This window comes from Colletotrichum chrysophilum (genome assembly GCF_026319265.1).
Source record: "Colletotrichum chrysophilum strain AFK26 chromosome Unknown scaffold_167, whole genome shotgun sequence".
Classification (NCBI taxonomy): Eukaryota; Fungi; Ascomycota; class Sordariomycetes; order Glomerellales; family Glomerellaceae; genus Colletotrichum; species Colletotrichum chrysophilum.
Genome location: NW_026517454.1, coordinates 1 through 68,139, shown reverse-complemented (window position 1 = coordinate 68,139; position 68,139 = coordinate 1). Strand labels below are relative to the sequence as shown.

The 68,139-nt window shown below is 54.4% G+C and overlaps 14 protein-coding genes and 1 non-coding gene across 15 annotated transcripts in view; 8 read left to right on the top strand and 7 right to left on the bottom strand.

The window, feature by feature from the left end:
- COL26b_012217 (uncharacterized protein) overlaps nt 1-272 on the top strand; it is a gene marked incomplete at both ends in the record, with an annotated part of 1,952 nt that extends 1,680 nt beyond the window's left edge. The window contains 2 exons of the mRNA XM_053184863.1: nt 19-183; nt 233-272. Coding sequence (XP_053031197.1) covers nt 19-183; nt 233-272 — 205 coding nt within the window. The remainder of the gene's footprint in view (nt 1-18; nt 184-232) is intronic.
- Nucleotides 273-765: 493 nt separating this feature from the next.
- On the bottom strand, nt 766-3,160 carry COL26b_012216 (uncharacterized protein; the record flags this gene model as incomplete). Its single annotated transcript, XM_053184862.1, has 7 exons — nt 766-775; nt 834-908; nt 959-1,037; nt 1,101-1,886; nt 1,952-2,252; nt 2,310-2,651; nt 2,705-3,160. The coding sequence occupies 7 exons, from the start codon at nt 3,158-3,160 to the stop codon at nt 766-768; spliced, it is 2,049 nt and encodes a 682-aa protein (XP_053031196.1).
- An 8,399-nt stretch (nt 3,161-11,559) lies between these two features.
- On the bottom strand, nt 11,560-12,492 carry COL26b_012215 (uncharacterized protein; the record flags this gene model as incomplete). Its single annotated transcript, XM_053184861.1, has 5 exons — nt 11,560-11,736; nt 11,794-11,847; nt 11,907-12,005; nt 12,072-12,226; nt 12,288-12,492. The coding sequence occupies 5 exons, from the start codon at nt 12,490-12,492 to the stop codon at nt 11,560-11,562; spliced, it is 690 nt and encodes a 229-aa protein (XP_053031195.1).
- Nucleotides 12,493-13,683: 1,191 nt separating this feature from the next.
- Nucleotides 13,684-15,260, top strand: COL26b_012214 (uncharacterized protein; the record flags this gene model as incomplete). Its single annotated transcript, XM_053184860.1, has 2 exons — nt 13,684-14,060; nt 14,153-15,260. 2 exons carry the CDS (start codon nt 13,684-13,686, stop codon nt 15,258-15,260), a joined length of 1,485 nt encoding a protein of 494 aa, XP_053031194.1.
- Nucleotides 15,261-15,563: 303 nt separating this feature from the next.
- CAT1 (catalase A) lies at nt 15,564-17,832 on the bottom strand (the record flags this gene model as incomplete). Its single annotated transcript, XM_053184859.1, has 2 exons — nt 15,564-17,561; nt 17,611-17,832. 2 exons carry the CDS (start codon nt 17,830-17,832, stop codon nt 15,564-15,566), a joined length of 2,220 nt encoding a protein of 739 aa, XP_053031193.1.
- A 1,512-nt stretch (nt 17,833-19,344) lies between these two features.
- On the top strand, nt 19,345-22,116 carry COL26b_012212 (uncharacterized protein; the record flags this gene model as incomplete). Its single annotated transcript, XM_053184858.1, has 7 exons — nt 19,345-19,507; nt 19,694-19,931; nt 19,981-20,133; nt 20,180-20,489; nt 20,535-21,299; nt 21,350-22,028; nt 22,082-22,116. The coding sequence occupies 7 exons, from the start codon at nt 19,345-19,347 to the stop codon at nt 22,114-22,116; spliced, it is 2,343 nt and encodes a 780-aa protein (XP_053031192.1).
- A 138-nt stretch (nt 22,117-22,254) lies between these two features.
- COL26b_012211 lies at nt 22,255-22,326 on the bottom strand. Its single transcript has one exon. It is a non-coding gene; the product is annotated as a tRNA-Thr (tRNA).
- Nucleotides 22,327-23,096: 770 nt separating this feature from the next.
- On the top strand, nt 23,097-23,953 carry COL26b_012210 (uncharacterized protein; the record flags this gene model as incomplete). Its single annotated transcript, XM_053184857.1, has 3 exons — nt 23,097-23,169; nt 23,257-23,291; nt 23,405-23,953. The coding sequence occupies 3 exons, from the start codon at nt 23,097-23,099 to the stop codon at nt 23,951-23,953; spliced, it is 657 nt and encodes a 218-aa protein (XP_053031191.1).
- A 172-nt stretch (nt 23,954-24,125) lies between these two features.
- COL26b_012209 (uncharacterized protein) lies at nt 24,126-27,836 on the bottom strand (the record flags this gene model as incomplete). The annotated part of the gene is made up of 1 exon (XM_053184856.1): nt 24,126-27,836. One exon carries the CDS (start codon nt 27,834-27,836, stop codon nt 24,126-24,128), a length of 3,711 nt encoding a protein of 1,236 aa, XP_053031190.1.
- Nucleotides 27,837-36,793: 8,957 nt separating this feature from the next.
- On the bottom strand, nt 36,794-40,372 carry COL26b_012208 (uncharacterized protein; the record flags this gene model as incomplete). The annotated part of the gene is made up of 3 exons (XM_053184855.1): nt 36,794-39,347; nt 39,403-40,104; nt 40,224-40,372. The coding sequence occupies 3 exons, from the start codon at nt 40,370-40,372 to the stop codon at nt 36,794-36,796; spliced, it is 3,405 nt and encodes a 1,134-aa protein (XP_053031189.1).
- Nucleotides 40,373-43,538: 3,166 nt separating this feature from the next.
- COL26b_012207 (uncharacterized protein) lies at nt 43,539-48,854 on the top strand (the record flags this gene model as incomplete). The annotated part of the gene is made up of 2 exons (XM_053184854.1): nt 43,539-47,064; nt 47,113-48,854. 2 exons carry the CDS (start codon nt 43,539-43,541, stop codon nt 48,852-48,854), a joined length of 5,268 nt encoding a protein of 1,755 aa, XP_053031188.1.
- A 377-nt stretch (nt 48,855-49,231) lies between these two features.
- On the bottom strand, nt 49,232-49,978 carry COL26b_012206 (uncharacterized protein; the record flags this gene model as incomplete). Its single annotated transcript, XM_053184853.1, has 2 exons — nt 49,232-49,507; nt 49,589-49,978. 2 exons carry the CDS (start codon nt 49,976-49,978, stop codon nt 49,232-49,234), a joined length of 666 nt encoding a protein of 221 aa, XP_053031187.1.
- A 2,037-nt stretch (nt 49,979-52,015) lies between these two features.
- COL26b_012205 (uncharacterized protein) lies at nt 52,016-54,009 on the top strand (the record flags this gene model as incomplete). Its single annotated transcript, XM_053184852.1, has 2 exons — nt 52,016-52,194; nt 52,251-54,009. 2 exons carry the CDS (start codon nt 52,016-52,018, stop codon nt 54,007-54,009), a joined length of 1,938 nt encoding a protein of 645 aa, XP_053031186.1.
- Nucleotides 54,010-55,121: 1,112 nt separating this feature from the next.
- COL26b_012204 (uncharacterized protein) lies at nt 55,122-57,176 on the top strand (the record flags this gene model as incomplete). The annotated part of the gene is made up of 3 exons (XM_053184851.1): nt 55,122-55,397; nt 55,489-56,699; nt 56,759-57,176. 3 exons carry the CDS (start codon nt 55,122-55,124, stop codon nt 57,174-57,176), a joined length of 1,905 nt encoding a protein of 634 aa, XP_053031185.1.
- A 2,987-nt stretch (nt 57,177-60,163) lies between these two features.
- COL26b_012203 (uncharacterized protein) lies at nt 60,164-62,253 on the top strand (the record flags this gene model as incomplete). Its single annotated transcript, XM_053184850.1, has 5 exons — nt 60,164-60,281; nt 60,333-60,587; nt 60,640-61,356; nt 61,422-61,503; nt 61,569-62,253. 5 exons carry the CDS (start codon nt 60,164-60,166, stop codon nt 62,251-62,253), a joined length of 1,857 nt encoding a protein of 618 aa, XP_053031184.1.
- Between the last annotated feature and the right edge of the window lie 5,886 nt (nt 62,254-68,139).

The following is a 68,139-nucleotide window of genomic DNA, read 5'->3' as shown; positions in this document are numbered from 1 at the left end:
GCTGACTGGGATACGTAGGTACACCATGGTTGGCGTGTTCCCGGTTCTGTATCTCGGATACAAGTTCGATATCTTGAAGTTCAGGAAGCGCACAAGGATCTTCAAGCCTGAGGAGGTTGACTTGTACCGTAACAAGGACGAGATTGACGAGTACGAGCGGAACTACGTTCAGCAGCCAGCAAGGTAAAGTTTTCGTCCATTTACCGGTGGTCATTACTAACTTGACTTAAAGCAACTTATTCGAAAAGATCCTCGACAAGCTCTTCGGCTAAGGAATGCGGTGCTTTGTGGGGAACGAACATGTCTGGTCGAATTTTGGTACAATATGAGTAGATGGATACCCCGAGGTAGAAAATAATAGAGAGGGGAAATATTGGGAATTGCCTGCATGATGTGTCACTATTCGCGGCAGTATTCTCTGCCACCTCGCTTGACTCAAAATGTCGACTCATGTCACCCATCAATATGGTGATGGAGAGACACTTTCGACGTTTGCTAGAATGCTGGTAGAAGGCTGCTACTAAGCGGCATGTCTACTGTGCAAGCAGGTCTGGTTCTGAGGATTCAGATTAGCGCGACCAAGTCGATTGGGTAGGTTTATTTGACGCCGTCATTGATGCGATATACGGACTAAAAGGGTATGTCAATCACGGTTACGCTTCATGTACGTTCAGCGGGTGATTGAGATTGTTGTCAATCCATATTTGTTCATTCATATATCTTCGTACTACTCATATCCCATTTCGGCAAAGAACGTCCCGCACACTACAGCTTGCTGCCAAAAAGTTAGTTTCGGTTCTGTACTTGGGGTCAATCAACTTGGAATGACTTACTCAAGCGCAATCCCAGCATCGTAGTCACTGGAGGATAGCTTTTGCAGGTAGTCATTAGACCAGACTTTGTCATATCTATGAATGTTAGCAACAACCTGAAGAAAAGGGGCGACGACAGGACTTACTGGTTGCAAATGAAGTATGTATTATACCCATCCGTCTGCTTCTGATTCACACGGGTGAGGAAAACCGACACGCACGCATCTATTCCAAGGTTCAATCATTAGCTTCTGCCGTCACATAAATCGACTGGCGGGCGCGGCTTACTTGTGCACTTTCCTAAACACCATGACAATGGGTCGTCGCCAGTGTAACCATCGCTAGCAGTGTTGGAAGAGGTGGTGTAGTCGAAGCTGTAGTTGACGTCGCCCTCGTACTGCTTCTTCCACGTGCCGGGAACGTTGTATACTGGCTTGGGTGGCAACGCCGGTGCAGAAGGGGCCGCGGTCGGCGCCGCGGTCGGCGCGGCACTGGGAGCCGCGCTGCACGCATCGCCCTCTTGCCTCTTCCCGATCGCGCACGCATTTCCATACGGGCGGACGCCGTTCCAGACCACCGGCGTACCACCCTCGGCGCGAACCCACGCAAGCCCCGCCACAAGCTCCTTGACGTTGGCGGCAACCTTGCCTTCTACCTGCAGCTGGGTCTTGTACTCGGCCTGCGCCATGAGTCCGGCAGCAACGCCGGCGACGGTGGCCGCCGCGACGCCGTCGGAGTAGTACAGCCTCGAGATGTCCTGCGACTTCGTCACGCCCCCCTTGCTCTTGGGGTCGAGGTTCTTGTAGGCGCACCTGCCCGTGACGGGCGCAGCTGCGGTGACGCCATCCTTCTCGGAGCCAGGTGACCAGTTCATGCGGGCGCCCTTGCCGTTGACTCCGCTCACCGCGATGAGGGCTGTGTCTTTGGCGAAGGCGGCGGGGTATTGGTCGTTTGCCTCGGAACCGTTGTTGTTGTTGGAGATACCAGTTGGCGCGACGAGGACGATGTCGTCGTCCATCATCTTGACCAGGATCTCCTTGTATGCAGCGATGGCTTCTGGGTCGGACATTGGTGCTGCGTGGCGTTAGCAATCGCAAAAAGACGGTTCGATTCTTTTACAGACGGTCGGGTTCACTTACTGGTGTACGAGAGGTTCACCACAGCCTTGCCCTTGAGCTTTTTCGTGGTGATGTCGTTCTTGACCATGGCCAGCGCAGTGAGCATCTCCGTCATGGTGATCATACCCATCGCACCGCTCCCTCCGGACAACTTGACCATAACGACGTTGGCCTTCTTCGCCACGCCGTACTTGGGACCAAAGATCTTGGACGCCATGCAAGTGCCATCGGGGTATCCAATGAGCGGATCATCGTCCGTCTTCGTTTCAGCTGATCCGGGGGCGAAGATGAAGTCCTTGGTGCCAACAGCGTCTTGGATATCCTGTGGGCCCGCCAGTTAGCGCCGATGAAGATAACATAAATGGGGTTGAGAGCTTACCGGCGAATTCAGGTTCATGCCCGTGCCAAGGATGTAGACGGTGACGCCTTGTCCAGCCACCTCGTCATATGCAAAAGTGGATGCTCTTCCCGTGCCAGGTTCCTGGGAAATGGTGGCAAGTTCTCCTGCGTCTTCGTGTGAGGGTTTCGCTGGGTTCTCCGTCTCGACATCGTATCCCTGCTGCCTCACAATCTTCTGCGGCTGCTTGGCCAGAGCCAAGGGGTCTTTCGTCAAAGCCGGGGGTAGCACAGAAGGGCCCGCGGCGTCGGCTGGGTTGTAGGGCTCTTCTGCCACCATCTTATTCATATCCCCCAGGTCGATATCTTCAGTAACGGCTCCGACCTATTCTCTCGCGTTAGCATGTTGGCGGTGCAACCGGGCAGGACACAAAATACCCCTGGCTTCGTTTCCAAGTCCTTCGCTTCTTGGGGTGAAAGCGGAGCGGTCAGGAACAGCGTGCTCTTGTCTTCGTCGTCTTCGACAGTTACCAGGCTCGAGCCAGCCGAATTAGTCAAGCTGGACTCTACTGAGTCGAAATCGGTTGCCTTCCCTTTGCTATCGGGTACGATGATATACTTGGGTGTTCCGCTGGAGGTCGCTGACGCTTGCGACGTGGTGAAGGTAGAGGAGAACGGGAATGACGATGTGCCGGTGGGCAAGTCCAGCGGCAGCGAGGTGCTGAACGGCTGGTCGGTTCTTTGAACAGACGGAGTGGGCTGGTTCTGGTCGCCATTGTCCTCGGGCGGGTCCTCGGGCTTGTCGACCTGCTGCGGTTCCGGGCCCGAAAGTGAACTCAGTCCGGAGGCGATGCCGGATGCGCCGGTGACCGTCGCAACACTTCCGGCGGCCATGCTGAAGTATTGGCCGGCGAGCAACAAGTAACCTCCTCCGACTCCGGCGGCGACAACCGTGCCGATCGCCAAGCCGGTTGCGACTTCTCCATTTGACACGGTCTTCTCCGCGGCGGGTGTGGTGCTTGCGGGAGGCGCAGAGGATGCCGTCTGCGACGCCGGGGGCCGGCTTGAGAGTGGGGCCGATGAAGTGTGGCTTCCGGACGCCGACGGGGTGTGGCTTGCCGAGTATAGCGACGAGCTGGCTTTGCGTGATGTTGCTGGTGGTGGCACAGGTACAGGCACCTGTGTGTTGTTCGTAGATGTGCCATTGCCGTCTGCCCTGGGGAAAATCAAGCCATTCCGGACGTGGTGTCTATGCACAGGCGAATGATCGTGGGGCCGAGCGAAAATTCCTTCGCTGGCAGAAAGGAGCGACAGTAAAATGAATGTAGCGTGGTTACGCATCGTGACGAACCACCAAAGAAAGGAATAAAAGAATGTATGTGCCGAAAAGGAATGGGCGGTTGAGAATCAGTGCTCGAGAGTGCGAGCTGCTCCCTCAGTATTAATCATGTCTTGGTTTGCGTGCAATTCTAATTATTCTCATATTATCGGGAGCTTCGGCTCGATGCACGTAAATAAGTCAGGTGCATAAGGTTAAAGAGGTTTATTTCCCTATACACGGCATGCTATCGGGCAGTGCGATGATCGTCATTGATTGCGGTGTAGCGAAGAAGGAGCTTGTCACTGGATTCGCTGTGGCATTTAGGGCTCTGCTCTGTCTACCAAGAACGGCTGCGCTGTAAACCTTAAAAGCGGTAATCAGCGAGATTGTGTCAAGTGGTTTAGCATATATTTGATGTCCTAATTTTGGTAGTAATATTGGAGCAACTATGACTCTGATTCCCGTTATTGCAACCACGCGACCCACAAAAAAGCATCGTGCCTTTGGGCAGAAACATGGCCTTGCCGTAGAGCTGAATCGCGTCTTTTCACTTTGGGCAAGCGGTGTAGATGAACACGGGAGAGGTTCAGTGTCTTCCGGGGAATGCGAGATCCCACGCGGGCTTGTCTTCAAAGCGTCGGTTCGTAATTACTCTGTAGAGCTGTCACAACCGCAGCGGAAGCGATGTTGCTTCCTCGGCGGACGGAAAACATCATCGGCCTCCGGCTCCGCTTCAACAGCCCCCAACCAACTAGACCACGCGACTCGCCACCCATGGGTAGGTTTAAGCTGTGGTCTATTCACTACAGCTCGGCGTACTTAACTTGAAGCGATGCCGTTGATTTTGACCTTTATATATTTAGAAATTCCTTCCTCTCAATGCTATTCAGCTGATGGTATTTTCATAACTCAGCCTCGTAGGGCGTGTTTGGTACTTAGTCCGGTAACGAAACCGAGCAGCCATGTCCTGCTGTGCCAACCTCCCGAAGCTCGTTTTCGCCTCTCATTGCGCACTTATGGAAAATGGAAGCTGACAATTCGCTGACTGCGCTTTCGCCGTATTGTGGCTGAGTTTCAGGTCTTAAGGGGACTGGAGTCTCGTTCAGCTCGGTAGGTTCAGGCATCTGCATTCGCAAAGCTAACTGTCTAAATCTTTTTTTTGACTCGATTTCATCTTCACAATTCTGTCCTTCTTTCTTAATCAAAGGTCTAGAACACTTGGCAGGCAGAAGCAGATGGGTGGTATTGAGCCGGGAAAGAGTGGACCTTTGAAGTCGGCATGGAACCCACGTGCTCCCAAGTTGAATTGAATGAGTCGATGCACTTGTAAGAGGCATGATCTCCTAAATTGTTTTGTCATTGCGCTATCGGAACAGCGGCAGGTGCACTGTCTTCCGGCCTTTTTAGCCTATTTCGCACGCTAAAAAGCGGCGAACTCCGATCTTTACAACGAATGGCATTCACTTTTGTTTCTCTTTCTTTTTCTAGTTCCAGTGACGTTGCCACAGACAGACACACAGCACCTGGTGACGTTGAGCTTACAACTCTCAAGTCTGGCACTTGGGGACGTAGACTATGGAAGGTTAGCTACCTAGTTCCCTGCGAATTTTGAGTCTTCTGGCCGGGAAAGAAAGTTAATAATGCAACGGGAATTTCTTGCGATTAAGCAGTAGCAGTCAATTTCTGATGAATGATGGTGGCTCACTAGTAAGAATTATGTCTCTTTTTTCTGCACAGCATTTCCGCCACTTAATCGAAATGATGCTGGCATCTCTGTACCTTATACTCAAGTCTAATCAACGGGAAAATATCATGTTCTTAGCTAGTGATGAAGCACAGAGGTAGCCCTGTGAACAGTGCTGAATACACGCATGGCGGCTCAAAAAGGTATCCTCCGCCCTGTGGAATCATCTCTAATCAGAGCACCAGAAATAGTCCTCATAGTCTCAGCCTTCTTTCTTAAAAGTGGTCACACAGGTATAGCCTCGTATGGTCTATAAGTAAAGTTTGTATCAAAGTCGACAATGGTCCAGACTCTCATCGTCGAAAGCCTCCTCGGAAACGAATTGTACTCGGGTCTTTCGTTTGTCAATGGGCGGAACGGTGCCAAGGTAAGGTTATGCCGGTTTGCTGCTAATCGTTGGCGTCAACTTCAAAATTTTGACGAAAATTAGTTCGATGGCCTGAACTGACCGGTATATCGACCATTTTGCCTGCGACGAAAGCACTTCCACAAGATGAGGATTGTTGGTGGGAGCGTCACAACTAATGCGACTAGGCCGATGATGGCTTCCAGGTTGAACTCCATCCTTATCCTTGCAAGTGGGGTGTTTCCTGCGAACGACACGCAGTGTTCTCGACGTCGGCAAAGGTCCTTGAGTTAAAAAAAGGCACCTTTTGTTTACTAAATGATTGCAGGTGCTTAATGAAATATTGCTTGGAATCATAATACGACGTTAAAAAGGTTGAAGCGACTGGTGATTACTATCAGGTTATATCCTCCGTTTCGGGGTACAATCAATGATCAGTGGCTTGAAGAAGGAAATATGTGCCTTTTCCGCATAGCCTCGACCCCCTGCTACGCAAGAAAGCCTCAGGTTTGCAGAGGTTGGCTCTGGCAAATCAGAACTTGCGGTTGATTCAGATCTCCAACCGTGATCCTCAATAGGTACTGTACCTCGAATGGCCCAGACCGCTCCACCTTACAAAGTTGTTGCCAGACATTGGCACGGACAAATCAGAACTTCCGTTTGATCTAGATCTCCAACCGGAATAAAGAGAGGTGATGCGCCTCTGCTGACCCGGGATCCACCTCCCCTTGCGACGTAGTTTCCAGAGATTGTCTTGTGCCAATTACGTTGCATTCCAGCGCTTCGCCTCGTTCTTTGGAGGCGGAATGACGCCGAAAATCGTTCGCAGACATTGGATTCGACCAATCGCTGAAGTTACGCATGCAGTAAGCCCCTGCCTAAATTGCCCCGAGAGCCTGCAGAAGACCTTGTGTGTACTAATGAGCTAGCGTCGAGGGAGACGTGAGACATATCACGTGGGACCGGTTTCCAGAATCTGGATTCGACCAATTGCGATGTTGTCGGACGAGACAGCTGGAGGTACAGCACTGATCTTCAGCTTCCCACATTCGCGGCTGCCTTAACGCGAACATCCTGTTTACCCTCTTCGCTCAATGTCCGCAACCTTGATGGATTTGGCTCAATCGATTCCCTTTCCCAAGTCGCCAAAGATTCCCTCGTATATTGGTGACCGCGAGCTTGCACACGGATGCTCATATGTCATTCTTCAGGACTATGAAAGATGCCTCCCTCCAAGAGATTGCGCTGCGACGATCCAGAATGGACACGACGTAAGGCTGCAATTGAGGAGATGTATGTTTTCGACCGTCTATCTCAGAAGAAAATCAGGGACAAGCTTGAAGAAGATGGATTTAGAGTGACGTGAGCTCACTCCTCCGTGTGCTTATTTGCGATGAATGCTAACGTTCTTCAGAAAATCGGAACTTGAGGCCCAACTGCGGTTTTGGAGTATTCGGAAAAATGCGAGCGCGCATGTCTGGCGATACACCGATCACATGCTTCTCAAGAGAGATCAACAAGGCAAAGCCAGCGTGGTGTATTATAATGGCAGGAAGGTCTTGCGCAACACACTCAAAAAGGAGCGGAGTCGCTATCAACCAGATACGTTGACCAAGTATATGACAGGTGTGTAAAGTTGATCCCAAGTCGATTACGTTGCAAACGCATCGTTGACCTACCCTCCGCAGCTGCGAGTCCAAAGACTCCTGAGGGCATGGAACTTTGGATCCGCACGCCAAGTCCGGCACCTATGCAATTGATGTGGGTTGACACACTTCCGTGGATACGATTCCAGAACAGAGAACAGAGTGTTACCAAGTGAGTAATATCCAAATCATGATAGCAAATTAGCTGACCATTGTGAGACATTTTGGATTTGACCAATCGAGTAATCGATCACGAGCCTCATCATCATGGCAGCCAAACACAACTGGACTTCTCTCCTTTGCACCGGCGATTCAACGGGGACCCTTTCAGAAGTGCCTCTGATTTTTCTGTTAATATCGCATCCATGATGCCCGAGAAAGCGGACAACTCATTCGCCAAGAGTGCACAAATCATCGTGCAAGAAGCAACCGACCAAGCCTTCAATGAGCACATTCAGCTTATTTTATACTGTCTCTCGAACAACATGTACAACATCAACTATGATGACGATTCTTCCTGGCTCATGGCCGTAACCCTTATTGAACGCTCTGGCCTGACGAGCCAGACACTCGATCTTGCTCAAGAAAAGGACTTGACTGTTACATCCATTGCTGAAAATTTGTTCAAGCTTTGCATTGAGTTCAGGCATGCACGCATCTATCGGTCTCGGACGCATGCAAGCAACTCGAACATAATCTCATGGCTTCTCAAATCAGGCCAAAACCCAGACGTGGAAGTGAATATCGGCGATAACCTTTGGTTGCCACTTCAACTTGCGACAAGAGATCTTAACCTAAAACTCGTCGTGGAGCTCCTCGACGCCGGCGCCGATCCAAACAGATGCTCCAAAGACCATGACTCGCCTCTTCTCCTCTTATTGCGAGACGTTAGGGTGGATTCGTACTTAAAGATGACACCAGCACAGCGCGAGGTCTTCGGAAGCCTTGTTCTGCGATTTTTAGAGGCTGGTGCCTTACTCAATGAGAGACCGTCTGACAAAGGGCCCTCTGCGCTTATGTGGGCTGTCCACTTGGATCTTCAAATAGCAGACTTGCTCATTCAATATGACGCAAAAATCGAACATCGGGTCACTATCCATGACAACGACATAGCAGGGTCCGATTTCATCAGAACACAAAGCGTCATGGGGTTCGCAATGTACAACAGCAACGAAGAACAAGCCATGAGGAAGGTTCAACATTTGGTTGGTCATGTTCAGCGGTCAGGATCATCGATTCCTGTCGCTGATCTTTTAATGGCCGACGCTGTTTGCCTTGCTGCCTATTTTGGCTTCAATGAGGTCATTGAATACTGCTGCAGCTTCCAGAACAACACGGACACCCGACAGCGTATTCTGTTCTCGGCTCTCTGTGCTGCATCATTCAGAGGGTATCGGAAGACCTGCGAGTTACTTCTTCAATATGGTGCACCCATCAAAGGTCCAGAGCGACTGGAAGCAATTCCCTTGCCACTCCACTTCGCAGCATTAGCGGACCACTCTGCTGTTATCAAGCTTCTATGTGAACATGGAGCTGATGTAAATGCTAAGTTCAAGGGCAGCGGGGGTAACGACCACGCAAGAAATTACATGTGGAACCGCAGTCTCATACACAGAAGACATGACAAGCGGATCATGTTCGCCGAGCATTGCTTTGAAATAAATCCGTTAGGCGCAGCAATCATTGGAACCTGGCAACGAACAAGCCAATCATTTGAGACTTTGATTCAATACGGAGCGGAGCTGCCCATTTGGGCTGTCTACTATGGCGCTAGTAGACCTCAAAGTCCCGGGATTGTTTACTCGGCCGTGGATCAGGGTGGCAACCTGAACTGGCGCGGGCCAGACGGAAGGACACCTTTGCAAAGAGCTTTGCAGCCGTTGACCATGACTAGAAGGGCAAGTTTCAGCTGGAAAAACGGTGCAGTTGACAAGAATGATTGTCTGGGGATCATAAATTCACTGGTCAACGCCGGTGCAGAAACGGCTGGTAGCGAGGCTGAACTAATAGTTTTCCTTAAGCACTGGAGTCATTCTGATGAGGTCTCGATGGGACCCTTCCATGACGATTCCCGACTCAAGACATACAATCTGTCGACATTGGCTGCTGTCTTTCTCACCAGATCCATTCCCAGGATAGAAAGGACCTTGGCGAAATTCCGCGGCGCCTGCGACCCTGGCGCTCTTTGTGCTGGCGTTATGCTTGCCATCCAATCTGGCTGCACAGAACCCCTTCAGCAACTCATCATCAATCGCCCAGAAACCGCCAATGTTTCGGAACAAGAAGGCACTGCTTTGGGTCTCGCAGCTTGGTATGGCCAAGTATATATACTGGATATGCTTCTTTCTAAGATACAGAACTTGACCCCAGCTTTGGTCCCCATTGACCTGTATGGTTTCACAACAAACTTGTCCATGCCTTCCGATCGAGTTTTGGATGCATACATTTCCGAGTCATTCGAGGAGGACTTTCCATTTTGGCATGGAAAGCCCGAGCTAAATTATGATCTCATACTTTGCTCGCCGCTGGTTTTCTCCCTCTCGTCTGAAAAGTGCCTGGATAAACTCTTGGAAAACGATTTCAAACCCGACAGGCTCACACTTTCCGTCGCTGTCTGTTATGGAAAAGTTGAAATTCTTGAGAAATTGCTTCAAGGAAAGTGGGACATCGGCAGTGACATAGAGCGGCCAGGCCCCTTATATTTCTCAGTGGCCCAAAGATTGGATGAGATGACGAGAGTCCTGTTGAATGCTGGTCTAAGCCCCAATGAGGACAACGAATTGGTCTCAATCGGACGCAGCCCGCTTCAACAGGCGGTTGAGGATGGAAATCTAGAGATGATAGACCTCCTCCTCGAGTTCCACGCAGATGTCAACGCTCGAGCAGCGAGATTTAGCGGGGCCACCGCGTTGCAGCTTGCGGCCATCAAAGGTCGCCTTGGTATTGCCAGGCGTTTGATTGATCTCGGGGCCAACATCAATGCCTCAGGTGCTGAAAGAAATGGGAGAACGGCCTTGGAGGGTGCCGCTGAACACGGGCGATTAGATATGGTCCAGCTTCTGCTTGATTGTGGGGCCAACGTCGTCGGAGACGGATGTTTACAATATTTCAAGGCTATCAGATTTGCGGAAACGGGAGCACATAAGGTGGTGGCAAACCTCCTAAAGAAACATCGCGAATGGACCAGCTTTGGTAATGAAATGTGGGAGCTGTTCTGTGCGCTTGACAAGGAACGTCTGGAAGAGCTGGAATCTTTGGAAGAGCTCATATACAGCTCAGCCAGCTCAGAGAGAATCGAAATCCCATCATCCAGCGGTAGGGATGGAGATAGCCCAGAGGAAGGGACGCGTCTCGATGATTATTCTGATTATGGGCACAATAGTATTCGGAGGGTGTCTTCTGCAGAAGGGAGAATTAGCCCAACGGAGGCCGCGCCTGGGGACAGAAGCCTTGGACAACTTGAGGATGGAAGCCTTGGACAACTTGAGGATTTATCAAACGCAGTGCTTGCTGGCATTGACTATGACAACATGATTGCGGAGGATCATATCGCTTCTCGCATACATGATGACACAGCATGGAATCAGCGATTCGGACACGCGGAGAACGAGGTTCAGACTTTATGGAACTTCGGCCCCATCGAAGCTGTCTATGGCGTCCACACCATGCAGGGCTTTCAAATCACAGACTTCGACAGTCAGTCGGAGTTGAATCACCAGCTTCCAGCTGCAAACCAAGATCTTCAAGCTCTCTGGGGAACTCTGCCGATAGGAGTGGTTGATTATGAGATGAAAATGGAAGAGCAATTGTTCCCCGGCATGATGGTTGACTCGGCATGGAATCAACACTTTGGAACAACTGATTGGAACGGCCCTCAGTATAGTCTTGGTACCGAGATAGAAAGTAGAGTTTGTTATGAAATACTCGAAGGAGACATGGGTTGGGTTGGGATGCAAGATCATAATAGTCAGTAGTGCGGATAGATTGGCCATTTTTAATAGTTAGCTTTCGTGGTCTCCCACAAAGATCATGGCGCTCATTCAAGTTCTATGCTCATGGAAATGTGATAACGCCTTGAAGCATGTTTTCTAGCTCGACTGCCTTATGGCCGCTATCACACATCGCCGTTATAATACAATTGCATATCAGAACGAATGTCCTAGTCCCCCCACAATTCAACGCTACCAAATGCATCAGTCTCCATAGACTATTCTCGTACCAACCACGTTTGGATACTTAACAGGCACCATCCTTTTCCCCAGGGCCGCTGTAATTCTGGCAAGGCGTCTTCGCATCAGTGCAGACATTGACCAGTGTCGCCTTGTCACCATTAGCTTTGGTGATCCCTACAACTTCTCCACCGTTGTAAGCAGTCACGCCCTCGACATAGACCTCACGAGCACATTGCTGGCACTAGAAGGTAATCACTAATCGTTTTCTCTAGGCAAGGCATTTAGAAACTGTTCTTACCGTTCCGCAGGATCGGTAAACTTTACCATAGTCCTCGGCGTAAAAGTTGATGATCTGCAAGCATGTCCATGTTAGAATGTGCCGCGGATGTATGGAAAAGAAGCATGACTAACGTTGACCTTGCCGCACCCATTGTGCTGGATGATCTTGTCGGAGGCGTGGTACGCGCCGCCACCAATGATCCAAGTCTCGTCTCCGGCCTGGTCCTCCTTCTGTAATATTGTCAGCCAATTGCGATAACGTCAAACACCTTGACTACATGTTTGAGTGATACTTACAACAGAGATGGCGTCCTCGCACACATCCTCAAACCAGACAAACTCAATAGTGCAACCGCCCCCGAGGCAGTAAACACCTTCACCGGCAGTCTTGCCGATAATGACGTTTCTCAAAGTGGCGCCCTTCTCGAGTACAAAAGCTGTGTCGGACTCGCCTGTTCATGCCTTCATCAGCCTGGCTGAATCAATTGAGATGAAATTCAACAGGACTCGTACCTCCTTCCTCTTGCTCTCTGCAAGAGGTGGGGTTCCGATCATACTTGGCCCACCCTCCGTCGAAGACTTCGCCTGACTTGACGTAGATCGGCGCAGAGATCTGTCTGTTCTCGGTCGGGGTAGGAAGCCCACCCTCGTAGCCCAGGCAGGCAAAGGTAGTGGGTAGAGCACCCAGAATGGCAGCGACGACGATGTTGGTGAACATTTTGACAGGTAGGGATCAGATAAGGTGGGTGGTGATTGCTTAATTTGCTTGGTGGCTCCTGATGATCTGAACCATCAACAGGTCAAAGGATAGGGATATATACTAGTCGATAGAAATATGAGTCTCTCAAAATTCGGAATCACATTGCATCCTCATTGGAACGCTTGCAATGCCTGACAATCAAGTCAAGTCCATTCTTAAGATACCATCAGCCAAGGCTGTGGGTATTGTTCCCATGGATATGTAAGTCGTGGAAATACTCAACACAATAAAAATAAGTCTTGGTCAACATCTGACCTTCTCCCTGCAGTAATGAGCATCTCCAGGAACCGGCACTCGTTGGCGCAGAATTCCTGCCCGATCATCCATGCATCCTCGTCAACTGTCGATACCCCTGATTCAAGATGTGAGTCCCACCAATGAAGTTCATATGGAACTGCAATGGATGCGAGCGGGAGTTGAAATGGGATGCGAAGTCCGAAGCACAGCGGCATTTGTTGTGGAAGCATGCATGTGCTTTACATGCGTGTTGTCGATCATTTACTTGCAGAGGACGGCAATGTGACTGGATTGCCAAGTCTGGAGAACTGGGGAGGGATACCAAGTCGGCTCGGGTGCCGCGACGGGCTCGGCAGATGGTGATGTAAGCAGAGCCTCGTTCATCTAATGCCGAACTCGCATGGCTGAACGACCTTCATTTACGACTTCGGGGTATTGATGGATGTTTCCATAGGCGATTGCTGAACCACTTAATTTCTTGTAGATGTGCTTAGGCACTGCAATTGACTCAATCTACTCGGGCACGTACTCGCGTCGACGTCTCTTGGACTGCGAACCCAGTAGCTGTGATGAGGAACAATATAACATGGAACAATGCAAGCCTCTAAAGATAAGTCTAAACGTTCACCCAGAACTCTATCCTGATGAGTTCCCGGCGTGTTGTACGCCCTCTCTAAATTCCCGTTATCCAAGCGGAACCCCAGTATGGACCTTCCCGATTCGGCATGGGCAATCTAATCTCACCGCGGTTGAAATTGGCCGGCCCCACACTTATCGTCTCCGGACTCGGGGACCCGACATAATCTTTTTTTCTCCGGCCAATTTGACAACCTCATAACTCCAACAACTCCAGCTCAAGACTCACATATCCTCGCGGCGCTCTTAGCACCGCAACCCCGCAGGTCATCCAAGATGAACACCTCAACCTTCGACGCGTTCATCACCCATGAACAATCCCACATCCACATAACGCCGCCAGCCAAGGTCGCCGGTGCCGGCGGCGCGCCTCTCCTCCACGTCGACTCTCACCGGAGCCGCCCGGAGTCAATCCACATGCACCAGCTCCCGAAACACACCCCCACCTCGCACCCCGCAGCCCTGGAGTCCAACCGCACCGCAGAGCACGAAGCCTTCGCCCGCGACGAAGCCGGCGCCGAGTCCGCCGAGCCCGCGCAGAGCGTGCTGTCCCCGTACATGAACCGCTGGCGCTTCCTCGCGGCGTGCCTCATGAACATGGGCAACGGCATCAACGACGGCGCGCCGGGTGCTCTCATCCCCTACATGGAGAAGTACGTCCCATCCCATCCCCCATTCCCCTGTATCTCACCACCGTGATCACTCCTCCCCTCGCAACCGCGACTCACCTTTACGCCCTACCCAGATACTACAACATAGGCTACGCCGTCGTCTCCCTCATCTTCGTCGGCAACGCCCTCGGCTTCATCACCGCCGCCTTCTTCGTCGACGCCCTGCGCGCCCGCCTCTCCCGCGCCCACCTCATGATCGCCGCTCAAACCTGCCTCCTCGCCGCCTACATCCCCCTCGTCACCGGCGCCCCCTTCCCCGTCATCGTCCTCTCTTTCTTCCTCCTCGGCTTCGGCATGGCCACAAACCTCACCCTCAACACCCTCTTCTGCGGCTCCCTCCGCAACGGCACCACCGCCCTCGGTGCCCTCCACGGCGCCTACGGCCTCGGCGGCACCGTCGGCCCCGTCCTCGCCACCGCCATGGTCTCCTCCATCGGATGGCACCTCTGGTTCCGCTTCTACCTCATCCCCATGGGCCTCGCGGCCTTCAGCCTGCTCTTCTCCGCGTGGTCCTTCGCCAGCTACGAGACCGACAACCCAGAAGGCGAGCAGCAGCACGACCCCCAGCAGCAGCAGCAGAGCGTCAAGGCCCGGTTGGCAAGCATGTTCCACGCCCTGCGCGCACGCCTCGTCTTCCTCGGCGCCCTCTTCGTCTTCGCCTACCAGGGCGCCGAGGTCTCCATCTCGGGCTGGGTCATCTCCTTCCTCGTCGACGTGCGCGACGTCGCGAACCCGCAGGCCGTCGGCTACGTCACGGCGGGCTTCTGGGCCGGCATCACCGTCGGCCGCTTCCTCCTCTCGGGCCTCGGCCAGAAGGTCGGCGAGAAGCGCTTCGTCTACGTCATGACGCTCGGCGCGGCCTGCTTCCAGCTGCTCGTGTGGTTCGTGCCGAATATCGTGGGTAATGCTGTGAGTCTCGCGATCGTGGGATTGCTGCTGGGCCCGATCTATCCCTGCGCGGCGACGGTGTTTCTGCGTGGCATGCCGAGCAGGAGTCGGACGAGCGGAATTGCGATTATCACGGCGTTTGGAAGTAGTGGAGGCGCGCTGGCGCCGTTTACGACGGGTATGATTGCCCAGGCGAGCGGGACATGGGTGTTGCATCCGATTGCACTGGCGCTTTTTGCGGCTATGGTTGGGTGTTGGTTCTTCCTGTCTTCGAGGTCCAAGAGGGAGGATTAAGTGGCGATGAGAAAAAAGGTAATGTTATGGGTGAGTACGATCCGGTGAGGCTACTTACCCTAGGGCGTAGACGTTACAAGACGTAAAATCCCATTATTTACATCAAGAGAGGAGGACGGACCGGGGCAAAGTTCCTGAAAGGCTGTAACATGGTAATCAAATGTCGAAGGCCACTGATAGACCTGTTGTGCAACTCACAAACAGCTACTTGAAGACAAATTTCATATCAAGATCAATTAAATATTGAGTACATACGCTAAACCCTACCCCAGTGAACGCCTGATCTCACTCTTCATCTTTCCATTAATATGCCACTTGGGTGCTCAACTCATCCAACTCGCGAGCCCACACACGATGCTGAGAGATGACAAAGAAGAACTGCTCAAGGAATCCCTGGCTGTTCTTGGCAATGGTGAACACATCCTTGAAGCTCTCAGGTTGGATGTTCTTCATGGTAACGACACCGTAGCTTTCCTCAACGTTGCTGTCGCTCGAAACAGCAATGCTGGCAACGTTGATGGTGGCGTTGACAAAGTCGACAGCCTCGCCTGTGGCCGCAATGGCCTTGAGGTGGCCAAAGGCCTCGCGGATCCAGTGCTGGGCGCGGCCGTTCTTGGACAGAGTCTTGATCGAGTCTTCTCCACCAGGGACGAAAATAGCATCGACCATGGTAGATCTGAAACCTTCAAGATGGTGGTCGGGCTTGACACCCTGCCCAGGCGTCTTGGAGGCACCAGCAGGGTAGATCTCGGAGCGGCGGGTGCCGATGACCATGGGGACGCCCTGCGCGGCGGCTACCGCAGACTTCATGGTTGAGAAGGCGAGCGGGTCGTAGCCATCGGCGATGATGATGGCCACGCGGCGGGTCTTGATGGTGGGGTTCTCGGGCAGATATTCCAACTGGCTGAGACCCTTGGCCTTCTTCCCGTGGTTCTGCTTGCCGGCCTGCTCGGGGGCCTTACCACCAACCATGTCGGCTACAGCTTGCGCCAGACCGAGGTCGATGTCGGCAAGGCGCTGGGACATGCGCTCGTAGACGATGGGGTCTTCGCAGTGGTCCAGCTCGAACGCGAAAGCGTTGATGACGTGCGACTTCTCAATCGGCGACAGACTGTTGAAGAACAGCTGAGCTTGTGAGAAGTGCTCCTTGAACTTGGCACTCTTCGTCCTCTGCTTCATGCCTTCTACCTTCTGGGCAAACTCGACGTAGGCGTTGGCAGCCTTGGAGTGGTTTGCGGGTGGCGTGGCCTCGAAGCGGTTGGGCCAGTAGTTGGGGCCCTTGGAAATGGTGTGGCGCATGGCACCATCACGGTTCATGTTCATGACGGGGCATACGGGCTTGTTGATGGGAAGCTCCTCCCAGTTGATGCCGAGGCGTGAAATTTGGGTATCAAAGTAAGAAAAGTTGCGGCCCTGGAGGAGAGGGTCGTCGGAGAACCCGATGCCGGGGACGACGTGGCTGGTGCAGAAAGCGACCTGCTCGGTCTGGGTGAAGTACTCGTCGGGGTTGCGGTTGAGCTCCAATTCTCCAATGTAGCGGATCGGAACGAGCTCCTCAGGCCAGACCTTGGTGGCGTCGAGGATGTCAAAGTCAAAATCGTGTTCCTTGGACTCGGGCAGAACCTGGATACCAAACTTCCACTTGGGGAACGCGCCGTTCTCAATGGCTTCAGCCAGATCCTTGCGGTGGAAATCGGGGTCCTGTCCAGCCAGCTTGAGAGCCTCGTCCCAAACGAGAGAGTGGACACCAAGTTCGGGTGTGAAGTGGAACTTGACAAAGTGACGCTCACCCTTGTCGTTGGTGAGGGTGTAGGTGTTGACGCCGAAGCCCTGCATCATGCGGTACGATCGGGGAATGGTGCGGTCAGACATGGCCCACATGAACATGTGCGTGGCCTCGGTGTGTAGGTACTGGAAGTCCCAGAAGTTGTCGTGGGCAGACTGGGCCTGGGGGAACTCGAGCTGTGGCTCGGGCTTGCCTGCGTGGATGACGTCCGGAAACTTCATCGCGTCTTGGATGAAGAAGACGGGGATGTTGTTGCCGACCATATCCCAGTTGCCCTCCTTGGTGTAGAACTTGATCGCGAAGCCTCGCACATCTCGGACGGTGTCGGCGCTGCCACGGCTACCAAGGACGGTGGAAAATCGGAGGAACACAGGTGTCTCCCGTGACGTGTCGGTAAGCACGCCGGCATTCGTCACATCGCCAGCGCTCTCAAAGAGACGGAAGGTGCCAAAGGCGCCGGCACCTCTGGCGTGGACGACTCGCTCAGGGATTCTCTCGTGGTCGAAGCGGTGGATCTGGACGCTTGTTAGCTACGTTCAACCTGCGTTGGACATCATGTCTGACCTTTTCCCTAGCAATGGGGTCTTCGAGGAGCATAGGACCGGTCTTGTCGTTGGTGGTGACTCTCAACCAGTCGTCGGTGTTGTTGACCTTGGCGCCAAAGTCGGTGGTCATCTGTGCCTTGGGGCCATGCTCGACCGTGTTCTCAGCGAGCTGAGCCTGCTTTGCGTCGCCCATGATTGCGTTCTCGGCCTTCTTCAGGGTATCTGATACAATTGATGCCATTTCTGGTGCACTAGGAAAAACCAGAGTAGAATGAGAGAGACGAAAGAATCCTAAGAGAAGAAGGAGACGGGTTCAAGTAGTACCACAACGACCACAGTGCTTTACAAAACAAGTCTTGCCATTGGGCCGTTCAGCTCACCCATGTCTGCGTACTTGCAGCTCGAGCGTTTCAACAAGCCTGACGTCAACTGTGTGCTCACGGTGAGGCAAGGGCAGCGACAGCTCCCCAATTTGGAGGGGCCGTGCCTGCTCCATTGGCGGGACCCCTACCCATGTGCCACGGCATTTGGACCGGGGAAGCACAGAAAAGCAGAGTTGGGAGGCACTGGGGCGGTTGAGATCAAAAAAGGGCAGCTTCATCGTGATTTCGCCATGTTGATGTCAGAGCTTCGCGATGGTGGATGCGTGTGGCTCAGGCGTAGAAAAAGCTCCGCTGCACCGTTTTGGCCACCGTTTTCCGCCCTGCGAGCGGAGCTCAGGTCCGGACGGTGGATCTGGTGGAGCAGCAAGAGGCTCTGCTCTCAAGAGCTGGCCAATGCACGTATCCCTGTCTCGGGAATACAGCGGGTCTCTGACGGAACGGGAATGACGGAAGAAAAGGAACGTACCGATCTGTCACGATTGATTGGCGATTGATTGCCCCCCTCAATGAACTGCCCCGCAGCACGTGGCCCAAGCTTCCGTTCCCCGCTGCTGCATTTTTACGAATTGCTCGAGCCCCATTCGACGATGAATCCAGCACCCATGAAAGAGTGAGATCATGGGCCGGTAATCATCACGATGCCACGCCTTCGGGCCGCTCGTTCTGGCTCTGAACGGCCCATCTCCTCGGGACACTACCTCCAGTTGCTCCAAAGTGCGGCATTCGCCCGCCAATGCCGTTGCAGCGGACCGTCACCCGCCATGGAACATTGCAGCGATGCCCATCTAGCAGCTTAACATGGGAATGACTAAATTCGACGCAATTCTGAAAATTGCTCTAGGTTGTCTAAATTTCAACCGGTATTCAAAGAAAAATCTGCTGAATTATATGATCAATCCGAAGAAATCAATTGCCATTTGAAAGCAGTCGCGCCTCCCTAGTATCCGCAGTGCCGCACCTTCCCGCAGTTCCCACTTTGGCGTTGTGCAGCTTCAGTTTAGATGAGCATCGACGTCATCGACTCGCTCATCTTCCCAACCTGTTCCCACTATCCGCTTCAATCGGCACAGCAAAGCTCCATCCAAGGCCTTTCAATTCCCAATCTATCGCTGAGAGTGCCATATTCATCGCCAGCTTGGTTTCCAGATATCATTTCCACTTGGCACCCACATAACATCAACGTTGCATCTTGCTGCTCCTTCATCCCGGCACTGCACTCCACCACCAACCACATTGACACCCTGCACTGATTCGAACATCAGACGCAAACGCAGTCCACGAGCGAATAAGCAGGGAACCTCCTTGCCTCATTGCCTCAAGACATTTTCCACAGTCTGACCGCCCGCTCGCAGCGGCATCCCAACGCCAACATGCCTGGCGAAGTCATCAAGCAGCCCAACCCGCCTGCTCTGCCCTCTCACCTCCCCGATAGTGTGCTTGAGCTCGCCGTAAAGACCGAAAAGAAGCCTTTGGACGCCAAAGTCGCCAAGTCTCTGCGCGACTTCCAAAATGCAGCCTGCTACATCGCTGCTGGTAAGCCGATCCCACCCTGCCCCTGCAGATCTACCCATCTTCCCGAACCCCGGCTGACAGCGAACAGCGATGATCTTTCTCCGAGACAACGTGCTCCTGGAGTCTCAACTGAAGCCTGATCATATCAAACCCCGACTGCTGGGTAAGTCCACCGTGGAGTCGGCCGAGCGATAGCTGACGGCGCAGGTCACTGGGGTACTTGTCCCGGTCTCATTCTGGTGTGGTCCCACCTCAACCTTCTCATCCGCAACCATGATATGGACATGATCTATGTAATTGGCCCGGGCCACGGTGCTCCTGCTGCTTTGGCATCCCTCTGGTTGGAGGGCTCACTGGGGAGATTCTACCCGGACAAGTACAGTCTTACCAAGGAGGGTCTACACAACCTCATCACCAAGTTCTCGGTGCCTGGTGGCTTCCCCAGGTAAGTTCCGAGTCTCACAGTGGTCAGTTCCACACACTAATACGACCAGCCACATCAACTCCGAGACTCCAGGTGCCATTCACGAGGGCGGCGAGCTCGGCTATGCCCTAGCTGTCTCTTTTGGTGCGGTGTTTGACAACCCGGATCTCATCGTCACCTGCATTGTTGGAGATGGTGAAGCCGAGAGCGGTCCTACTGCAACGTAAGTCGTATAGCCTCATGTTTTGAGCTCTTCTGACGGACCACAGTGCCTGGCATGCCATCAAGTATCTCGACCCCAAGGAGTCTGGTGCTGTCATTCCCATCCTTCATATCAATGGCTTCAAGATCAGCGAGCGTACCATCTTCGGCTGCATGGACGACAAGGAAATCGTCGCCTTGTTTACCGGCTATGGCTATCAGGTCTGCATCGTCGACGATCTTGAAGATATCGACACAGATCTTTCCGGCGCCTTAGAGTGGGCTGTTACGGAGATCAAGAAGATCCAAAAGGCCGCACGATCGGGTCAGCCCATCGTCAAGCCCCGGTGGCCCATGATCGCGCTGCGCACTCCCAAGGTAAACCTCACCTGACCTGCGAGGAAACTCGGCTGACTTTTTCAGGGATGGTCTGGGCCGAAAGAAGTTGACGGGGTCATTATTGAGGGCTCTTTCAAGTCTCACCAGGTCCCACTGGCCAAGGCGGGTTCAGACAAGACTCACCTTGAGAAGCTCGATGAATGGCTCTCGCGCTACGACATCGGCAATCTTCTAACCGACGGCAAACCAAACACCAGTATTCTTGAAGCCATTCCCAGGAATGACAGCAAGAAGCTCGGTCAGCTGAAGGCCACATATGACCCGTACATCGGCCTCGAGGTCCCTGACTGGCAACCCCTTGCAGTCGAGCCTGGTGAGCAGACCAGCTGCATGAAGGTGACCGGAAAGCTTCTCGACGAGGTGATGCAGGCCAACCCCAAAGGCTTCCGCATGTTCTCTCCTGACGAGCTCGAGAGCAACAAGCTTGATGCCATCCTCGACCACACCGGCCGCAACTTCCAATGGGACGAGTACTCCCGGGCCCAGGGTGGCCGTGTCATTGAGATCCTCTCGGAGCACTGCTGTCAGGGATACATGCAGGGATACACGCTGACCGGCCGTGTCGGTCTCTTCCCCAGCTACGAGTCTTTCTTGGGTATCGTGCACACGATGATGGTGCAGTATGCCAAGTTTAACAAGGTGGCCAAGCAGGTCAAATGGCGCGGCGAGCTGGCCTCCATCAACTACATTGAGACAAGCACCTGGGCTCGACAGGAGCACAACGGCTTCTCCCACCAAAACCCATCCTTCATCGGCGCGGTTCTCAACCTCAAGGCCGAGGCGGCAAGAGTAGGTCCCCAATCTACTGTCTCTCTGAAGAACGCCACTAACATGGTCAGGTGTACCTCCCCCCCGACGCAAACTGCTTCCTCAGCACAGTCCATCACTGCCTCCAATCCAAAGACAAGGTCAACCTCGTTATCGGCTCCAAGCAGCCCACCGCAACCTACCTCTCCGCCTCCGCAGCCGCAGAGCACTGCCGTATCGGCGCCAGCACCTGGTCCTTCGCCTCCACCGACGGCGGCGCCAACCCGGACGTGGTCATCGTCGGCGTCGGTGTCGAGGTCACCTTCGAGGTCGTCAAGGCCGCCGAGCTCCTCCGCACCCTCGCCCCGGAGCTCCGCGTCCGCGTAGTCAACGTGACGGACCTCATGGTCCTCAAGGCGGAGGCTAAGCACCCGCACGCGCTGACGCGGCAGGTCTTCCAGGAGACCTTCACTGAGGACCGGGCCGTGTGCTTCAACTACCACGGGTACCCGACGGAGCTGCAGGGCTTGCTGTTCGGGCGGCCGGGCTTGCATCGGATGACGGTCGAGGGGTACCGCGAGGAAGGCAGCACGACGACGCCGTTTGACATGATGCTTGTGAACTGCGTGAGCCGGTATGACGTCGCCATCCGGGCGTTGAAGGGCGGGGCTGAGGTGAATGAGAAGGTGAAGGCGAGGCTGGACGGTGCGATTGGGGAGATTGAGGCGAAGGTGAGGGAGGTGAGGGAGTTCATCCAGGAGCATGGAAAAGGTGAGAACGCATCCTGCACATGCATCAAGAATAATGGCTAACAATGATGGCAGATCCTGACGATATTTACGACGCTCCCAAGTTCTGAGCGAGAGCTACTTAATGGTAATAGATAATAGACGCACAAAGAACGTGAAGAATGACCGGACAGCCAGACAGACAAGCAGAAATATTTAATAGAGAAAAAATGCAAAAAGAAATCGTCGGCCGACAAAGATGCTCGAGATGCCTCGTGGGTGAATCGAACACCCGATCTCCTCATTACTAGTGAGGCGCTATACCACTTAGCCAACAAGGCTTGTTTCCTGTGGCTGAAACTGGGTTTCATGTAGGCGAGCGGTGGGCAGAGCGGGAAATGGTGGCGCTCGATGGCGGGTTGAGGATGAATGAGTGGAATCACGCTGATGAGAAATTTCATCACGACGTTTTTTTGAGGCAGCGACGAACATTTTTGGGTCGTGCTAGTGTTTTCTGTTGGTGGTGACAATCAATCGGGTAGAGTTTGGCTGTGCAGGCCCATGCTGTGCCGCTTGGCAGTGCTCTGTAGTTCTGTAGTCCAGAGGCTGTAACTGCGACCGTGAGTTGACAGTGACGGTAGCGGGTGTTTAGATAAGACAAGTGAGATTAAACCTGGGAAGATAGAGCTTTGAATGTTTGTTGAATGAAAACACTCAATAATCTTCTCATCATATGTCAAGTTGAGTGAGATGTCATCTTTCCAGGCAGCATTCACACCAAACCTCACTGAGCCTTCGTCTCACCGTGCTTCACATGGGCTGAGGCTTCCGCGGTAGTACCTCCTCCCTAACACTTCCCCCACAGCAGCCACCAAGTCTCCCGCCCATTTCCACTTCGACAGATACCGAGAAGGTATCCCTCCGCCCCACCCCTACCTCGAAATTTCCCCGTCGCAGGAAAAAAAAAACCACATCACGACGAACCACCGAGATCCCCGCAGTGACAGACCGAACATCACAACCACCGCCAAGCGCCGCCCGCCGCAAGGAAGCGAAGCCCGTCTCTTGTCTCTCCCCTTCTCCTCCTCCCGTCCGGTCGCGCCCGCCCACGATGGTCTACTACTTCACCTCCACGGTCGTCGACCCCTCCGCCTTCATCTACGTCGGCAAGGACAAGTTTGAGAGTACGCCCGTCCCCCTTTTCGCGGCGTGAACTTAGCCACCCACGACATCGCCGGTTACAAAGACTAATGAGAGTCGCGTGCGTATAGATGAGGAGCTGATCAAGTACGGCTGGGAGGAGGACGTCTGGTAACTCCCCCCTCACCCCCATCTCTCTCATCACTCACTAACCACCACCAGGGTAACCCACACCACACCTCACCCCCCTCCCTCTCACCTTCATCTAACCACCACCAGTTCCACGTCGACAAGCTCTCCTCCGCACACATCTACCTCCGCCTCCCAGACCCCCACCCGTCCACCACCCCCGCCATGACCTGGGACGCCATCCCAGAACCCCTCCTCACCGACCTCGCGCAGCTGACCAAGGCCAACTCCATCGAGGGCAACAAGAAGGACAACATCACCATCATCTACACGCCGTGGTCGAACCTCAAGAAGGACGGATCCATGGCCGTCGGGCAGGTCTCCTTCAAGGACCCGCGCAAGGTGAAGCGCGTCCTCGTTGCGCAGCGCGAGAACCCCGTCGTCAACCGCCTCAACAAGACCAAGGTCGAGAAGAAGCCCGATCTGCAGCAGGAGCGCGAGGATCGGCTCAAGGAGCTGCGGAAGCGCGACCAGGCGGCGAGTCTGGTGAGGAAGAAGGAGGAGGCGCGGGTGATGCAGGAGAGGAAGGAGAAGAAGTGGCAGAAGGACCATGCGTATGACGATATCTTCTCCGAGGAGAATATGGAGGGGTCGAGTAACCAGAATCGTTCCGAGGATTGGGAGGATGATTTCATGTGAGCACGGCGGGTAGATATTCCTGTTTCCGAATTCAATCAAGCCGGCATGTTTTGTTACCGTGGGAGAAACGCGCGATGCAAAGATTGATTCATCATGTGCTTCATTATGCTATGCTACCCAGCTACTAATCGAAACAAAAGGGGGTATATCAAAAACCTACGCGCCCCGCAAGTCAGCTACACATGCCGATTCCAACGCGACTCCGACTCCGTCCGATGCCCATAGACTCCATCCGTCTTGAAAGTTCATGACTATCATCCGAAGCATACTTTTCGCCCTCATGCTGCTCCTTCTCCTTCTCTTGCTGCTGCCCCTTTTGCTTTTTGTTCCCGCCCTTCTTGTCACCAGGCGCCTTCACCAACACCGGCGCGTCGTCGTCATCGTCCTCAACTTCGTCCAAGTCATCATCATCCCTCGGGTCTAAAAAAGGCGACGAGGAGGGTTCCTCCGTGTCGCCGCCATAATCTTCCTCCTCTTCCTCCCCGTCGTCGCGGAGCTTCACAACAGCTTCGCCACCCGGCAGCCCGACCGTCCGCGCCTCGAGCGTCTCGGCAATGTCGAGAAGGAGGACGTCCATGGGGCATATGTACGCGACACGTTTCCGTCCGCTCCACGCCAGCACGTGTCCGCACACCCTCCCATGAGCGCGCTCGACGACCCACGCACCGCTGTCTCCGGGCACTCCCATGGCGAGCTTCTTGCTGCCGCCAGAGAGCTCCGCGGGTGTTGCGGAGGCTGCGCTGCTGACTTGGTACGTGTGACTCGGCGTGATGCGGCCGGAGATCTTCACGCTCGTCAGGGCGGGCAGGATAAGGCCTGTTTGGAGGCCGCTTGTCCGCGCCATGCACTGAACCTCCATGCCGGGGAGTGCCGACGTCGGCGCCACCGTTGTAGGGTGGAGGTCGAGGGCTTCGTGGGATGGTCGTTTCCCGGTCAGGAGTGACGACGGCTTCGTTCTGATCCTCGGGATGGTGTTCTCGTCAGGCTGTCGGTCGCCGTTGAATTCGAACAGAGCCCAGTCGATCTCGTGAATGAGCCCGTTTTGCTCCCTGCGTCGGAGGCCGCTGGACGCGTAGACCTCCCCGAGCGTAAAGCTGTCGAGATGATCCTCGTCCGCGGTCTCCTCGGAGGCGTAGAAATCGTCGTCGACATCGTCTCTAGCTGGTTGCGTAATGACATAACCGTCGCCGCAGCCCGGCTCAACGCCTGGGATGTCGCCGGGCTGGTCAAATTCCCCCTCCTCGTCGCTTTCTTCCTCGTCCGAGGCCTCGCTCGTGGCGTCCGTCTCTGAATACGCTTCCGACTCAGAATCGGAGAATTCGCATGCGAAGTCCTCGCCGCTGCTGCTTTCAGCGGACGACTCCCCGTACCAGTCGAATCGAACATCGTCAGAGGGCCGCGCCATGCTTCGATGGGTCGGGTCCTGGTCCTTGGCGTGCTTTGCGATTTCCACCGGATCATCCAGCATGTGGTGCACCGTCATTCCGTAGGGCTTGTCGTCCACAACTACGAGACCGCCCAAGCTGACGGGTGGGAGGTGGCGATCGCCGACCCAAGCACCGATGCTGGCGCCGTTGGTGGGACGGTCCTGAAAGTCGGGGTTGGCAGCTTTCACCTCGTCATCCTCGTCGTCGTCGTTGGTGGCACTTCGCTTCACTTCATCCGACTCCTTCCGCGACCTCAGGACCTGTCCTTTAGACACCTTCAAGCCGAATCCGGACTTTCCGTCAAAGAGCTGGCCGAGTTTGCGGGTGAGAATAGACTTAACCTTGCTCACCGAAGTGCACACAACCAGAACTGTCGGTTGCGTCTCCTTAGGCGAGCATCCGATGGACTCGAGTGAGATTTCGACCGACTCCTCACTATGCTTGCGGTAGAAGTGGCGCAGCGCCTGGTTGACCTGGGGCATCACAATAGTGTTCCACTTCTCGATGGCGTCAGCTGGCAAGGGAATCTGGGGGTACAGTCGGGTCTTGGGCGCCTTGGCAGGCTTGGAGTCGGCCGGCAGCTCTGCGGGCGCCGGTGTCGCGGCCGCCTCCTCAGCGTCTCTCTTTGCGAGCTTGCGCTTCTCTTCCTCGGCTGATGGGTACGAGCGCGCGGGGCTCGGGTCGGGAATCGGGGCCTTGACGTCAGATGGGCGGCGCATCTCAGCTGGTGGGGGAACGGTCTTGGTGTCCTTGGATGGGCCGGAGATGCTTTGTCTCGGGGAGTCGGAGATGGGAGACACAATCTTTTCGCCAAGATCTAAGCTGAGACGGTCGTCGAGAGCGCTGACGCTATCGAGGATGCAGCATGCCTCGAGGTAGCGGCTCGCCTTGAACTGCACGATGGAGAGTAGTTCCTCGCCAGTGACCTTTCCTTGGAGTTCCTGGTCAACTGCACCCCAGCACGTCTGGACGGCCTTCATGTACTGAGTTCCACAGCGAATGGCAAGCTGCTCCAAGACTCTCTCTGGAATGGGTTGAGACGGGTCGGGTACAAGATTCTCGAGCTTTGTCCACAAACCGACCGACAACAAGATCATGGCGAGAGAGTACAGGTCGAGAATGCGGGAGTCGGTCTTGTCATTGATTGGGGATGCGGGAGTAGTCCTGGGGTCGAGGGGATGACGGAAAAGAGGAGCAGATGGCGATGATGGTTCTTGGTCCGGGGGCGCATCGGGGAATAGATCAAAAGACGAGATCATGGGACGGCGTACATCTACCTCGCCAACGCCTGTCGTCAAGTCGGGCGTTGCCGTGTTGCAAAAGGAGACATTCTTGTCAATAAGGCTGCCGTGAGTGATGCCGCGGGCGTGTAAATCGAACACGGTGTTGGCTAGGTTGTGAGCGAGGCGGAACTTGGCCTCCAATGTGGGCTCAAATCCAGGGCGTGAAAGAAGATCGCCCAGCGTGCAGATGTTGTAAAGGGGTGTCTGTGTAAAGTTTTCAAATGAGACGGCGTTGAAGCCCGGGGGGAAGTGGTAGACGAGTCCAAGCCGTGAGTGCTCCAAGTCCTCAAAGTAGCCAAGCAACCTCGGCAGACCAATCCAGGCGCCGGGTGCTCTCTGAGATTCCTGCTGCAAACCCGATGACAGCTTCTCAAACCGCGACATTGGAGGCATGATTCCCGTGACTGAGTAGATGGAGTCGAAAGCGGCGTACTCTAGTAGTAACGGCGCGAATGGTTGACGGCCAATGTGCTGGGCCAGATCTGACCAGGCTTGCTTGGTCATGAAGACGATATCTCGCGGTGGCTGATTTGCTCTAGACTCGGTCATAGGCTCAGCCTGTGAAGAGCGGATGTCCTGCAATGTCGAAGGGTCAATCTGCTGCGGTGTCTGGATGCGTGTCGACTCGAATTGCTTGTTCTCGTCGATGGCCGCCAGGGGCCGTTGGAGCCTTGAGCGAGAGCCGGAAGTCATTACCGCAGAGGCGCGGGTTCTAGAAAGATCGCACAGAGTGTCGATGGACTGAGTGAGTTCTGTGATGGCCTCGGCAAAGCGAGCCTTGTCCCAGACTACAAAGGGGGTCTTGAAATCACCCCTTGACTTTTCAGAAGCACCGCCTGTCTGCTTGTTGTAGGCCTTCCACAAAGCATCCAGCTCGGCCAAGCTCTCGCCGACAGTGGACATGACGCTGTGGACGATTTCGCTGATGCCAGCCTTTGAAAGCGAGGTGTCGATCTCGGAAGACTGGTTCGGATCTGACCATTCCAAGCCCCAGCTCACGAAGCGGTCTTTTTGGATGCGCAGCCTGCGGAAGAGGATCTTGACCTCGGGGTCCTCGGCATGCTGGATGGGCTCCTTGACGAAGTCAGAGGACTTTTTTGTGTCGTTATACAGACGGCTGAGGCGCCGCTGCATAGGCTGCTGGAAGCCGCCCTGGAAACCGATGCCCTCCATGATGGCTGTTGAAACGGGATGACGGGCAGCAAAGAGGGATGCCCCTCACGTGAGACTTGCGTCGATGAGGAGTGAGTGAGTTAGGTGAGAGTCTGCTAGGTGAGTTGAATATGCCTCTTCAGTGCCGCCTCGGATATGACATAATCAGATCGATGCCACAATTGATGGTGAGGCTGAAGTGGCCTTGGTGATGATGAGACGTCGAGGTCGGGGATCGGGACGGTGTGAAGAGTCGGATGCGGGTCGGCTGAGTCGCGCGCGGCGGGGTTACTTTTGTTGGTTGGCGACTGAGAGTGTGACTGCAACTGTGACTGAAGAACTGCTGCTGCGACCGAGGGGTACGTATTTTGCGCGTAAAGTGATTACGCGGCGGGGATGCGATTCGGGCGAGGCTGAGCTGCGACTATTGCAACGACCTAAAATAACCGGCGCGTGTGTAAAGTGATTATTGGAATTATCTTTTTGAAGCTCTCTTTCGTCTCGTCAAGTCCGTCGTAAATAGAAAATGATCCAAGTCCATGGAGGATGTGAGAGAAGAGAAATGAAGAAGAGGTGGTGGTGGTGTCGAAGTTGAAGTCGCGGGACCCTAGGAGGTGATGAATGACGGGAGCCAACAAGCAAGGCAGGCACCAGGCGTCTCCAGGTCTCCGGGTGCCGTCGCAGCGGTAGCTAAGAAGGAATCAGATTATTTCGGTGCCTACGAGACGGATGGTCTTTTACCCTTTTCCCACGCGGGCTGAGAGCCGCAGGTTGCAGGTCCAAGATCCAAGGGCCAGGGAGTGACTGACTTGGGTGCTCCAGTAAGGTACACTAGTACACCACTTAGGGAGCACAGGGTAAGGACTAGAGACGGCTCCGCCGCCAGAATGCACCGACAGGGACGAGAAGGAAGGCCAGGCGGCCCAAGTGGCAGATTATGGCTTCGATGGTGTCCGCAGAATGCGAGCGAGCGAGGTGTTGAGCGAGTGTCAATCCGAGTCTTTCGAGGTGCAGTGGTGCAGTGCAGTGCTGAAATGCTGCTGCCTGGAAGACAGACACTAGGAGGCGTGGATGCGCTGCCGCTGTCTGGGGAGGGACGCCTCTCGATTGGACTCGCTTAGCCTCGCCAAATGCTCTGGTTTCGGTCCCGACCCGCATATTTCCTGCCGCTAGCTCCAAAACAAGGTGCTGATTGGCTTGTGGTAATTCTGGAGCCTGGAGGGTGGGTCCCTCGGGTCAACCACTCTGGGATGTCGCCATGTTCGCCCGGGTTGCCCGTGGCCAGTGCTTTCCCTTTGGAGTCTTTGGAGACCTCACTCATCGTGTTGTTGGCAGGCACTGAGGAGCGTCTCTTGCCTCATTTCTCATCAAAAAGTGAACCTGGTCTTGCTGAATTCGTCTTGGTCGTTATCGCCTCCAGCAGGCTCCTTCTTTCCATTATGGATACAGGTACGGATACAGGTACGGATACCTACTTAGGTAGGCAGGTAGACCCTGCATCCCTCACGTGCCTTGCTTGATGCCTTCCTCTATCCCGGCTAGCCAACAGCCACCGTCTGGGCAGTCAAATCATGAATGCCACTCAGCTTCCCAGATTCCCATCTACACGACGCCATCAGTTCAGCTCATGTTTTTCCATTCTAGTGATATTATGCACCCTCAGCTCTGCCCAATTACCATTCTCTCTTATATCAGCACCATCCACCACGGTCGTGTCTGATACGAGATCAGCACGCCCATCTTCGTGAACCCCCAGATACCCACCCACATTCGCGGTGCCCGACATTGGCTTCCAGCAGTCATCGTCCCTGAGTAAGCTGAGGCTCTCTCTAGCGTCGATACCCTGGCTTGAGACTCCATCTCATTCGGCATAGCAACAGCGGACCGTCTGCTCGCTTCAAAGTACGGTGCATACATCCATAATCACGGAGACCATGTCCGCGCTGGTCAATGGCATCACTTTCCGCCTCTGTTCCGCCTGTCTGCGGGCCGCCCACACTGGCAACTTCCTCCAGATCTTGGCATAGATCCCACAATACTCCAAAGTTCCTTTTCCAAAACACCCCCAGTGCAAATCCTCCCCCTACGCCATGATGCAGTAAGCACCATTCGACTCAACTTCCCCAGTCTGGATCCGCTCTTTGCCCTCTACTAATGGCAATCCATCCTTTCAGATCTTTTGCATTTGGGACTTTGGAGTTCCTCTTAAGGCACCACTCGTAAAGTCCAAAACAAAAGCCAGCCACAGCTGTGGTCCCCTCGGACTCTGTCGCAGAAAGCTCCAGTTATTGTGGCACTTTGGGCACGACCAAATGGCGTCGTGCTCCTAGTAACCACCCCACGCCTACCTTCACTGGCGTCCTTTTTTATCTCGGTGCCTAAACACTAAACCTAACAGACTGGAGCCACCCACTTCGTCTCCGACACACCTACACCACCATACCGCGGCTCCCGGCAGCCTTCGTTTCTTCATTCAGGAAAAAGAGTCCCATGGACATGACATGCTTCAAAGCAAGGTTCAATCTGTCAAAGTGGTTCCCGGTACTTATTTGCAAAAGCTCCCTCTCTGTCACCAGGGACAAGTGGACTGTGGATCGCGCAATTTTGGTCTCAAGATTGCCAAGTTCTCTTGATAACCACCCCTGACGATGGAGAGATCTCTGTTCTGCCGCCGTTTGAGGTGCTCCCTTCAATACCGGGGCGCCGAACATTGCAGCCAGCTTCTACCCGTGGGCCGAGAAAAGGACTTTGGGTTACCTTAGCTCTGAATAGAGGCATCTGACGGTGAGCACGTCAGCACTCTGAGTCAAAACCGCCCCCGAGTCCCTCGCAGGAAAGACATCATCTGGGTCTCGCAGTAATTCTGCTGCCTGCTCGGCCTCCAGAGACGGTAGCCACCTCTGCGAGTCGTGATGCGAGCAGACAAATCAATCTGCTCCTTTTGGCCCCCCATCAGACGCGATTAATGTCAGAAGTCCAAATCACATCATGCTCTGCAAAAAAGCCACATTTACAATGATTGATCCCTTCGCCATCACACATGCACCACCCTGAGTCACCCATCCAACTGCCGGACAATGCGGTTCGACAGCTCCATCGTGATGGCCCCCAGCTCACGATGATTGACAGCGGAAGCAAAATATGATTCGAATTTGGCTTCGTCAACAGCATCGAATCAATGCGCCCCTGTAGAATACTCGACGAGGAGTTTCCTCCCAGATCCTCCCGCTTCTAATCCCGTCCCAGGAGCCGCTGCCTCCACGCTCCAAGCTGACAATCTCGCTGCCTTGGATGGATTGCCGGTTTTGTCACATTCCCCTGATCAGGGATGGCGATGGTCACCACCTAGAACATCCCCTGTGGTACCAGAAGCAGAAATACTGCCGCGGAAGGGGTCAATCCAGATCTCTGCTCGTGACTGCCGTAGACGCCTTCTTCGTCAACATCCTACCACCATCGTCGGATTCGAATAAGGCGATCGTATTCTATGCCTGTGTCCCGGGGAACCCCCCACAGACTAGGCGGCCGACAAAAAACGGACCTCTTGTATCTACCGGTGGATTAATCACCGAACCCAGCCGAAAAGATACAGGTCGTATCTGCGGATGCAGGCCGCTGTATTGAGGTTTCGGGCCGATGCCCTCTTGTCCGCATCCGGACTCCACATCTCCCTCTCCTTGCAAGATGGCATGGCAGCAATCCGGATAAGCCTCCGCGTTAGGACTTCCGCCGGTCCCAAGGGGACAAGGTCTGTAAAGACCAAGATGATGCACGTCAGTTTGGGTTAGGACCGGGAAAGTTTCCCGTGAAGACTGCCACCGCCTTCTCTACCTTAGTCAGCTGGTGCTAGTGCTGGTGTCGGAAAAAAGGGGATCCGGAACTTCCGTGACCGTGATCGTAGTCGATGTCGGTACTTGGGTGTTTTCAGTGAGATTATGCGTACTAGGAGATTATGCATCACGAAGTGGGAGTCCAGGAAGTAGAGTATTTCCATCGTTAAAAAGGACAAGCAGGCTAACTATATTCTTAATAGGTATGTTTTCAAATTGGACAGAGACATGGCAGCGGCTCCAACACTTCACCCGTAGATACCACCAACCTCCCGGAGTACAGAGCCTGCGCCGTAGTTGGGCATGAAGTAAAGGGCCATGATGTAGTGCTTTCTTGATGTGTTCGAATATTAGGCAACTATAGCATCGAGTTTGCGAAGCCAGTGTTCTAGCTTAGTGTCATCCTCCTCCTTGTTCTCTTCTTCAACTCTCAATGTTATGCCCAATGTTTCCGCGCCTTGAATCTCCTATTCAAGAAGTGTTCGTTCTTGAATTTCTTGAAGAACCTGCCCCATTCGGTCGATCCAATATGTTTGAAAGAACGTCGCCAGGGGACAACCCATGTCATCGATCTTGCTTTCGAACTCAACAAGTAAATTCTCCAGGAGCGCAAGTTCATGACTATCTTCTTCCCGAATTTGTTCCACCTCGTCTTCTTCGCAATCACTGTATGCCCACTCGAAATGATGACCTCTCATTTGATCAAACTTGTGCTCCCAGGAGCAGCAGCAAGTGTGACGAATTGGGAGTGCCATGAAAGTGTACACTCGCAGAAGAATTGACATCTCGTCTCGCGAAAGCGTCCAGTCTTTTTCGAGATGTTCGCATAGCTTCATGATTTGGTCCCCCGTCAGTCTCAGTGACGCTTGTGTTATTTGGTCAACTGACCAGTCTCCCAGCGCCACCCTCCACATCACGGTGTAAGAGTGGCAGCCGTCTTTCGAACAACCGCATTTGCATGCGTCCAGAGACGCAGACTTGGAAATGTGGCTTCCGAGGGGCTTGAATGAGATGGAGTTGTATCGGAAAGATGGAGAGAATGTCCATGAGGGGACCTCAGGGCAAAACAACATATGCGCCGTCGTAAACCCGACAGGTCTACCGGGTATTTCGGTAGTTAAGCTTGCGCCATGCTCCACTAGCCACATCCTATAGCGTAAGGTGTTTCGCATACTTGCCAAAGGAACTAAGCCGTGAGGATTTGGAACGTCGACTTCCGTGAAGCCTCGAGAATAGAATGCGTCCGGTATCATAAAGTCCATGTGGGAACCAATACCATCGTGATGATATATGGATCCGGAGGTGTGTGATTCTTCGTCAACCGCCTCAGTGCGCAGACTTGGATGTATACATATCCCTTTTTTGTCAAGCGCCTTCAGAACATCACTCGTGTGTCTGTCAAGAATGCTGTTTCCGAGAAGACCGAAACAGTCAATTTCTGTCGGCTTCAAATGATGCAGTCCTAGTGCCATTAGCTCCTGTCGCCGGCACGCAAGCTCATCGATGACCATTTCTCGTGCTCTGACAGAGGCATATTGTATTGCGTAATTCCATGATTCTCTTTGGATTGTCCTTGCCAGACACTCGCTGTCAGTTTGCAAAAGAATGCTCGCTGATTCTCCGCAGGGACAGGTTTCCGAGCACCTGCCACTCCAACGGTTGCTGCAGACAGCGAAACTCCACTGCAGAGCGCATTCGAGAGCAGAGGCTACTACGCCTTTATCGTGAGAATGAAGAATCGACTTGCCATATCGACTCAGAACGATTCTTAAGCCTTCAGGCCATCCAATGAGATGGTACAAGGATGAAAAGCCGAATGCGTCGACTTCGGACAAGTTTGGAGACACTTCTTTGTCCAAAGCCTCCAGAAATTTTGACTTGTTACGGAATAGCATATTTTCTAGAGGATGACCGCAATACACTTTGGAATCTTGGCATTGGTTCTATGTCAATTTTGCGGGGTAGGTCTTTACCTTGGGCTGCATTGGTGGAGTTCTTGATCCATGCTTGATGAAATTTCATGATATCGAATTGGAGGAGGCCGCTCATCGATGTCTGAGGCCACGGAAACTCAGAGTTAACGCTTCCGTCGTGAGGCCGGAGAGCGTCGAGTGCTTGCATCGCTCGTAGATCACTCTCAAACCTGTAGAAACGTCTGTGTGCATTCTGAAATGCATATCTGGATAATTATGAACATATTGAACATTAAATGTCTCGACCGGGTTTGAGCGTGGAACTCACTCATAATTTAGCTTTGGACGGTCCCGTGGAACACCAATTGCGAGAAGGAATTCGATAAGTTCGTGCCGGTGATCTGTCCAACTCCATATTTCTGGATTGGATGCCGCATGCAGCAACATGTCGCCTTTTGTATCAATTTCGAACAGCGAGGAGGTCCTGGACGTGAGAGTTGTCTTCAAAGTGTGAATACCTCGCTCGAAGAATTTGGCAAGCTCCTCATTAGTCCATTTATGTCGGACCATGTCTACATGTAAGGCGGATAACAAAACTTCCACAACTTGGAACGCGGGGCTGCTTTCACGCATCGGAAAACATGTAAGTGAAGGAGATATGCCAAATCCACCGGCCCCTGTAGTGATTGACAGCGAAACGTTGACAGCTGCTGCAACCAGTCCTCGAAACGTTCTGAGCGTGATACCAGCAGACCAGCTGTTGGTTCTCTGTGTGTCGAAGACAGCGAAAGGACATCCAATGACGTGGGCCCTTTTCGTGACTGCCTCTTTCGCAATGGAAACAGGCCCGAACGATCGCTTCTGCCGACGTAGGATCCGCCGTGGATTGCAAGTGCAGTGGGACTGTGACCGTATTACCGTCTCTTGGCAGACAGGCTTAGTTTTGACAGTTTCTGAAGGGACCAGAGAAGATCTATCCGTCTGGCTTATCGTTTCCAGGTTGGTCATGTCGTCGTAAATGGCCTTCAGGACACTCGGCTTCGAAACCATGTTTTGCAATGTGACCGTGGCGCTATTATCTAACAGATTCATCAACGTCTTCAACTCCATCACGTCTTGCTTGGTTGCGTAATCTGCTACACAAGCCAGTGAGGCGCTCTCGTCAAGCTTTCTCTCGACTGCGAGCATGGTACGCTCTGATCTTGACACCGTCTGGAGAACTTGGTTGAAGGAGTTTTTCATCTCGAGTGATGCTTCACTGAATCAGGTGAGTATTTGGTCATCAAATCCACCATACAATGCTTACAGTTCGAATACTTGAAGGGCTGCCTGAAGGGCCTTGATGACGAGGTCGAGCCGAGTGACGAGTCGATCCAAGCGATCCCTACGAAAGGGGTACAAGAGCTTCTTCTTCTGAATCTTCATCATGTTCCCGGCGGACTTGTCGGTGCCGGTCTCGCCTTATGCGAATCTTGTTGATGAATTCGTCCAACAGCAGCAACTCGGTTTTAGCTGATGCCATGGATTCCTGAAGCGGTGCAGAGCAGATGCCAGGCGCCTGGCGCCGGTTGTGAAGTGCTTCGATCTGCGCGATGAGCGTTTCCAATGATTTCTGATGACGTATGGTGGATTCTATCTCTTCTCTGCGGCATTGCAGACCGTTGATGTAGACGTTGAGACCTGAACACACCTGCAGTCCCAAAGAGACCACGCCCACGACTGTCCCCAGAACTTCCGCCATTTTTCGTTTGCGGCTGTTCGCAGAACCGGTAACTGATTCTAGTAGGAGGAAATTGCGAGGAACATGCAAATTGGGAGGGAAAGAAGGTCTTATCAGAAAAGGCCGCGGATACCAATATCGCGTCGCGATAGAGCTGAATAATCTTGGAACCTGTTTCGACCACTTCATGTGGCCGACTCCAATGTGAGAAACATGCAAGAAACATGCAACCTGAGGGGAGAAAGAAGGATTTATCAGGAGCGCAGATGCCAGACGGCGAGTCCGTAAGAGTGCCCACCTTGTTCCAGTCAAGATCAGGCTGACGAGTAGAGTTCGCGAACGTGTTCATGGGGCTTAGCCATGGGTAGCACAGCCTACATGCATATGCAAACACGATTCTTTCCCATACCAATCGTGTGAACGACGGCTTTCTATTCGCCTACGAACCCCCAGAACGCCTTGCCAAGTCGAGAACCCTCCAAAATGAGGCATCACGTCGGAGAACGGCGGCGCGCAAGCCGCTAGCTAAGCAGCCCTGCCGCAAGTGCAAGCACTTGATCATCAGAACAAGTTAATCAACTAAGTCAAAGCTGTTTTCACCACCTAACCTAAGTAAGCATATCTATAGCCCCTAATTAAACAGCCTACATCTCATGTTTCTGCGCGGCTATATTTCCTGTGTACTTAATTACCCCCATCGAAGACGACAGTAGCAGCAGCGACGACGACGACGAAGACGATAACGATGATCACGATAACGACTGTGACGATAGAAGCAACGACGACGGCGGTAAGGTAGAGTATAGCCACAGGAAACATAGTCGCTCTAGCACAGGAAGAATAGACAGTCTCAAAAAAGGTGACGAGAATCAGAGAGGCAAATGTGGTTGGCCTGCCAGGTTAAAATCGAACTTGCTGCTAGGCGTATCGGAGTTCAAACTTGCGGAAGCACCTTAAGTCCGCACGCGACACCTGGCTGTTACTACTCGAAGCATGTCACGAAACACCTCACATAGCACCTCACCTCATCCCAGTCCGAGTGCGAAAACTAAAATGTTTTGCTTGACCCATCCTGTATATGTACAGACATAACACATAACCATACAGAAAGCGGAAAAAAACTTGAACAGAACTGGGCCAGCCGATCACTGTATTCCCAAAGAGACATGACTATTTCCCAACTAAACGCCACCTCGATGCCCTCAGAACTCACCAGCGCTGCCCTGCTTTCCTCCCCTGCTGTAGACACGCTAACAAATAAGGACTCGGTTGCTCATCGACTCGGTATTATCGGGCTGGAAGAAACAATCTTGACGGCTTCTACTGGGACTAGACTGTGAACCTGGCGAGCAGGTGGAAATAGAAATCAAGACTTGTCGGCCCCGATGCTTTGAGGCGCGAGGGTATCTGGTACATAAAAGAGTGTGACGCTGCCGACCGTGAGGACCTGCAGCAAGTACTTCGTGTGCTATTACTCATGCAATCGTGTTTTTCGTAGTAGGGTGAGCTGAGGCTTTACAACTCATCGCGGACGTGCTGAACGGTCTCCTTGACGGCATCCGTAACAGCTGAAGCGGCAGAGGAAAGAGTAGCAGAGGCCGCGCTGGCGAAGCTGGCAGCCTGGGCAGCCTGGGTGGCGTACGCAGCTTGCAAGCGCGCGAGAACGCTCTCCGAGAAGGTGGGCTCCTTGCCGACGAGCAACTCAGAGATGAGCTTGTTGACGTCCTCGTATTGCTTAGCAACTGCGGCAGTAGCCTGAGCGGCGTACTCTCCGGCACCGCTGTAGACGTTGTCGTACCAGGCAGTCGGCGTGGGCTTGCCGTAGATCTGGATGCTGACTTGGCTGACGACGGCTTCCCAGGAATCCGTGACGCCCTTCTCAATCGCCTGCGCAGCACCCACGACTTCCTGGATGCCTGCAGAAACAGAGTCACTGACGATGGACGCCGCAGCTCCAAACCCGTCGCTAACAGCCGAGGCCACGGCGATGGCTTCCTTCTGGGCGCCAGATGCAACAGCGTCGGCCGAGCGAGTAGCAACGGATGCGACAGACGAGGCAGTGCCGGCAACATCGGTAGGTGTACCAGTAGGAGTAGCGTGGCTCAGAGCAGACCCGGCCGCGGCTAAGAATTCGGAGTATCGAGCATGCGCAACGCCGAGGCCGGCGTAGTAGTTGTACTTGGCTTGCTCAAGGAGTTTCTCGACAGTGGAGGTGGGAGTCGCGGTAGCAAGGCCGAGCGCAATCTTGGCACTCTCGTACTGTTGCTCAGCCCAAAGGCGTCCCTCGTTCAGACGCTGAGAGGCAAGGGCCTCAACGCTAGCCCAGTCGTACGAAGGAGTGACCTTGGCGGTAGGAGTTCCGTAGATGCCCTTGGACGCGGCCTTGACGGCCTCATCAAAGCGAGAGCTGGCAGATGCCATGGCCGCAGCGTAAACACCAGAGGCCGAGGAAAGGACCTTCTCTTGTGCAGGCTTGGGAGTGCCGTAGATCTTGGCGGACACAGCAGCCTTGGCGGAGGAATACTGCTCAGAAGCCTGAGAGACGGCGTTGGAGTAGGCCTCCTGAGCCCGAGAAGAGATGCTCTCAGCATCCACATCCTCATCCAGGATAGGGCCCTTGCTTGAAACAGACTGGGCCATGGCACCGAGGAAAGCAGGCTTGACTGATTCGGTCTCGGCGGTGACGGGCTTGTCCTCGACAGATTCGGGGATAATCTCCTCCTCGAGCTTCTTTCCCGGAGCTGCCTCGTCTTCGTCGCCAGCAGGCGACATGCCGGAGCCGTCGACGATGATGGTTTGGTCTTCGCCCGGGAGCACAGTGGAAGCAAGATCGGGGTGAGACTCAGTGCTGGACGAGCTGGAGGCTACGACACTGGATACCTCACTGGAGACCTCGCTGGCAGCGCTGCTGATAGAATCAGATGCGGCAGACGTGGCACTGCTGATACTCTCGCTGACTTCGCTGGCGGCACTGCTGACGGAGCTGGCCGCACCACCGGAACCGAGGTCACTGGCGGGGGATTCGTCCTCAATCACACTGGCGGCAGATTCGAGGGGGTCCTCTTCAGGGGCCGACGTGGCAGAAGATGCGGCAGCGGCGGCCTCTCCAGCACGGCGCTCTGCCTCCTCGGCAGCAAGACGGGTGGCCTCGCTGTCGAAGTTGTCGGACGTGTCACGAGCGGCGAGCTTCCAGAGACCGACCTGCTTCAGCCTAGCAAGTTCCTGGGCGGCGGACTGAGCGACCGCCATGCCAGAGTCTTCAACCTCATTGGATGCCTCACGTGCTTCCTCGAGGCCAGGGTGAGAGATGATCAGCTTCTTCAAGTCACTCATCCAGTCCGCAAAGCGGTCCTTCAACTCGTGAAACTTGGCCCAGTCCTTGTAGGTGATGCCGTCCATCCACGCCCACTTCATTCCAATCTTCTGGAGTGCCAGATCTCTAATGCTGTCGAGAATCTTGAAATGGCTGTCGGCGGCTTCGGTGACGGCGGCCTCGATCTCAGCCTCGTAATCGTCCTTCCACGAGCGGATATTTTGGGCCTTCTCCTTGATAGCAAGTCCGGCCTTTCGTACGGCAACGGCCAGGTCGTCTTGGGCCGCTACAGGCGCGTCAACGGACTTGTGGACGATCTTGATAATTTGCTTTTGCAGAGTAGCAACCTCGGCCTTTGCGGTCTCCTGCAGCTCAGTGACAAGTGCCTTGCCCTTAATATGCGCGTTTTCCTTGATGGCGCGCTGGGAAATCGCCTCAACCTGGTCTTCGAGTTCTCTGGCGCCCTCATCGGCGGCCTTGGCGAACTTGTCCTGCCAGCTGCGGAGGTCCTCCTCAACGGTCTCGCGGGCGGTCTTGCGGATGTCGGACTCGCCCTCGGAAGCCGGGGGTGCAACAACCTGCTGGGCCTTATCTTCGGCTGCCTTCACAACTTCCTCTGCTACTTGGGATGCATCAGGGATAGGCGTGCTCTCGACCTTGGTGGAGATCTTCTGACTGGCAACCGAGGATGCCGAGGACGCGGATGACGAGGCGGAAGAGATGGGCTTTGTGAAAGAGGAAGCCTGGGCGGTGGCACTGGTAGTTGGTCAGCATTTCCCGATGCATCTTTCTGTGTGCTTCCGATTCTTACCTCTCAGAGACATTCTCGAGCGACCCCTTGGTCTTGTTCTTATAGCGACCAAGACGCTGTCCGATCCTAGCCAGCTGGGGCTCGACGTTCTCAACGTACAGCACGCGGACCTGGGGCCAAACGGTGGCGTCGAGGAAGAGATAGGTCTTGTTCCATGCCCAGTAGGCAGTGGGGATTGCGGTCTCGGTGGTGAACTGGGACGCCACATCGTAACCCTGGGCGGCGTACGGCTCGACGAACTTGTACGAGGGGAGAAGAACATCGTGGTAGGTCTGCAGGGCGTTGGTGCGCGCAATGTCGTAGTACGGCCCTACGGCAGCGGACGCCTTGGCGACATGAGGAGCGATGGTCTGGTCGTACTTATCCTGGGCCTGCTTCTGGTAGACAGCCAGCTGGGGCTGGATGTTCTTGTCCCACTGGGCCTGTCCGTAGGCCTGGGCCTGCAGGACGCGGGGAGCACCATGCTTGGAGATGTAGGCCTTGGCCGGGACGAAGGCGCGCTCGTTCGCAATGTTGTAGTAGGGAGTCGCCTTCTCGATGTAGGGAGCGGCGTAGGTCTCGTAGTAGGGCTCGAGGTGGGGAGATACGGCGTGTTTCAGTTGGAAGTAGGGCTTGCAAATCTTGGGGGAGGTCTCGTCACAGGCGTCGAGAGTCGCGGGGCAGCGGAAGAGGATTGAGATGATGGAATACCAAGTCAGGATCCTATCGCAGGCAAGAGTCAGTTGAGGATTGAGGCTCTGGCGATGCTCCATCCAGCTGCAGGATCACCATGACGACAGCGGGGACAGATGCACAAACAAATGCACGAGGTGGCTAAATACCTGGCAGCAATGCTGAAAGAGCGACCGATAAAGGTCTTGCCCTGCTTTGGGGGAGTTCTCCTCTTGACAACAGCGTGACCATTCATCTTGCCGTTTATCTTGCCATTCGGGGCTTTGGGAAAGTCGTTGGAGTAGCTGGAAGCCTCCATGGTGGAGGAAGTGTGGTCTGGAAAACCAGGCGGCTCGCACGGGCTCGGGGGCACAGGCGCAGGCGTGACGTGATCCGAATTTGCGACTCGTGCTTTTGCTTTGGGTCTGCAGCTGGGAGGCAGTCAAAGGCACGCGTCTGGGGTGGTGCAGTCCTCAAAGCTGCATGAGAAAACAGAAGATTAGCAAATGTTTGGAGGAAGAGAGGAAAATTCTAGGTCAAGATGAAGTTGAGGGTGAGGATAAGGTCGAGGCAAGGGGAAGAAAAAAAAAAAAGGAAAAAAAGATAAGGCCCGGTTGTGCCGTGACAGGAGCTCTGACGATTTTCAGATGTCCCCCCAGTCCTCAGTCCTTCGCCATGGGCTAGACTCAGAACAAGATGACGGGAGCTTGCAGTTCGCCTCGGGCTGGGCAGCCAGGAGCTCCGTTTGCTGAAGCTGCAGGGGTTGCCTCTGTCGCTGGACCACGGGCAGAGCCACTCGACTCGGGGAAGGGAACCTGAAGGGTCTGTTTGGGAGGGGTTCTTGGGGTGGCTCTTGGAGTTCGGAGGCTGGATTGTGGAGCTAGGAGCTCATGATCTACCTTCAGAATGGCGATAGTTTTGCTTCAGGACGCCAGGAACGGACGGCGGACGGAGAACGGCAGCGGGGGGCCTGCTGGTGGTGGTTTGTGGAAAGAAAACACGAGAAATTCTCAGTGATCTGGTGATGAAGAGGGAAGAAAGCACGAAAAGTGCAGACCGTGATGCAGAGAAAGGTGTCTGTAGCTTCCTGTTGTTGCACCTTGTCTTCTTCCTTCCCTCCTTCTGCCTTAGCTCCTGCTGTTGACCTCACTCACCTTCCCCAGGCGCGCCTCCTTCCCATTTTTCTGGGCCAAGTTTCCCGGCTTTTCTGCCTGCTGCGACCTGCCGCCCCCAGCATCACAGCTCCCCAGAGTGACACACGGACCATTCGTAAGTCATTGCTTGGTGTAAGGCCAGTACAAAAGGTACATCTTGGCAGCTGGCTTACATAAGTGAGACGTTGCGCTTTAGCGCCCTCCTTAGCCTGCTGGGCCGTCTGAGCAGCGCTGAACGACAATGTCTCACCAACGTCATCGGCTTCAAGCTTGTCTGTCCCTCGCTCTGCCATCCCACCATCCACCATCAACCATCCCACCATCCAGCCATGTTCGACCAACCACACTTCGCCATCGAGATCAGTTATGTCTGTATCACTCTCGGATTGACGCGTGCCCCCGTCCGTCTCTCGCACTCGTCCAGTCCGCTCCTTCGTTCATGATGCATGTCGCCAGCGTTCTCCCGGCCACCGCCCTCACTTCCATGCGCGTTGCCATCCATCCCATGTCGTCGCAATATCTCCGCATCGACCAAGACCGTTCAACCCTGTTGAGGGAGGCACGGACGGGCCTGGATGATTGGCAGAATGGCCAGGAAACGAGCCACAAGCTCCCCGAAACACTCAACCTGCTCGGACGAGGGGTCCAGCCAAGTGGGCCTCGACGACGTCCTAGTGATGCAGCATTGCATCGTTTGGCATGCAAGTGTGGCTCACCAGCAAACCAGCTAGCTGGACCTCGGGGCATGCAGCCGACGCAATGCCTGTGGTCTTCTTGGTCAGCATGAACATCTGGACCGGCCCATGTGATGACGATACCTATTGCTTTTGTTGATGTTGGCCCCTGGATGTCTGCCGATAGGAGCATGGCCAAAGCATGTTGCTGACGCACTGAGGAGCGACAAGATCGGATTAACAATCTTCATTGCTCCCTATGCTTGCTCGTGCTTGGAGCAGGATAGCACCACGGGAGCTGGGTTTAACATGTGGACCGCCTGTCAAACCACGGGCCAACCATTGGTGGGCTCTTCACGCGAATCGCATCTCAATATCATTGGGTTGAGTTTGGGGGTCAAGAGTGATAGTGTCAACTTGGCCCTTGATAAATTTATTACCATCGTCGACGATGCCTTTTGGAGATCAAGCACATCTGCCATGTGTTGATCGAAGCGACTGCCAGCTGGATGGAGCTGTTAGCAAGCTCCTGCAGGCGCCTACCACCTGGCAGGTAAACCACGCTAACATGTTTGTAGCTAACAACAGTAACGGCCCTCAAGCATTGTTAAGATGATTGAATGTCTCTTAAGCCAGGAGGAATAGATAATTCAAGAACGATGGCCCAAAGTGAATGGCCTCCTTGCATGATGCCGCAAAGAAACTATCCTGAGTGCAACAAGCGTAGGTATAACTCATGCTGAATGCAATCCTCAAAAGCAGTAGACGTAGAATTCCTGGCGAAAGAGTGGCAATGAGAAAAAGTACGATTTTTCGCGATCAATTTTAAAATATCATAGTCCTTTCGAGGTCAATATATGGGAGGGACAGACCATTAGCTCGACGTTGCGAGTGGTAGATAGAGATCAGTTGCAAGTACACCTCCACCACAACTGTCACGTGCTGCTCACCCGCCAAGGGTGGTACCGGAGCGGAGCTTCCTTACCTCCGAACCCTTAAGTGGGGCCTATTCAATCCCACCATTGTCCCGGACCCCTGTTCGGGCCGTGCTGATGGGAGTCGGCACCTCAGTGAATGCGCCCAGTGAGAGGTCCTGTCACAGCTGAGGAAGGCACGAGGTGGACCCGCCAGCAAGGGCCTTTTGCACCGAGTGCGAAATCCAACCACAGTGCCACTTGCTGGACCTGGCCCCGAACTTGGACCTGAACCTTCGACCCTCATTGTCTCTAGCGCAAGGGATCTATCTCGGTTGCTTAATTCCATCCGCTGCCACCACGACTACCACCTACTTGGGTATTCGGGAGAGGCTTCCTTTTTTGAGAGAGGTTTAGCTTGACGATTTCATGACACCCATTCTTCCGTCTTCATTACTTTATACGACTAGACGAGCCTGTCCTCCCACTACCTAGGGTAGCTCGACATACCGCTACCTGTTCAAATCCGTCCCACCGTCCAACGAGTTCCGCTTCAATTCCGTCACCACCGAAAAGCCTTTACGTGTCCACCCCCGTTCCCGACTCGATTCGCCGCCCTCGACGATTCACCGGCGTTCGCTCGAGACACACGGTCGGGCCAGAGATACCCATGCGTTCCTAACGATCCTGCCTCTCTCTCCAGGGCTCCAGTCCCCGCCGTCGTCGACGACAATCCGATCGATATGGAAGACCCCGCGATGGAGCCTCTTATGGCTGCTGATGCTGTCGCCCACTCCCGCCGCCGTTTCTCGGCCTCAAAGTCGTCCTCCAACATCTTCGACAATGTCAAACCCCGCCCCCAGACCAGCGATGCCGGCGCACTCGATCCCGATACCTGCCGTATATGCAGAGGCGAAGCGACCGCCGAGGAGCCGTTGTTCTACCCGTGCAAATGCAGCGGCAGCATCAAGTACGTCCACCAGGACTGCCTGATGGAATGGCTGTCGCATTCTCAGAAGAAGCACTGCGAGCTCTGCAAGACGCCCTTCCGCTTCACGAAGCTCTACTCGCCCAAGATGCCCAAGACCCTGCCGGCCCACGTCTTCGTCGGCCACATGGCCAAGTACCTCTTCAGGAACGTTCTGGTCTGGCTGCGAGCTGCCCTGGTCATTAGTGTCTGGCTTTGCTGGTTGCCTTACCTCATGCGCTCCGTCTGGGCGTTTCTCTTCTGGGTCAGCGACGAGGGATTGGGAAGCGGCGCTTTGTGGAATAGCTCGAATGCAACCGTTAGCAAAGGCGTATCCGTAGCCTTCTCCGTCGCTTCATCCAACGTTTGCCCGGCATCGCCCCTTCTCGAACCCACGACAACACCTGCAAATCTGGGAGGAATGTTGAAAGATATGATTCAGGGTCAGGAGCTGCCTTTCAGCCGCTCCTTCCACGGCGTCAACATTACCACCAATGATTCCGTCTCGGCTGCCCTGCTCAGAATGCTACTTGGGTCCATCACCTCCTCGGGATCTGGAAACTCGACCTCTGCGACGGCCGGGGGCAGCGATCCCGTCTTGGACCGCCATCCGTCACTCTTGAGCGGTGTTGGCTGGTTGCGCAACCTGACCCGGTACCCGGTCGTCAACAGAACCGTCATCGGTGTGCTGGAAGGCCAGATCATCACCATTCTGGTCATCATCTCCTTCATTTTGGTTATTCTTGTGCGCGACTACGTCGTGCAGCAACAGCCAGAGATCAACATGAGAGCCGCCTTCGCAGCTAATGAGAACCAGCAGGCGCAAGCCCCGCATCAGCATGAAGAGCATGAACATGAACATGAACATGATCATGGACATGACCACGCCCATCTTGAACACGACGCTGAAGACTTCGACTTCGACCAACATGGCCATCATGAGAGCGACGACGACGATTTTGGCTCTATGACCGGGGCTCACTACGGGTCAGAGGATGAAATGCCTCCTATGACATGGGAAGAGCAGGAGCCGAATGGAGAGCCTGCAGAGCCAGCACCACCACGATCTCTGGGAGGATTTCGCCCTCGTGCGTATGACAGCGCTGAGCCTGATTTCAACTTCAACACGCCGCCCCAGGCTGCCCCAAACAAGGACTCGCAGACGCCCGTCGCTACTGTCCATGAGTATCTGCGGATTTACCGGCAAGCAGCCGGCGATCCGGAAAAGATTCTGAAAATCATTGAAGAAGAGGACCTTGATGACACTCTTGGCTACTGGGCTAGGATTACACGATCAATGATTGACAAGAACAACAAGGATGCTGGCGCAGGCCAGTCAAAGAACGAAGCTGGATCAGACGGACCCTCGAATCCCAAAGAAACACAGGCATCTCCGCAGCCCCCAGTTCAATTGCCCGCGCCGTCGACGCCCCAATTCTCCTGGCCGCCAAACCCCCCAGCTGAGAGCAGCACGAACGGAGATGCCAAGGGAAAAGGAAAAGAGGTTCAAGAAGACACTCAGCAGTTCCGCTTCGGCGACGAAGCGAACAACACACGTTCAACTTCTTTCCAGAGCCCTCTGCGACCCCGAGCTGTCTCCGACGGCCCCCAGCGCAATGAGACTATCAACCCGCTTGCCAATAACAGTTGGTCCTTTTCAAACATCAACACGGAAACGCCGGCCCAGCCGCAGGAGCCATCACCCATTCCCCGCGCGGCGCCTCAACCTCGCCAGTACGACTTCTTGGGATCTGCAACTCCGCCCCTGAGCACTTCGGCTGAATATGGCTCTGATAAGGATACTGGCTTTGAGCGCATTCACACTCCTCAGGACAACGCTTCTTTCGAGGGCCCCGAGCTTGGACCGCAGACGGCAGACTTCATCGGACCTCAACAAGACAGTGGAGTTGTTGAAGACATCGTCGATGCTCATGGAGAGATCCAAGAAACCGAGGATGGCCGAGTTCCCCAGCGCCCGCCGCTGCAGCGAGGCGTCATGGATCGCGTTGCTGATTTCATGTGGGGCGACATTGAGCCCCGAGAGTTGGACATCGGACGGGAGGGAGATGAGGCTGCTCATGAGCATGGCGACGACACCGACGAAGATGACTTTGACGACCTGGATGACGACGATGATGACGCAGTGGAGCAAGACCGCGAGGTGGTTGAAGCTGCCGTTGCCGCTGGACTGGACCCCGAAGCAATTGATGACGCCGAGGATTTTGAAGGTATCATGGAGTTAATCGGCATGCGAGGTCCTATCGCTGGGCTGTTCCAAAACGCCATCTTCTGCGTCGTTCTTGTTTCGGTCACCATCTTTGTCTGCGTTTTCTTGCCTTACAACTTGGGCCGAGTCAGCGTGTGGGCAGCCATGAACCCGATGCGCCTGGTCCGTATGCTGTTCAGCTTGACTAAGTTCATCCAAGACCTCGCCGTCGGTATCATGACTGGCATCTCCAGCTTGGTTCTCTTCTTCGTCTACACCACTGGCAGAATGATGGGTTTCCCTGCTAATAACGGCGTCGGTGCGCTATCCATGAAGACCTTCAACTTGTTTACCAGCGCATCCATGCGAGTCCTGGAAAGCATTACCGGCGAACTGCCTCTCATCTCGACCACCGAAATGCAAAATTTTTCCGCCATCAGCCACGAAGCGCTGTTGAATCTCAAGGCGTGCCTTTCCGGTTCTCTGGCTGCTGTTGGGGATGTGCTCAACTCGATTTTCGACCGCGACCTGATCACAAATGCGAAGTACATGGGATCACTTTCGGCCAACGCCACCATGTATGCTTGGAATGCTGCGCAAGACCTCCCCATCAGCATTCTCAACCCTGGATCATGGGTGATCAGCTTCAGCGTGCCCGAGCTTTCTACCTCTGTTAACCCTGCCCTCTCGTACTGGTCAGGAACCGACCGCTTCTGGGCCATTCTATGCGGTTACTTCACGTTCTCGGCTATCAGCGCTCTCTATCTCAGGAGAGGTTCACCATTCTCCACCGGGCAGACAGGACAGGAATGGGAAGCGTCGTTGATCGACCTGTTGAACCAGGCCAGCGGCGTGATGAAGGTCATTCTCATAATCAGCATCGAGATGCTCATTTTCCCGCTGTACTGTGGCCTCTTACTGGATGTCGCATTACTCCCGCTCTTTGAGGATACCACTTTGAAATCTCGTGTCGCCTTCACGATAAACTACCCGCTCACCTCCATCTTCGTCCACTGGTTCGTAGGTACAGGGTACATGTTCCACTTTGCGCTGTTCGTCTCTATGTGCCGCAAGATCATGCGTAAAGGTGTCCTTTGTAAGTTGTCCTTCGTGCGCTTGGCTTGGCTGTTGCTAACATTCATAGACTTCATCCGCGACCCAGATGACCCAGAGTTCCACCCCGTGCGCGACGTTCTGGAACGCAACGTCATGACGCAGCTGCGAAAGATTCTGTTTTCCGCATTTGTGTACGGAGCCTTGGTTATTGTTTGCCTTGGTGGAGTGGTCTGGGGCTTGTCCCTTACGCTCCCCAACGTTTTGCCGATCCACTACTCGTCGAATGAACCGGTACTCGAGTTCCCCATCGATCTGCTCTTCTACAACTTTGCTATGCCCTTGGCTGTTAAGTTCTTCAAACCTAGCGACGGCCTGCACGCCATGTACACCTGGTGGTTCCGCAAATGCGCCAGAGGTCTCCGCCTGACCTGGTTCCTCTTTGGCGAACGACGCATTGATGAGGAAGGTATTCTAGCTCTGCGACCTGGTTCGGAGCACGACGCTCTGCCGTGGTGGAGGCGCCTGTTTCTCGAAGTCAACAAGCAGAACAAGGTCGTGCCGAAGACTTGGGAGGACACTTTTGAGGGCGGCACAGCCAAGCCGGTGTCGTCTATCGCAAATGACCAGATGATGATTTTGACCCTGAAGAAGGCTCGCCTTGTGGACTCTGGCCAGCTGATCGAGGACGGCTGCTTCGTGCGTACGCCCGCATCTGACCAAGTTAAGATTCCGAAGGGAAGACGCGTATTCATGCCAGTTACTGAAGCCAACACTCGGCTGGACGGCAAAGATGACTCTCCCGACACCGATCTGTACTCTACGGACCAGTACCAGCCCGTGTATATCCCCCCGCATTTCCGAGTCCGAGTCTTCCTATTCATCATGTTCATCTGGATCTTCGCTGCCGTTACGGGTGTTAGCTTCACAATCGTCCCGCTCGTATTCGGCCGCAAGATGTTCAAGGTCCTTATTCCCGCACACATCAGGACCAACGACATCTACGCTTTCAGCATTGGCATCTACATCCTTGGTTCGGTGGCCTACTTCTTGTTCCATGCCAGATCCCTCTTTAAGAGAATGACGGCTTGGGCTTCAAACGCATTACAGACCGTATGGCATAGCGATGCTCCGATGAGGTTTGCGCTTGTCGGAATCCAGGCCGCCAAACTCGTCTACACATACACCGTTCTTCTAGTCGTTTTCCCGCTTATCCTCACCGCCCTCATGGAGCTATACTGCCTTATCCCTCTCCATACTTACATGTATCCCCCTACCCCCTATGTCGTTGAGGCAAACAGTGGGGGCCAGTTCAAGGATGGAATCGTCGTGCCGAACCATCATACTGCGAGAGTTATCCAATCTTGGACACTAGGTCTGCTGTACGTCAAGCTTGGCGCTCGCGCCATTACAAGTCTCTACGAGGGTACGCGCATGGCCCAGGCCGTTCGTGCCGTCCTTCGCCGCGGCTGGCTTCAGCCTGACGTGCTCATCCTTACCCGGGCGTTTGTCGTTCCCGGGGTTCTCGTCGGCGGCCTGGCCATCTTTGGACCTCCATACGCCGTCGGCTGGATGCAGTCCCACGGCGCGCTCGGAACGCCGCTCCCGGCCCCTCACGAACTCAAGGTGTTCTACAGACTGTCCTACCCCGCTGCGGCATTCAGCGCTCTGGCTTTGATGGCATTCTGGAGTGTTGTTGGCGTGTTCAACAATTGGAAGGCACGTATCAGAGATGAGGCGTATCTTATCGGGGAGAGACTGCATAACTTTGGAGTCGGTGCTGCCGGAGCGGCAGGCGCCCGCGGGCCTTGGAGAGTCAGAGGCAGGTTGTGATGATGCGGCTTGCTACTAGACGGGCTTAATTGGCCCGAGCATGAATATAGATGATAACATTGGGTTTCGGCGAATGGCGTCGTTTCTTGTACGTTATACTGTAAGTAGGGCGTGTGCCTTTCACACTAAATTACTCCGTCCATACAACGGTCGCAGTGGAATCGGTGACTTGTGATTGTGCTGCGATGGCTCTCAACCGATAAGCATATTTTACAGCCACGCTTGACGAAGATAAATGATTGATTGCTTGTCATTACTCATTGCAGTCTAACATGAACCCCCACCAGCCGGGCACTTTTGCCTGCTTTACAGTTACCAGTGCTTGCCATCTCATATCATACACATTTCCCCTTCCACCACATCCACAGCGCACCCACTTAGAAGAACAAGGCCGCACCACCAACAGCAGCAACCAACGAGACGAGCAGGCTTGCGCCCGCGCCCGCGCCGAGCAGGCCGGCAGACGCGCCCGGTGCGGCGTTGGGCGTGCTCGAGCTCGAGCTCGAGGCGGACGGCGACGTGCTGCTCGACGCGCCGCCGCCGTTGACTAGCGCCGTGAGGGAGGGATCGGAGGAGAAGTCGACGGTGATGGAGGCGTTTTTGCAGTCGGAGTTTGTGGCGGCGGTGCCTGTGACGAAGTTCACGGCGGCGCACTGGGTGGGTTGAGTCAGCGGCTGTGTATTCTCTCTCTCCGTCTTCAATTGGAGGGGGGATCGTTGGGATGGAAGACTTACAGAGTAGAGCAGCCCGTCAGGCGAATGCGCAACAACACCAAGCACGCCCTTCTTGCCGGCGTACTCGGCAGGGACGGCGATCTGCGGCTCGCAGAAGTTGCCGAGGCCGGTCTGCAAGACGATGGGGAAGACCTGGGTCCAGTTGCCGGACGCGGTCTGGTCGAGGGTCGCGCGGAAGAGCCAGGTGGTCTGCGGGTGGCCGTTGGACATGCCGACGGCGTCGCCGGCGACGTGGAAGTCTGTGGTCGCGGAGGAGGAGGAGGCGGAGTAGCCGCCGCAGGGGGCGGTGCCTTGGTTGTCGTCGCTATCGCCGAGGGGCTTGGGGAGGGTGAGGGAGAAGTGGGCGAGGGCCGGGGTTGAGAGCAGGAGGAGGGGGAGGAGGCGGGTCATTTTGGCGGTTGGTGATGGGTTTCTTGGTGGTGAGTGTTTGGTTGTTGGTTTGTGAAGGTGAGGGAGGTGAGTATGGATAGCCGTGGGGAGAGGCAGGTGAAGGAAAGTTTGGTGATGGGGTGAGAAGCTTTAAGAGGGAGGATGAGTGAGTGGTCAATGGCTGGGAGGAATAACTACCCGAGCAACGGCTCTCATAAGGCTAGCTTGGCCCGCTAGAATAGGTTTAGGTGTAGGATGTGGAAGCTCTTGAGCTTCTTGTTTCTCTGTATGACATGGGGTTGTTTCCGTGTCACTGGCAAGCTAAGCAAGCTACCTATCCCGCGGGGCAAATATTGCCGAGTTGGAGCCGCGATGGCAAACTACCTACTTCACCTAACACACGCATGCCGACGTCAAGGCAAGCCAGCCATGCTTCTAGTGGCCCGCTCTATATCCGTTCAACTGACAGCTGGTCACGATGCCATAGCAGAGAGCATACTACGACCTCGCTGCTTTCGGGACTCGGCACGGGCAGAAGTAAGACTTAGCTTAGCTTGGAAGGTGTTCTTGGTAGCTTGTTCATTTGCTGTGTTGGCGTGGAGGCGACTGAGGAGTGCAGAGGCATGGTGAGAGAAACTTGCTCACTGCGGTCCAGATCCTCGAACACGCTAGCTTTTGAGCCCTTCATGGTTGCATGCGCCGGACCCCTGGAGATGCAGGCACCGAGCAAATGTCCATCGCCCCAGAGTGTTCGGGGGACTCTTGGATTTCGGAATCTGGAGAACCGATGAGGCTCTTGAGGATAGTCAATTTCCCCTTCAAATAAGCATGTTTCTTTTTCTGCTTCATCTCGAGTTCCACCACGAGAGGGGGGACCCTTCAAACGTGGGGAGGATAACGACATCGGGAAGGTTGTTGTGGTTTGGGTTTTGCTGGACGAGGATGTTGGTTTAACCTTGGTCGGGTTAGCTCCAGATGCGAGCAGGGGCTCCGTTGGCTTCGGGGGCGGGAGAGTGGCCAATCACAGACACGGGATTTGGATGTCACTGAGAGGTTTTGAGCAAATTGTGGCGTTTGCGCGGGTTTGATCTGGGGGACCCCTGTCTTCTTGTTTGGATAAGGCTCGAGGGCGCGGGTGCATCTCAGTCATCTCTTGTGAGCATGTTGTCTGTGGAATGATCGCTAGAGGGGAGCTTTTGCCTGGTCTGGATAGATCTGTGTGCAGTGGGATTGAAGAATGAGAAAAGGATGGAAGAAGAGTCACATGAGGAGTAAGATGTGAATAGCCGATGAAGTGTGTGTTATTGTTTGGCCGTGGTTTGGTGTAAGTGTCACAAGGTGACAGGACACACCATCGAGCCAACCGTTCGACCCGAGTCAAGGGGACAGGGCTCGAGGTGACAGGAAACAAAACCGAAGGCGAAGGAGAAACAAAAAAAGACAAAATGCGAAAACGGGGAAGAAGATCCGATGTTTTTGGTTGACTGGCAAGATGGTGCCGAAGACAGGCCATTCCTGTCGTGTTGCGAACCTTGTCATCGCACATGAAGAATCCCTCAGATTGAAGTGTGTGTCTGGATGGCCGGCGCTAGTGACGGATGGCTGCCCATGCTTGCGCATCTGTGCCGCCGCTGTTTTTCCTCTCTTGACATTAAAGCCTCTTTTTGGACTTGTAATCATGTGTGGCGCGCCTAGGTGTGAGGATTCTTGAACTTGCTCAATCCACCTCATTCTTACAACACCTTCGCCTCCTCAAACGTTGGCATCGCCGGATCCTGAGATCCGAGAGGCGCATTTTGTCATTTTCAGGCTTGGTATTGAGGACGCAAGAGGCCTGTCTGACCGAAATGATTTCGCGGCGTCTGGGTCTTGTGTAACGGCTGTTCGGTCTTTTCTTCGACACCTCCATCTTTGCGGCGGCCTGGCGATATTTCGATCACGAATACCGGATGTCCTGAGCTTTTGAGAGAGAGCGCCTATCGCAGGAATTCTGCAGATTACGACTTCTAGCATCCGTGACCATCGAGCAACACCAACCCGACAGTAGAGGCCATCACAATGAGCCACGACCATGGAGGAAGCAGCAGCGGGGGAGACATGGGGGGAATGACGATGGGAACCGCCCTTTTCCAGGACACAAACGTCCAGCTTGCCAAGTCATTCTGGTATATCATTGCCGGCGTCGTGGGGTTCTTGGGCATCATCCGCGGTCTCAACTACCTCGAAGGCCGCAGACGGTACGAATCTCACCCTTCATCCCGCAATTGTCGAGACAAAAGCTCACTGTCTACAGACTAAAACGATGCCGCTCAGAATCGGTCCAATTCCCAACACGACCGACGAACCACATAACACAAATATGGGCAACCGCAACAGCCCTGACGCGCGAAGCAGGCCACCCGCAGCTCTACATCCCCATCAAGGGCCTCCGCTGGGCCACGCCCCCGCCCCTCGGCCGCGTCCTCGTCCTGCTGGCCTACTGGGCCGTCATCATCTACATGATGGCCGCCGACGCCGTCGTCAAGGACGCGTACTTCTGGGAGCGCATCGGGTTCCGCAACGCGTGGGTCACCATCATGCAAATGCCGCTCGTCTACCTGCTGTCGATGAAGGTCAGCGTCGTCGGGCTCGTCACGGGCACGTCGCACGAGCGGCTGAACTGGCTGCACCGCTGGGTCGCGCGGACGATGTTCGTTACGGCGACGGTGCACGGGTTCCATTTCTGGACGGAGTGGGTGAGGGCGGATTTTGTCGAGACGCAGCTGAAGATCATGCCGTATATCAAGCATGGCATGGGCGCGTGGGGTTTGTTGGTGTGGGCCTTCGTGAGCGGGATGAAGCCGATTAGGGGCATGGCGTACGAGGTGTTTGTCGTGCAGCATGTGCTCTCGGCGGTGATCTTCATTTGGCTGGTCTATGTGCACATCCCGGTGTACGCGAGGCAGTATCTGTGGTTTACCGTGGCGCTCATCTGCTTCGATCGGCTGGCAAGGTGGGCGCTGCTCGCGTGGCAGAACACGAGGCCAAGGTTGAGCAAGTCGTCGTCATCGTCGTGTAAGGGGATGAAGAGGATAGGCCACGAGGTGCAGGTCCGCGCCGTGGGCTCCTCGACGACGGTGCTGACGATCAAGGATGTGCACTTTTCGTGGAAGGCCGGTCAGCACCTATACCTCTGGCTGCCCCGCGTCGGGCCGTTCGAAGCGCACCCATACACCATCGCCTGCGCGCACCAGCTGCCGGAGACGTGCATCTGCAACAGCATCCAGCTCGTCGTCCGCTCGCACGGGGGCTTCTCGCGGCGGCTGCACAAGTTCGCGGAGCGCATGGCCGGCTCCGGGAGGAGGAAGGACACGCTGACGGGCTTCGTGCTGGGGCCGTTCGGGGCGCCGCCGCGGTGGGACATTTATGAGACGATGGTGCTCATCTCGGCATCTACGGGGGCGTCGTTCACGCTGCCGATATTAGAGAGCATCGTGCACAGCCGGCAGAGGATCTGCACGACGAGGGTGGACTTTATATTGATGGCGCGCCAGGGCGAGGAGATTGAGTTCTACACGCAGAGGCTGCGGGAGGCGATGGATCGGGCGCAGGATGTCGGGGTGGAGGTGCGGGTGCATGTCGCCATTACGAGGTCCGGGAAGGCGAGGGAGGGAGAGATGACGACGGTGTTGTACTCTGATCGAGACACGAGTTCGGGGTCGTCGGCGCAGCATCGGCGGATCGCGTCGGACGGGTCGGAGGATGGCGGGGGGTATCAGGAGAAGGGGGTGATGGACGTCGAGAAAGGGGGTGCTGGGGCTCCGTTGACGCCGAGGCGGAGCGGGTCGTCGACGGGCATGGTGAGGGAGTATTACAGCCGGCCGGATCTGAAGGAGCTGATTCGGGACCCCGTCGAGGCGGCGGGCGGGGAGACGTCCGTGGTAGTGTGCGGTGGCCAGTCGTTGACGAGCTCTGTGAGGAATTGTGTCGCCGCGTTGTCTGATGAGAGGGCGGTCCATAAAGGGACGGGGGCACAGGGGATTCATCTTTTTGTCGAGGAGTACTCATTTTAATGTAGATATGAATGACATAAACATCGTGTAAAGTTTGATTATTTCATTGACGACTTGTCCTGTTGAGGTGACAGGAGGTAGGCGAGCTTCTCTGAGACCGACGGAAGGCTCACCATCACCTACTAGGTATGGAAAGCATGCGTACCATGTAGTTTTCTACGTGGTGTATAATCAACATATGCCACGGCAGATAGAGTTCTATAGATTAAGACGTAGCTTGTATGAAACCTGGGGTTCACCTCGTGTCTGGCCTGTAGTACGACTTGAGGAAAAGATCTCTAAGAAAATTGAAATGACAGAACAACCACAACAAATCCAATTCAATCAAAAATTGACTCGACACCTTGGAGACAGCTGAGCCCTCATATGTCGTCAGCAATGGCACAGAGATTCGGTGAGTATGAGTAGCGCTTGTTGACGATACTCTCTCAAGATTAACAGTAAACAAAAGATACACTGGCTCACCGGTGGCTTTACACCAAAAGTGCTGATGACTTAACATCTGATATTCGAGAATGATCGCACACAAAACAGTAGGAACGAACAGAAACCAGAGGAAGAAGAGAGGGATCGGTGAGAAGTCCAAGACCGACACTCACCGAAGCTCCACCGGTAAAAAAATCCCATCGCGGGGCAGTGACTCGGTGAAGAGTACCCCTCCAGGCGTCACCGGTACCCCTCGTTCGGTGAGACCTGCACTCGGTCAGCAGCCAATGGCACGGGCGAATGCCTCTGTGAGTCAGTTGGGCTGGTCCGCAATTTTTTTTTTCGCGGGTGACAACTGCCTCTGCCCGGCGAATCGCAAGACCCCTCCCTCGATCTTTTCCCCCTCCCCTTGTCTTCCCTGCAGCCCAGTCCAGTCATACCCCTCGATGACTAGCGTCGCGCGCTTCTTATTTTCTTCTTTTTCTTCCTCTTCACTTCGTTCAGCCCACGTTCAAACCACCAGCCTGCGCCGAGGACTCTGTTCTGCCAGCTTCCACTCGACCACGCGACCCTTCTCGACCCCGCGTCGACCGCCGTCTCGTCGTCCCCAAGTTGTCGTCCCAACATTCCGACAACTCTCCAACCTTTCCTCGAGTGCACACCCCACCATCGATAGCCTCGCCATCATGTCGACAGAACAGATTAACGCCCAGCTGGAGAAGCTCTCCCTCGGCAAGCTGGAGTCCTTCCCGGGCTGCTACCCGGACGTCAACCCCGTCGACGTCTACCGTTCCCACATCACTACCATGTTCCACGAGGTCACTGGTGTCGAGAAGTCCATCATCTACAACGCCCTCCAATGGACCCAGAGCTTGGACAAGGGTGACATGGTGTTGGCTGTTCCTGCTCTCCGCATCAAGGGCAAGAAGCCCGCGGAGCTGTCAGAGGAGTGGCTCCCCAAGGTCAGTTTGCAGCTCTCAATGGCACTATTGCGCACGCTGCAACAATCGACATGCAGTACTGTGGACTTGACTGACGCATTGGTGCTTCCAGTTCCCCGAGTCTCCCCTCATCGAGAAGCCCGTTTCTTTCCAGAACGGCTCTTTCTTCCAGTTCTGGTTTAAGCCCGGTCCCTTGGCCCAGCTTCTCCTCCCCCAGGTCGCCAAGCGCGGCAAGGACTTTGGCAAGAACCACAACAACGGACTCAAGGACCCCAAAGACCCTTCCCAGGGCAAGAAGAAGATCATCGTCGAGTTCTCCTCCCCGAATATCGCAAAGCCTTTCCACGCCGGCCACTTGCGATCCACAATCATTGGCGGTTTCATCTCCAACCTGTACGACGGCGCCGGCTGGGATGTCACTCGTGTCAACTACCTCGGTGACTGGGGCAAGCAGTACGGTCTTTTGGCTCTGGGCTTCGAGAGGTTCGGCAACGAGGAGGCCCTGGCCGCTGACCCCATCAACCACTTGTACGAGGTCTACGTCAAGATCAACGCCGAGATGAGCGCTGAGAAGGAGTCGATCGAGGCCAAGGAGAAGGCTGGCGAGGATGTCACCGCGCTCAAGGACAACGGCCTGGACGAGAAGGCCCGTAAATACTTCAAGGCCATGACTGCTGGCGACGAGACTGCTGTTGCTCAGTGGAAGCGTTTCCGTGACCTCAGCATCGTCCGCTACAAGGAGACATACGCTCGCCTGAACATCCACTTCGATGATTACTCTGGCGAGAGCCAGGTCCCCGAGAAGGACATGGAGGCCGCGGCCAAGAAGCTCGAGGACATGAAGATCTCTGAGGAGTCGCAAGGTGCTGTTATCATCGACTTCACAAAGCACGTGCCTGGCAAGGCTGGCAAGAGTCTGGAGCGCCCCATCATTCGCAAGAAGGACGGCACTGCCCTGTACCTGACCCGAGATATCAGCGAGTTGCTGAACCGCGAGAAGAAGTACGGCTTCGATCACATGATCTACGTTGTTGCGTCTCAGCAGGATCTGCACCTTAAGCAGCTCTTCAAGATTATTGAGCTGATGGGCTACCCCGAGACCGCCAAGAAGTGCCAGCACATCAACTTCGGCCTTGTCCTCGGCATGAGCACTCGAAGGGGAACAGTCAAGTTCTTGGATGATATCCTGCGAGATGTCGGCGACCACATGCATGAGGTGATGAAGAAGAACGAGTCGAAGTACGCCCAGGTCGAGAACCCTGAGGCCACTGCCGACATTCTTGGCATCAGCAGTGTCATGGTCCAGGACATGAGCGGAAAGAGGTAAGTCGTCTAAAGTTTGGCCCCGGGCACTTTCGGATGCACTGACATGGGTCGACTAGGATCAACAACTACAAGTTCGACATGGACGCGATGACTTCCTTCGAGGGTGACACGGGACCGTACCTCCAGTACGCCCACGCTCGTATCTGCTCCATCTTCCGCAAGGCTGGTCTCTCGGAGGAGGAGATTGCCACGGCGGATCTCAGCCTTCTGACTGAGAAGCATGCTATCGAGCTTATCCGCATCCTCAGCCAGTACCCTGATGTCGTCCAGAACACGCTGAAGACACTGGAGCCGACGACTGTGCTTACGTACCTGTTCCGCATGACCCACGTCGTTAGCAGCAGCTACGACCACTTGCGTATTGTAGGCAGCGAGCGCGAGCTCATGAAGGCTCGCTTGGCTCTGTACACCGCAGCCAGGACCGTGCTCTACAACGGCATGCGTCTGTTGGGACTTTCCCCGGTCGAGAGGTGAGTGCACCAAGCGCTGGGCGATGCATCTTGTTGCATGTGAAACTAGTTGCTGACCAGTCAAACAGGATGTAATGTGGCACTGTAGAAAATCATTCTTGTGGGAGTCAAAACTGGAGGGGAATACGGCCAGCTCGATATAGACTGGGCAGCCGGAGATGAGAAACGAGAGCACTAACAGCGGGCGCAGGAGCAGTCGTACGAATGACGATTGTGACGAGGAGCTACTGTGGTGGCAGACCGGCACAACGGCCACTAGCCATCAGCCACAACGAGAAGCTACGCTATCTTGGCGAGCGCTTTGGACCGATGTGGCGCCGTGTAACAAAGAACACCCACGGGCGAAGGATCAAATGCTCTCCGGAGTCCTCGAAGGCCCCGTGGCCGCGAGGTTCATCGGAACAAGCAGATGACACGACCCAATGGATTCGCGCGTGCGCCAGCCGTTACAGTGCTGATTAATAAAAGTTGAAGTTCATAAAAAAAATGGAGATGAGGCGCAATGTTGACTGACGAATATCTGCAAAACGAATGCGATGAGATCTGGACGCGCAAGATTGCATGGCAAAGCCCCATTCTCCCAGTAGGGCTGCTTGCTTCTCTGCAGAGCAGCGCAGACAGCAAGGCAAAGCAGAGCAGAGCAGGCACGCAGGGCAGCAAAACGGGGGCAAAGCTCAGCTAACGGTCCCGCTGAGCACTGTTCGTGGACGGTTCGAGGTCATGGTGAAGCGCGGATTCTGCCCAGAGGACAAATTGAGAGAGCCGCGACGGTGTCGTTTCGCCCGTCCTCAGGTGAGAAAAGTCTGCCCCGTCATGACTGTCAAAGCAACTTTGTGCAGCCCACTTCTGCGAGCCGCGACGCCTTCGATGGCTTTTTTCCCCTGGTCCTCCCGCAGTCCCGTCCAACTGCGTCAACGGGCTGGCTGGGTGGCTTTGTCTGACGCTCGGTGACTGCGTGGGGGATTCCATTCTGGGCGCCAACGAAGTGATCGACTCGCTCGGATAGCGCTAGGGCGTCCTAATCCCTGCCAACACCGAATCTTGCATATTCCCAAACGCTAGAGATGCGATGGCTCTCGACGGCTCTGACTGGTTCGCCATAGCTCAGGGCAGTTCTGAGTGGCTGCCCAGTACGATGGACGGCTCGCACTCGATCTGCCAACGCTTGTGGTTCCTCATCTCCGGCTGCGAGCCGCCCCCGCGCACCGTGGCTTGCAGTTGATCGACACCAGTAATCTACGCTTCAAGACTCCGATGACTACGTGACGCCCTGATTGCTTTTTCTTGCCAACCACCGAATGCAACATTGTCAAGAGCTACCTTTCCCCCTTGAGACTGTATTGACTCTAGGAGGCCGAGACTGACATCTTGCCAAGACACCGAGATATTACACCTCACCAACCCATCATCAAATATCTGCCGATGCATCCTGCGCTGCCCTTATGCCTTCAGTGCGGAGCACATTGCGGGTTCGGCATCAGCATTACCAGCATCAGCACTATCATCATGGCGTGAGCCTTCGCATTATCTATCTTACCTCCGAGCAAGGCGTAAGCGAAGGGAGAGAGCGAGAGAGAGCCGCGCCCTAGCGGCAACGCTTTTGCCTAGAATGCTTCCAAACCGCGGTGCCAACTGCCCAGCCCATCTTGCCAAATTTAGGCGACGGATAGTATGATGTTCCCTTTTTGTGCCTCGCTCCAAGGTTTTAGCTGCAAGCTACTGTTCTGTCCGGCAACCTGGCGCCTTGTCTGTGCCGAGACCGGATGAGCCCCGACCTCCGGCACCCACCGCAGTAGCTCTACCTGAGGAACGGTGCCTGGGCATATGGTTCAGATGCCCAGTGGGCAAGACCAAGTGGGACGAGGATGATCCCTTTGGAGGCCGAAGAGATCCTTGGGATAGGTGGCATGGCTTGCATGGGTGTGTCCTCTTCGCCGACCAGAGATATCGACTCGGCCAATCTTTTGACCCCTGTGTTTTGGACTTCCCGCGGCTGCAACGCGCATCCTACCATCAACCCATATTCTAACCATCTCCTTGGGCCCTAATGGCAAGAGGAGCCAAGGTCAAACCCTGCTGAGGTCTGGGAGGTATGATGGTCTTCCCACACGCCCTGCAAGGACGGGCATCGGCCTTTGCTAGCATTCCGTGAGCTCCCACGCCTAGGAAGCTCTCGGGGCTTGTACCTCTGGAGCTCCCCGTCTCTGGAGGCGAACTTTGTGTGTCTGATGTTTGCCTGTGATGGAGCTCAGTCCCCGACGTCAGAACTCAACGAACCATATGTCCGGGAACAAGCCAAGCAAGCACAACGGCCGGTATGCAAGCGCAACAAGTCCTCGTTGTGCAAACCTTGGGCAGGATTATCCCCTCATCACGGACCAAGACTCTGGGCTGCCCTCCATCCTCACCGCATGTCGTTGTTTCCAAGGCGGAATAGTGGCGTTCAACGAACCGCTGGTCCTGGCCTGACCTGACCTGGTCTGACCTGATTGACATGTTGCCGCCGCCGTCGCCCGCCCACCCGCCGCCGCCGCCGCCAACGCAGCTGTGCGCCGATCTTTGTAATTCGTAATGGGGGTGGACTACCACACTACCCTCGCCCTTGGCGCTTGGGGACAATCCGGCGTGTGTGGATGGATGTCCACACGCGGGTCAATCATGTTTCCAGACAAAGGGACCGTTGAGCGTTCTCCGTCGGCCCGCTTGGGCTCCAAACGACCAGACGGCTTGAACGTGACCCTGACTCTTCTTATTAACAGCCCAGAGACACACCGTCCGTCAGACCCGTCATCGTGGTTCTTCTCTTTTCCTGTTCTTCCTGCAACAGCGGGAGACCTTACTCACCCATTCCTTTCTTGCCTCTTCGACCTACCCTGACTTTTTTTTGTTGAGGTCGTTTACTCTTTCCTTTCTCCATACCAAGCATAGACCGACGAAACTTCCACCATCAACTTACTCTTATTGTGTAATTCTTCTTCGAGGCCAGCAAACATGGCCATAGGCGTGGCACTTCTCGCCTTTATTGTTTTCTGCGCATGGCGCCTATACTCCGCCATCAAGCTGAAGAAGAGGCTTCCTGAGGGAGCTAAGCCCCTTCCTGGGCCCAAGGGTAGGCTGCCTCACAGGTGATGATGATGACTATGATGCTCACATCGGACAGGTCTTCCTTGGATTGGTCGTGTACACGATGTGCCGGCGGAGGCAACATGGCTCAAGTTCTACGAGTGGGCGAAGGAGTACGGCCCTATCTATGGGCAGGAGATGTTCGGATCCTACCACGTCTGGATCTCTTCGGAGCAGATCGCTCATGACCTTCTCGGCCGCCGCAATGTCATCTACTCAGACAGGCCCATGATCCCCAATCTGCCTGACAACAGGACAAGTGGCGACTACCTTGCCCTGCTTGGCCGCACCGGTAGGCAATGCTCCTGAGCTTCCGCAAGTCACACACTAATGGTAGCATGCAGACACATGGAAGCGTCAGCGCAGACTCTGCCATCATCTCATGAACCAGAGCGACAAGGAAGAGCTCCACGCTTACCCGACCCGTGAGCGCGATCGATTTTTGTGGCTTCTCTCCCAGAACCCCGGCGATTATCGCGAGTATGTCGAGCAGTTCACCAGCCGTACCGTAAGCCGTCTGTCATGGGGAACCGCCCACCCGGCCCGCATCCTCCGCAAGACGACCTTCGGCCTGCTGGAGACCATCTCCCCCTCCGGTGCCCTCCCTAACGTTATCTCATTCCTGATGCACGTTCCGGATGTCCTGTCGCCATGGAAGAAGAAGGAGCGCGCCCGTCACGAGCTCGAGTCCCGGCAGTTCAAGAGCAATGTCGACTTCGTCGTCGACCAGGTCGAGAAGGGCACCGCGCAGCCCAGCTTCATCAGCACATTCGTTAACCAGGGTCTCGGCGACGAGAAGGAGAAGGGCAAGTGGGGCGATCTGAAGGAGGCTACCAATGTCGTTGGTCTCATGGCCATCGCCGGCGCCCTCACTATTGGCAGCCCTATCCAGAGCTTCCTCCTCGCCATGTTACATTACCCCGAATGGCAGGCTAGACTGCAACGCGAGATCGACGAGGTTTGCGAGGGCAGGTGTCCTCAATGGAGCGACCGCGAAAAGCTGCCCATGCTGAGAGCCGTTGTCAAGGAGGTTATCCGGTGGAGACCACCTGTTCCTACTGGTATGTGCAGCGATCCTTCATCGTAAGGCTGACTTTAGGTTCGTGTGACTGACGTGCCGTTACAGGCATCCCCCACGCTGTCGAGAAGGATGACGTCTACAATGGTTTCTTCATCCCTGCTGGTGCCACGATCCACGCCCTGGAATGGTAAGTTCTCACAAACCCAAGACATTCCCCGTCGGACCCCCGAACTAACAAGACATTTAATAAAGGGGCATCACCCGCGATGAGTCAATGTACCCCGATCCCGAGACATTCAACCCCGACCGCTGGCTGCAACCGTCCTACCCCACGTTCAAGGAGCCTCTCACCCGCTTCCCCAACCTTGACGGCTTCAGCCAGTTCGGCTTCGGCCGCCGGACGTGCCAGGGCGTGCCTATTGTCGACCAGGACCTCTTCCTCATCATGGGCGGCATGGCGTGGGCGCTCAACATCACCAAGAAGCGCAACGCGGACGGTAGCGAGGTGCCCGTGCACTGGAACGACTACACGCCGCTGCTGATCGCCAAGCCGGCCTTCTTCGAGTTCGACGCCGCCGTGCGCACGCCCGAGAAGGCAGACATGATGAAGGCCATGTTCGACGCCGCCAAGGAGGAGGAGGAGCACGAGGAGAAGATGATGAAGGCGGGCATGCCCGACATTGGCGACGTGCCGGAGAGGAAGCAGGCGCAGCAGCAGGAGGCCGGCGGTGCTGCGAGGCGGGCGTCTGTGTTCTTCAATCTGAGGCAGCGCAAGGAGGAGGGCGAGAGGGAGAAGGTGTACCGCGAGCACGAGCGGGATATCCCCGGATGTCCCGGCCGCTGGGCGACGGAGAGCGATGTGGAGTCGTCGAATGAGAAGGGGTATGTTGACGATGACAGCTGCTCCGGGCGGTCATCGCCGACGATGCTGCCGTAGTTCTGGGGATTGTTATTGGGTAGGGGAGGATGGAGTGACGGAGCCAAATTTGGTTTGATATCAGGATTCTCTTTGTTGTTTTTCTTACAGCCCATCTTTTGGAAAAAAGATGCCGACGCTACTGGAGGAGCTGGGGTAATCTGGGGTCTAGATTGTGACATGGATATACCTTCTACGATGTATGAATATAGAACAAGAATCTTTCAACCAAAAGATCAATTATCATTAACTGCAATCCCCTTTCTGCGTGAATTTGGCGATGAAGCTTCTGTGGACTAGATACCAGATCTTGCCATGTTATTCTTGGCACATTGCGGCAGCCCCAGAATACATCCCGCTCAACTACTGAGCTGCGCGGATGAGTGATAATTTGATGACTTGCGGCGGCAGGCGTGGGGGTTGTGCAAGTCCATCAGAGCGACCAGCCCTCTCTGCGCGCTGCTTTTGATGGCAACTCACGTTGTAAACACATGGTCATATCCTCAAGCCGAGTGTGTAGCCATGTTCATTTAATGATTAAAGCGCACATGCCAGCTTCGCCATGACAAGTTTCATTGACTACGCATAGGGCGGGATGCACACCGTCGACAAATCGTGCGTCTTCAAAGAGGCGGACGCTCTCAGGCTCGCTCGGGTAAGTGCAAAGTAACCCAGAATCATAGCCCTCTTCATTGCGACATAAGCTCAAGTTATTTACTCCAACTGATGCTTCAAAATTTGCAGCGCATGCCCTGCTAACGAACTATCTGGGCTTAGGGACTGAAGAAAGCTAAAGCATGTGTTAATTATGGCGCTATGTTCTGATGTGGTACATCCACAGAACGCCTCGAATTTGGAGAGAATATTTGCAGCCGCAAATACAGGAAGAATGCGAGACCTAATTAATTTCAACTTTGGTTAGTAATGCTTCGAACATTCACCCGTATGACGCTAGTGTTTGCTCACCAGATGAAATGTCGAGGCGGATCTGAATCCATTTCTATAATTATGTCGTGTATTTCATGAGCAGCGTCAACGCAGCGTTTGATAGCTGTTGTGTGCTGTCCTCTGTCCCCTGCCGTGTCCTCTTGAATCGTGCGGTTGATAACTATACGGTAGTAGTTGCACAATAGCCTGATGTTGTATCGCTGCCACCTCACCCATTCCTCTTCACTATCGCCAGCAACATCAAACGTCGTGGAGCTTCTGGATGATCGAAGATGGGCGGGTAATTGAGTGATGACGGCGGTGAGCTGATCATTGGTCTCGGTGACGATTGTTGAAATCCCAGGGCTGTCCGAGACGTTTAAAAGGCGGGCTTGAAAGTGACGAAGAACCGAAGCAAGCTTGCAGAGCGCTATCAAGTGCTGTACCGGACGGAGAGCGGGGGTGAATCCTTCGAGATTGACGCCGAGCGAAACCTCGACGTCGTCCAGCTCCAACGGTTGATCGACCGTGAATTCTGATTCATCGATGCAGCTATGTCCGAGCGGCAAGTTCAACCAGTCGTTTGCTATGAGTGGCCAAAACAAGCGGCTTTGATATTGGCTTTCGAGCGACATCCCTCCGTCTATGTTCTGATCAAGACCGACACTGTGGCAAATGCGGGCGGCACAAGACCACAAAATGTAGTACATGTTAAGCTCGCCGAAGTGAACGTAGGAGCCGCCCAAGAGTACGATGGTTCGGACGTTGATCAGCCTGGGATCCCTGATGAAGTCTGCGGCGTGAAGGAAGAAGACGGATGCATCGAACCAGTTGGCTCGGTATTGCTCCAGCCGATCTGAACGGTGGCGCTATTAGAAGATGATTTTCACGGCAAATGAGGCCTAGAAGAAGGAATCCCCACCCTTAGACATCCCCATCGACTCGGCTTCGGGCAGAGTGAGGAAAAGCACTGAAACCTGTGGCCGAATTAGCGATACTACCCCTGAAGCTGCCTCGCAGACTAGACCTGCCGTTAGGTACGCGAAGTACAGTCCTAGCCATGCTGGATCACTGTTTTTGTGGAAGCCTGCCTCACCAAGTTCCGAAAAAAACTCGTCGTGGACTTTTTGGAGTTCCGCAGGGTTCAAGGAGCAGTTGACCCAGGGAACCCAGTTCGCGCCGTGGTTCAGAATTCATTGGCTAAGCTGCTTTGAGGGCAGAACAACGTCCTCATTTCTTTTGACTGTCAACTCCCGTGAGTGGCTCCGAAGACGATTGTAGAGTGAGTTCTCGGGGTCATCGATCTTGTGCAGCCGAATGCACCTCCCCGGACGCGCCGGCCTCTGTCTAGGGTCTGCCTTCAAAGAGGTCAACTCCTCTCGGAGAGCGCGATTTTCATCAAGCAGTTCGGCATAGGTTGGCTGAGCATCATCCACCGACGGCGGGCGGCCTTTCACTCGAACAAGCTCAGCAGCGCAGGATTCTGCCTGGCCCCGGACCCGGCAATTGCGGCAAGGCAGGTTCTTGTCACATTTCACCTTGCGCCTCGCGCAGAAAGTGCAAGATTTCACGGTGCGCTGTGACGAGCGTAACTCCGATGTCATGGTAACAGCCTTGCTTTTGGTGTAATTGCAGAGGTGAATCGTGGAGTGAACTAGTGTCGTCTGAAAGCACAAATGTCCGATGGCTCAACCTTATTGGCGCTAAACTCGCCCGAAACTCGGCCGTGAAAGGGTCGAACCCTACGTCATTTCGGACTGTTACGGAATGAGCCTGGACCTCAATGACAACAGTTGTAATAGTGAGGTGCCCTACAGGGATCTCTCTGACTCAAGAATGATGGTGTTAAATAAGTGGAGTTGTGATGTCTCTCATTTCCCCATCAACTCGCCCGAGGTCGGCCGTGTTTGTTAGCCATCACTGTCTTCATCATAGAAATGGCTTCGTACAAAAGTTCAAACACATTCGAGCAGCATGTTTTGTCTTTTGCACTTAAATAGACGTCTACTCTGCTGCCGTTGAGTTTAATGTTTCCCGGAATGGAAAGCTCTCCAGAGAGCTTTCACCATTCGAGTTCCTTGCACCGGGCTGATTTGCCCTCGGTCCATATTTTATTCTTTTGGCTTCAACCACGCACCAATATCTTATGTCTGATTCAAAAATGTCCTTACAACTGCGATATTCTCCAATAGGCGTCCTCCTCAGGGCATTTTCAAATCGCAGACTCCTTCTCTATCCCGAAGAGCAGCCCGACTTCAAGTTGGATTTGTCCCGTTACGGGGGGCTCAGCAGCAGTTGTAATACGGCGACTTCTACGATCAACACCGTTCAACCAAATTCAATCGCTGATAAGTCTCCCGGCAGCCATTACGACTTTTCCCCTGGCCATCGCTATACGACCGTGTGCTGGTATGCACCTGACGACCCTGAGAATCCGAGAAACTGGACGAATCGCAGTCGAGTCTTGATCACTCTCATCATCTGCCTATACACGTTCGCTATATACACATCTTCGGCCATATACATTTCAGCTATCGAGGATGTTATTGTTGAATTCGACGTTACACACGTCGAGGCTTCATTAGGACTAGCTCTATTCGTCCTAGGCTATGGCGTTGGGCCTCTCCTATTTCCCCCCCTTTCTGAAATTCCTCGCATCGGTCGCAGTCCAATATACACGTTAACGATGGCGCTCTACGTCATTGTGTCTGTTCCAACTGCGCTTACAAAAAGCTGGGCCGGCTTCTTGACTTGCCGCTTCTTTCAAGGCTTCTTTGGATCTCCTTGTCTTGCCTCAGGCGCCGCCACGCTGGACGACATCTACGGACCGAAGGGTTTACCATTCGCTCTCACGACCTGGACCAGTGCTAGCTTTGTAGCCCCCGCGATCGGGCCTTTGCTATCCGGATTTGCGGTGCCGGTAATAGGCTGGCGCTGGTCAATGTGGGAGATCCTCTTATTGTCAGGCCCAACACTACTCCCGATGCTTTTGCTGCCAGAAACCTCAGGGCCAACCATTATTCATTACAGAGCACAAAGACTGCGCCGCCTGACTGGACGGAGTGACCTGCAAAGTCTTGAGGAGCTTGACTCTCGAAAATTGACAGCATCTCATGTTCTCAAAGAAGCTTTCATTAAGCCGCTTGAGATCACCGTCAAAGACCCGGCTGTTCTTTTCGTCCAAATTTACACAGCTATCAATTACGGCATTTACTATTCATTCTTTGAAGTTTTCCCTATCGTCTATACAAACTTATACGGCATGACAACAGGCAAGGTTGGTATTGTCTTCCTGTGCATTTTGCTTGCGTGCATTCTCGGAGCCGGATTCTACTTCTTTTTTTTGAAAGTTTACATGATCCCGAGAATGCGCCTGTCAAAGTCTGTCGTCGACCAGGAGACGCGACTACTTCCCACCCTCGCCGCGTCTTTCGGCCCGACAGTCGGCTTATTCGTCTTTGCTTGGACCTCCTCGCCACGCATTCATTGGACTGTGCCAACGATTGGCATCACGATCTACAGCGGGAGCGCATTCATCATTTTGCAATGCGTATTTGCATATATCCCGCTGTCTTATCCTCGATTCTCTGCGAGCCTCTTCGCTGCGAATGACTTTTTCAGGGGTACGTTTGCTTTTGCCAGTATTCTCTACGCGAGACCTCTGTTCGAAAATTTAGGAATTGCTCGTGGCTGTTCCTTGTTAGGGGGTCTCAATACCATTGGTATTGTTGGGAGCTGGACGTTAAACCATTGGGGCGCTGCTCTAAGGGCTCGGAGCAAGTTCGCAGATTCATAACTTCAATTACTTCCCACAACACTCGCTTGTCAATAACCAGGCTTTTGGTGATCCCGATTGTCTGTGACATCGTCGTTCAAGCAACTATTAGCGAGCTGATGAGAGATAGTAAAGAGATTTGTGTTACGGCCTGTAAGTCATGATCAACCCTGCATGTTTAGAACATACGAGGTTGTAAGCAGCAACGACGCTGGGTGAGAGTAACAACAGTGTGATTGCTTCAATGGTGATGTGGCTGGGGACCAACGGATGAAACTTATTGATTTTGCCGTGCTCCCTTGGGATAGGCGTGCAGACGTCGGGAGACATGACGGTCACGCCCGGCATGTATGTTCAACAGATTTTGGCACATGCGGAGAAATGTGTGGGGGAAACATCCGTCTATGCAGACGGAGCGGTGCACGTACTCAGACATGGTGAAAGTGTGGGGCGAAGTGACGGGAAAGCGCGCCTCGTTTGTTACTGTTCCGAAGAAGACTACCTTGGCTTGTGGGGAGCGAATGGTGCTGGCTTAAGCTGAGATTCAATGCATCGATGGAGGATTGGCTTGAAGGACTCGGGGAATTGCTTGCCACGGCCAATGAGCTCGGCATTGGTGAGTTCGAAGCTGGAGGATTTAAACATGCTCTGGAGGTGATCAAGGATTAGCTATAGATGAAACGTATGAGATCCTAGCAGATCGGGGTTTTTGCAATACAAATCTGAAGGATCGCGAGGTGCTAGCTCCTTATGGCAAACGCATCTACTGCGCCCTCCACCTGCACACCGGCTGAAGAGGTCAGCCTGGCCCAACGCAACCAAAATGGGCGTCTTACATCTGGGATCCCTGCGTGATTGGACGAGATTTCTGTAGAGTAGTATTTTCATAAGCGTGCCCCTGCATCACAAAGTCGCAGCACAATCAAGTTGGAGGCCAGGCTGACGCATGGTGACATGGGATATGTGCGCTCTCTAGAGAGGGCGGCCCGGCAGTTATTGTGTCGAGAGATCCGCCTCCATATTTTCCCTTGATCTCAATCTTGCATCGTCGGCAATAACACAGGTATAAGTCAACGTACCCACTTCCGAAACACCCCCCCATGCGAAACACCAAAAAATAATGCTATCGCAACAACACCACCAATTTCAATTAACTATCAACGAGGTAAAGTTGCAACCACTATGCAGCTTTCGGCCTCACTAGG